Below are 54,357 nucleotides of genomic sequence, written 5' to 3' on the forward strand. Positions count from 1 at the left end.
TTTTAAATGTTAAAAGTAATTTTACCAAATGCATTTTTTTGTAGCTTATGCATATTAAAAGTTACTTTTATTTTGATTTACCAAACATAGCTAATACAAATCTTGAAAAGTTAAAAGTTTTATCAAATCGAGCCGTAACTGACTCATCTAGACATCTATTGGACAAGACTTGGTTGTTATAGTTTGTTCATAGATTTTCTTTTTCCTGTGTTGTTTTTTCCCCTATATTTGAAGGCTTTTTAGTGTGGTTTATTATGATCTTTGCCTCATGCGGCGTTTAGTTATTTACTTTTTTATGCTTCAACTGCGTTTTGAATAAGTGGTCCCTGAGTAAAATCTTTTGGACAGCCTTGTACTCCCTACAAAGTTAAAATTTGGAGTCCACACTGCGGAACATTCCGTAACTTATACAGAGGTTTTGTGCAGGAAGAGGCGAAACACCAAGAACCAAAGGACAAGGTGGCAGCGATGGCGATGGTGAGGAGGCAAAGGATGTTGGAATGCGAAAAGGAAAACATGGAGAAGAAGCCCTTCATGGACATACAAACTGAGACCAAGAGATTCAGGCAAGATGTGTTCAAGAGAAGGCACAGAGCTAGAGCTGTTGAAAAACAAAGTTCTGCAGTTTAAAGCACTTGGCACTTTTTTCAAAAGAGTAAAAAAGAGACAAACAAAATCATAGTTTGCAGTAGCAGATTTATAGTTTAATACTGATCTGAAACCTATACTGTTTTCTGCTTCTTATGGCCAATTTGGCCCCTTTTTATTTTATTTTTACATATATATGAATTTTAATTTCAATATCTCCTGAAGGCAGTCTATAATATATCCCTGGAGCTCAATGTTCCTATCTTCTATATAATACAGTATGAGGCTTAAACTTCTCTCTCTCAGACTTTAATTTTGAAGATGTTTCTTATTTGTATTATTTCTGAATTTATTTTTTGATGTATTATTGGTGTATATTGTATAGTAATTTTATATGTATATCTAATTACATAATGTCACATCAAATATAATTATATTATCAGTATCAAAATTAAACTTACCTTTGGAGTAGAGTGATATATTAGAAGTTTCGTCATCACTGCTATATGTATGTAATAGCAAGCAAGATTCCTCGTTCATCTTAAATTTTAAGATGATACATATACATTGTCACACGTGCTATGCTACCTTTATTGCTTGTGCCTTTTTTCCTATAAAGTAGAAAAGAAAAAGGAAGCCATAAAAAATATACAAAAAATTTAGATGTTGAAAAAAATGTTCTTAAGAAAATTAAATCAACAAAAACACCCTTAAATGATTATAAAAAACAAAAATAATTAAATATTACATATATTTTGAAAAAAAATACAGATTGAATTTTATTTAAAAATGAGATTTTTTTTTTTTAAATTTAATGATCTTATGTTTTGAAAGTGTTTTAGAAATCAAATTTTATTCTATTTTTTATATATTTTTTAAATAGTTATACGAATAATTTTTACAGGAAATCATATCAAACTTTTTTTGGTATCACGATAATAACTATGAATAGTCATCTGGTAAAAGGTAGAAGAATGCGACCTATTATGGGACATATAATACATTACAGATATATGATTATTACGCTTCAATCGGGTCTCAATTGCGTAAAGCGCACTGTAACAACGAAACCGGAGAATATACAGAAAAGACGGTTCTATTTCTATTCTATTAGTATTAGTTTAGTATTAAATTAGTATTAATTAATGTAGTACACATGTCCAAGCTTATCAAAAACAAAAAAAAAATGTACTTTTTAATTATTTTTATCGCGTTTATAAATTTCTAAAGCGTTTTTATAGTTTTAATCTTTTAAAAATATTTCTAAATCTTTTAAGATCATTTTTAGTAGTTACTCAATAAAAATATATTTTGACTTTAATTCTTTCATATTCATTTATAAATTAAATATCGATGTGGGTGGACCAGTGTGTGAAAGAAATTGTTGTGTCTTTTTCAGCGAAGTGCTAAACAACTAAGTAAGTATTGTGTTAAGGTTTTAGTCAAGTCACGGCGATTATTTGCTTGGATTGAATTTGTTCTTCAAATATAGAAAATACAACAAAGAAATATATGAATAAACATGTTCCTTTCACGTGCTCATAATTAATATCGTTTCATTTGTGTACCTCATTTTCTCTCAAAATCACATACTTAATTGGTATCTTATTCTCTTAAGTATTTATTAGTTGGATAATTGATTCTTCCTTTAGATACGTATCCAAAATAATTTAATTTGTTGAAAAACAAAGCTTATCCATTTTGCATTTTTTTTAAAAGTTCAAATACTATTAGTCATTGCTATTTATTGTAGTCCCTCCCCTCCAAATAAAAAAATTAAAAAATTTTACTAATAACAATCTTATTATGTTTTTATGTATATTTTTATTTTTTAAGATATATATTAACTATTTTTTTCCAAATTTGTATTTGGCAAAATTAACTCACATGGGCTACTCTTAAAATTTTAATTATTGTATATGTACATTTAATATTTTTTATATTAACGTAATATTTCAAATACACTATCTTATTTTACATAATATACACTACAATAACTATTAAACTACACTTCTATATTAGCCCATGACAACAATAAAGAAGTCTTGTGGCCCACAAATTCAGCCCAACAGAATACACAAATTAAATTATAATTTAGTCTTTATTATCTTATCTTTATCTTATCTTTAATTGTTCTTATCTTATCTTTATTTGCTTTTATCTTTCATAGGACAATACTCTCTATATATTTAATTTTACTCTCATAGTTTACAATACACTTCAGTACAATTCAATCAATAAAATTTCTTCATCTTTTATTTTCTTATTCTTTCACAATTTTATCATGGTATCAGAGCCTTGGTATCCTCCTTAAAGAGGATACATAAGCTATCATCTTTCGGTGAGAAATCACCCTACATCTTTTTCAACCTCCTCTCACAATGAATAATCAATCTTCCAATTCAGTTCAAGATCCAACCAATCTTTGTTAAAGGCATCCAAGTGAAAATCCTACCCCAGTTTTGGTTACCCCGGTTCTTTATCAGCAATTCCGTCTGTGCCTCCTTTCTTCCAACAATTTCGTCTGCATTCTGTTTCAGCAGTCATATCTGCATTTGTTTCAGCAGTTTAATCTGCATATGTTTTAGCAGTTTCATCTGCACTCTTATTGCGCTCCACGCGCCCTCTTTTTTTTATCGCGCTCTATGCGCCATTTGAAGTTATTGCGTCATACGTACGCATTTTTTGAAGATTGCTGCTCAAGTACAGCATCTCCTTTTATATTTATGCCGCCGGCAGCTCAAGCTCCGCTGCGCGCATTTTTTGAAGATCGCTGCTCAAGTACAGCATCTCCTTTTATATTTTTGCCGCCGGCAGCTCAAGCTCCGCTGCGTGCATTTTTGAAGATTCGCTGCTCAAGTACAGCATCTCCTTTTATATTTTTGCCGTCGGCAGCTCAAGCTCCGCCGCACGCATCTTCCTCCGCGTCACTACGTCAGAGGCGTCTTCCTCAACAATTTCATTGGAACTTATCCAAGCTGTGGATTATTGACATCTTCCATCCACCAGCTTGCGGGGGCATATTAAACTACACTTCTATATTAGCCCATGACAACAATAAAGAAGTCTTGTGGCCCACAAATTCAGTAGGAGATGCCATGAATTGACTTAATTGTTGAGTAGCATACATGATGTCCGGTCGAGTAGTGGTGAGATAGATAAGACGGCCAACCAAACGACGATATACAAAAGGGTCGGATAGCAAGGGACTTTGGTCTTGATGTAGTCTTGTGGTACTATCCATTGGAACAGAGGCAGGTTTAGCACCTAATAAACCAGAATCCTCCAAAAGATCAAGACAATATTTTCTCTGAGATAAGCAAATTCCCTTCTCTGATTGAGCAACTTCAATACCCAAAAAATATTTTAATGGGCCCAAGTCTTTAATTCGGAAGTGTTGGTGTAAAATAGACTTGATGGCAGGAAGTTCAGAAATAGAATTACCAGTGAGAACAATGTCGTCAACATAGACTAAAAGGATAGAAATTTGATCACCAATGAATTTGACAAATAAACTATAATCAGAGCTCCTCTTGAGCTCTGCTGACATCCATGGATCAAGGAGAAAGGGCACACCAGCAACTTCATCCGGAGTCTCTTTTGGACCTTTCGTCAGCCCAACACTTTTCTTTCATGGCACTTCCTTTCAATGAAGAAGCTCGTCCTTCAAACCAACTTGAGCTTCTGCCAAGTCCAACTACTCATTATCTTTGTTCACACTTCTATATTAGCCCATGACAACAATAAAGAAGTCTTGTGGCCCACAAATTCAGCCCAACAGAATACACAAATTAAATTATAATTTAGTCTTTATTATCTTATCTTTATCTTATCTTTAATTGTTCTTATCTTATCTTTATTTGCTTTTATCTTTCATAGGACAATACTCTATATATATTTAATTTTACTCTCATAGTTTACAATACACTTCAGTACAATTCAATCAATAAAATTTCTTCATCTTTTATTTTCTTATTCTTTCAATAACCTCCCCTAAAATAATAAATTTAGGATATAAAAAGGAGTTACAAATAAAATTATTAATAGCACAGTAAATAAATAATCACAAATATCCAATTCAATTTTGGAATTTCTTGGATGTGTTTTTTCTTGGTCACCATATATATGATGTTACTTTCATGGTTCACTATTATAGTAGTATTAGGAAGGAAGCATTCTGGAAATTAGAACGAAGGGTATAATAATAATAATAATAATAAAAATTGGACCAAACCCTAAAACGCGGTGCTGACTATAATTATATATTGTAGTATGAATGCTGAAACTTCGTCGCTATTGTCATAAATAAATAATAATAATAGAGCCCTAATTAGGATAAATAAAGTATTTTTTGTACTATATGAGCATATGCTTGTCAAAGCTACACTATTTAATTATTTATATTTGTCTCTTTTAAACATAAAATAGACTTTGAATATTTTTGTGTGGTCCTGTCTCCTTTTGCATAAACTTTTATGCAATAGAACATCAATAATTCTGTAGAGTGTGAAGGGACACGTGTATATTTTTTAGAGAGTTGATAATTGAAATAGTCTTTAAAATTTTTTTTATATACAAATTCTTCAATTATGTGCCAATCTATGTAACAAATATAAATGTGACCTATATATAAAAAGGCATTCTAAAAATAATATTAGTGCCTATAAAAAGTTAAATTGTCTACAATTCCAGAGTAGAATATGGCATGGCGGAAAAATTAATAAAATGTTATCATGTATATAAAATCTTGAGTCAACAAATACTTGAACCCAATACCGAATATTTGCAGCGTATTCATAAATATGATCACCTGCTGATGCTAAACTATAATTTCAAGTCCAATTAAATGAATTATATTATTACTAATATTTTGGTATCATTGAAAATTATAGAGTATATATTAAAATAAGTTTCTAAAAAATATCATGTCAAATATTTTATTTTTAAAATTTTTTATATTAAAATTCTTAAATTTTATAAAAATAAGTCTATATTTTATATATTTTATTTTTATAAAATTCAGATAACAATTAGAAAAATCTTTTATCTACAAGATTTTTTTTTTGCATTGAATTTCATCAAATCCTAACAAGTTGGAGTAGGTACCAATTAAGGTATGAGATTTATGTTATTTCATTTGTTATACGAAAGAGTAGGTCAAAAAACTATATAATATATAATATAAATATATATTAATATATAAATATAACTAAATATAAGTCTAACTATAATAGTTATATTAATCAGATATCAAAATGAAATAGATAGAATGAATAAAAGAATATTTTTAAAATAATCTCAATGTAATAATTTTTTTTTTAAATGAAAACATCCACTGTAAACTCTCTTAGGATCGGTATATACTCAAAATTATATGATGTCATGCATGATTGCATATTTGCATGTAAGACATTATGCAAAAGGAAAACAATGTCCCATATAGTAGGAATCAAAACAATACAAAAAAGGGCTAGGCAATAGCCAATAGTAGGCATAGAATAATGGTAAATGTCAAGTTAAATTAGGAAGTTAATTTTTTTTAAATTATAATACCAGTTATTTTTTTAAGTTTTTTTTTTTAATTTTAAATGTTAAACTCTCAATTTTAAATTTATATCCTAATTCTAAACTTGAAGCTCTTCAAAAAATAAAAATTTAAAAATAATTCTTTGGCAATAAAATCGATTAATTAATATTAATCAATTAAAAATTAATTCTATATACATTTGTAAGAATAATGGTAATTAATTTACTGAGTTTATTACTGTGTTATTATGGCTTGGAAAGTGTTATATATATGATTGTTGTTTTGGTCTCTAGACTACTTCCATTGCTCCACATGCTTTTTCCGTCAGTACCATGTTGTTTTTAGAATTAAAATATTATATTATATTTGTATTTTTTAATCTCATCAACCACTTTTAAGAATATTTAGAGATTCGTCATCATCTTAATAATAACATAATTTTTTTTAGGGATAAGTATGATTTTGGTCCCAACGTAGGGCTTGAAAATTTTTTTCGTCCCTCACCTTTTTTTCGCTCCAAAATGGTCTCCAATGTTTAAGTTTGTTTTAAAATGGTCGTTCGGACAAAAATACCCCTCCCTCCCCTCTTCTTCCTCAACCAGTTCCTCAACCAGAAGCAGAAGCGCAAACCTCCCTCCCCTCTTCTTCCTCAACCAGAAACAGAAGCAAAAGCGCAAACACAAGCAAAAGCAAAAACAGGCAGAAGCAGAAATAACCAAAGCATCAACAACAACAATGAAATAAAAGGAATAAACAGAAACCAGAAGCATCATCAACAACAACAACAATGGAATTCTTTGAATCTGAAAAATTAAAGAAAAATGAATAAAAAATTAAAACAGAGGGAAATGATTGCGGTGGTGGTGGAGAGGAGGGGCTGCGGTGGTGAACGGCGACTGCGGCGGTGTGGAGCTGCTGCGGCGGTGACCTTCCCCCTTTTTCCTTCCCCCTCTTCCCGAAACAACACCCCCTCCCGCTTCTCTTTCTCCCGCCTCCCCCCGTCTCGGCGGCGCTGTGTTTTTGTTGAGGAAGAAAGGAGCGGCGTGGAGGAGCAGTGACGTGGAGCGGCTGCGGCGGTATGGAGCTGCTACGGCGGCGACCTTCCCCCTTCCCCCTTCCCCCTCTTCCCGAAACAACACCTCCTCCCGCTTCTCTTTCTCCCCCCTCCCCGTCTCGGCGGCGCTGTGTATTTGCTGAGGAAGAAACGAGTGGCGTGGAGCGGCTACGGTGGTGTGGAAGAAGAAGAAGAAGAAGAAGAAGAAGCGGACAGTGGCGGGATCGGCGGTGCGGCAGGACGGCGGTGCGGCGGCGGTGCGGTGGTGCGGCAGGACGGCGGTGCAGCGGCGGTGCGGTGGTGCTCTCTTCCTTCCCCCTTCTTCCCTTCCCCTCCCCCCCTTTCTTTCCTACCCTAATTCTGTCTCTCCCTTTCTTTCCTTTTTTTTTATTTATTTTATATTTATTTTATTTTATTATTTTTTTAATAAAAGGTAATTTAGTAATAAAAAAATAAAATTGGTAAAAAGGACAATTTTAAAACAAACTGAAATCTTGGGGACCATTTCAGAACGAAAAAAAAGTGAGGAATGAAAAAAATTTTCAGCTCCTACATTAGGAACCAAAATCATACTTATCCTTTTTTTAAGTAAACAATGAGATCCAAAATGTTAATAATAAGATGAGCTAACCTCCACTATTAGCTGTAAAAACAATAGTTTAACATGCATACAATTCATGATCTTAACTTTATCTTGGGAACTCAAATAAAATAATTAAGAGGTAAAAAATAAAAATAGACCTCCAATTAATTAATAAGTCCATGTGTAACAATAACAGTAGTTTATACATGACAGTACTATATATTATATAATGCTTTAGTTAACTCCAGCTGCTAATCCTTTTGTATTATAAATTATTATCCAAAAAGCAAATATCATATATATATATAAAAAAAAAACAACATAACTACTTATATATAGTATAACAACCTCTAATAGATAAAATAAAGGACAAAGGTAGTGATCTAGGTATATGATTGGTGGCCCAGAATAATTGTTATTATTTGGCGGGCGCCTAACACGAATTAATTAACTGTAATCAGTAAAATTGATCACTTTTTTAGATGATCCGCGTAGTGAACACGGCAATGGGCAAACACATAGTAAAATTGGAAGCATAGTATATATAACTCATAAACATAGAAATACTAGTCAATAACCATAACCACATCGAAAACGACACTTAGTTTCTTCTTCTTCTTCTTCTTTCTCTAACTTCATTCTTTGTTGGTTGAGTTGCGACCAAACACGCAATGGGTAATTGTTTTGGTTCACCACCTACGAATGAATCACACTCTACCATCAATAAACCTCGTCATTATTCAGGCAAGTTTAATTTGTTTCTTTTTTTAGATTAATTCAATTCTCTCTTTATAATCGTCTTAATTAGATGTTATTTGGATTCAAGTATCGAATGAGAGCAGACGGTTACAAGAGAGTGATTTATAGAGATTTACAACTCTAACCTCCTAACAAACTTAACAGATTAGAGAAAACTCTAACTGCCTAACTAACTGCTGACTCAGCGTCTTCTAGAACCTTCTCAGCTGCTTCACGTGATTCGTTCACATATCTCCTTATAATCCTTTTCATATAATGGACGCCACTCTACTAGGCTCAAATCCGAAACCATTAACTCTTGTTGAAGAGAAAGAGTATTAGATTTTAATTTGTTTTTACAGGTTCGTGGAGTGGTGGTGATGAGAGCAAGAAGGTGGCATCATCAACAATTGATGATGGAGGAACAAGCAGTCAAGGAATTAGTAGTCATCAGTTTTCGGCATCGGCATCGGAGATTTCGAGTTTCGGTGGAAGCTTCGGTGGATCGATCATAACTCACAGTGGCCAGATTCTTGAGACTCCGAATCTGAAAGTGTTCAGTTTCATGGAATTGAGAGTGGCAACGAAGAACTTCAAGCCGGATACATTGCTGGGCGAAGGAGGATTCGGAAAGGTTTACAAAGGTTGGTTGGATCAGAGAACGCTTTCTCCGGCCAAAGCAGGTTCCGGCATGGTCGTCGCCGTCAAGAGACTCAACACCGAGAGCGTTCAGGGATTTCAAGAGTGGAAGGTCAGTTTTTTTCTTTAAACATTTTTTTTATTCATTTGTTCCAAGTTTTTAATATTGGATTGTTGGTAGTTATAACATTTGTGTGTGGCGTTTGGTGGTCATCATTGTTTATTAAAAAAGTATAAGATATCAAACATATTATTTGCCAACTTATTGTTAATGATAATGCAAAATTTAAGTTCAATTAATTTTATTTAAATTTAATAATTAAAAATTATTAAATAATAATTTAATTAAATCAGTCAAATTATTTAATTCTCAACTGTAGTGCACTAGTTTTCACCTTAATTGTTTATTGCATAAATAATGTAAGTGTTAGGCTGTTGTACACTATGGATTTGGATATACGGATCTTATAAAACATTTTATATGCTTATCTGAATTTAATTTTTATATAATCTTATTGTAAAAGAGTTTAATATAGGCTGTTAATCCTATCGTATTATATCAATAAAAATAATTAATTTTTAAATTTATTATTTAAAATTTTATTTAAATATATAAATCTAATTAAATAATTATATAAAATTTTTTATACTATAAATGTATTAAAATTAAATTTATTATTATATAATTTTATATGTTTGCTTGATATAATAATATATAACTAGACATACATGTAAAATATATTTACAAATATGATGTATGAAATCGAATTTTATATAAACACATGTAAGAGATATATATACTCTCAGATTAATGTCGTTTTCATGCAAGAGAAATATAAAATGTTATTTTTTAATATTCAATAATTAAATTTTTCGAGATATGGCCATATGTATCATGGATGTACCATTCAAATTATTTTAACTTTTTAGATGAACTACAAAGATTTCCTTTAAATTTGCATTAATATAATCTTTCCTATTATTATACATATCTCCTTTGGTCCTATATTATTAGATTTTTGTTTTAAATTACTAAATTATCCCTTTCTCTCCATTATCATACATACCCTACCACCCAGTGCTATAGTGTTTTAGCCACCATTCTTGTCTAATTAATCACGTTTTTCTTGTCCAAGTAGAATAAGAGGTATGTTGCATATTTTGTAGTCGAAGCAAATTGGATATGACCCAAAAACAAACAAACAAACAAACGAGAGTAAACCCTTTTCTTAATGGGGCTTCCTTAGCTATATATGTTTGTGGTAGGTTATAATTGGAATCTTTGAAAATCTAGTGCCATTGTGCTAATCTATATTGGGTGGTTATATATAGTAGCCACTTACCATATACGATGAATAGTATGTATGAGAGGAATATGTGTTGGGACTTGTGAAACTATATATAGAAAGTGGAAAGGGAAAGATAGAGAAAGAGAAAGATGAACAAGGTTATAGAAGTCGTTTCAATGTTATATAAGAAAGGTAAATATAATATAATATATAATAAACACTTAACGGAGGCTTGTATAATTAATTAATTATTAAAACTAGAATGGGATATTAAGTGTTATGTTTATAAAAGTTTTATACAAGTGGAATTTCCTAAAAAAAAACATTTGCTTTTACATATTAGTTCAATTTTGTGAACTATTTATTTACTTTCATTTTTTATATTATAATAACTGCGGTATTTCACTTGGAATTAATCGAATACGTAATTAACACAACCAATTTGAGTGATATCGGTTTTGTTTATTTTCTAATAGTTTTAAGCTTGAATCTTAAAATGAAGGGAAAAAAAACACTATTTTTATAATTAAATTGGCCGAATTAATGGAAATCCTAATAATAATATAATTTAAATGGAGAGAAAGATGCATTTATATTTGAAATTAAAATATGGATTATCATTTATTTAAGATCTAGATAGCTGTGGCAATTTGGAGCCACAGATAGCTTGGAACTTGGAAGTCTTATCCATGAGTTTTTCATTTCCTCATTATTACACGAAATAATGGAATATAAATCTATGGAAGAAAGATCAAAGGAGGTTTATGCATTCGGGTCCTACTTAAAAAGGACCTGTCTTTTTCTTTACAAAAACTATGTATTTTTTCACATGCATTGAATCTAAAGATGGTCTGTTAAAATACGCTGCTTTAATTTCAACACTGCTTAATCTATTGACTATTTGATTCGACATAAATTTTCAACATTTAGAAGTTGAAAATGAGTTCTTTCACTCCTCATTCCAAACTTTTATTTTTTCTATAGAGTAATAAAAAAATAAGTAGGTTTTTAATTAAAATTTTTTGAAAGGACTTAAAACTTTTTAAGAAAAAGAAATATTAAGCAAGTCTTGAAAAAAATTGTTATAAATTTATAGGCCCATGAAAAAAAAATCAAATTAATTTTTATAAAATAAAAAAAAAATACTCAAAGTTCATTAAAATTTATTATTTTTTGTCATTATTTTTAGTTATCAACTCAATTCTTTTAATTTAATAATTCAATAACATATTTTTAACCCACACTTTAATATTGATAACTAACTAATAACCAAAAACAATAAATTCTAATAGTTATCTAACCTTTCTCAAATTAAAATATAGGTCATTCAAAAATCATAATATTGGTCCTGATGTTTCATCTTTTTGTTAAAGAGGTGGAAATTCAGCGTTGTAGTTTTTCAATGACATATTTGATAGTTTTTTTCTGACTTATAAATCTATTATAATTTATCTCAAAATTTGTAAGTACCTATTTGTCTTATTACTAAAATATATATGGTATATATCCAAAATGAGCCTTTTTAATCTAAAAGTTCTCAATGTTTTCATATTATTTTAACACATAATTTTTGAAAAAAGAATTAGTTGGCTTTCTTTAACAAAGTCAAATCATTTCTAAAGGTAAGCACAGAATTAAAACCATATTGAATAAGTATGCATGAATCAACAACTTTTTTGTGCCTCTAAATTCCAACCCTTTGACTTCGTAACTAATAAATTTTGTAATAATGCAGTCAGAAGTCAGCTTCTTAGGAAGGATTTCTCACCCAAATCTTGTTAAGCTTTTGGGTTATTGTAGAGAAGCTGATGAACTTCTCCTTGTTTACGAGTTCATGCCTAAGGGAAGCTTGGAGAGCCATCTCTTCAGAAGTATGATAATCAATCTATCAATAATTAATTAATAATTACAAATTTAATTGATTGGAATGCAGGATTTGAGTTTAACTCCATTATTCTTTTTCTTTATCTCTTGCCCAGGAAACTCTAATACAACAGAACCAATTTCTTGGAACACTCGTCTCAAAATAGCCATTGATGCTGCTAGAGGCTTGGCCTTCTTGCACACTTCAGAAAAGCAAGTTATATATAGAGATTTTAAGGCCTCCAATATATTATTAGATGGGGTAAATTTGATATATTCTAGTTTTCTTTTATTTTATTTAATTTCTGCCTTACATGCCACGCTTATTCTCTTTGACAAACTTTCTCATATATGGATGGATATTCAATTTCAGTATGGTGCAAATGTTTATTTTATGATGCATACAGGATTACAATGCAAAGATTTCGGATTTTGGATTAGCTAAATTGGGGCCTGCTGGAGGAGAATCACATGTGAGTACCAGAATCATGGGCACCTATGGTTATGCTGCTCCAGAATACATAGCAACTGGTAATTATCTATTTCACCCCCATTAAGTTCATACTAAATGCATAATATAATAAGGGCAATTTACTTATATAAAATAAATGCTGGAAACTTTTATCTGATTACAACAATTGAAAACTTGTTTTGTGAATGTTTTGTTTCATTTTTTATATAATTTGTGGGAGCCAACTACGGTTTCAGATTACACATAAACCGTGGCTGCAAAGGATTATATATACTAATCTGAAAACTGTGGTTGGCTCCTACGGATTATATATAAAGTGAAACAAGACATTCACGAAGCAAGTTTCTAATTGTTATAATCAAGTAAATGTTTCTAACATTTATTTTATATAGGTAAATTGCTCAAATAATAAAGTAGGCAGAGTAATGTAATCATTGCATTTGAACATGTGATCTTAAAGTTGTATAGAGACAACTTAATTGTATTGTTTGTTTTTTTTTTTTTATTTGAATTTTTTAAATTTTGTTTCTCACTTAAAAAGATAAAATATGATCTCTCATAATTTATTTTATAAATAAAACAAAAAAATATGAAAAAAATTTCAAAAATAAAAGACCACATTAAAAAATAAAATTTAAAAGATCCAAATATTGATTAAAAATATACCGCTGGACTAAATGTGTTGGATTGCTTACCAATATAAATTAAAATGGACGGCCTTACGTTTTTTATTAATTAATATAACATTTTAAATGTCCTCCTAGTTATATTAGTATATATATTCTTAATTAATTTAATTAATTGTCATTTTACATTTTTTATTAATACATATTGATTTTTCAATATAACAAAAATCATGAGGGAGTAAACAAAGCAAAATGTGGATACATATTGTCTTCAAATATTAAAAAGAAATTAATTTAGTAGTTAGCAAAATAATGTTTAACAAATCGTATTAATAAGATTTGATATTTTAATTTTTTTTATAATCTTCCAAAAAAGTGGTTAATATAATTAGTTGATATTCTTTTTAAATTAAAATTATCAAATTAATAAAAAAATATTTTTTTTTATTTAATAAGAAACGTTTAAGAATTAAACTAATTAAGTGAACAATGCAAACAGAATTATCCAATACAATAATACTATATTATTATTATTATTATTATTATTATTATTATTATTATTATTATTATTATTATTATTATTATTATTATTATTATTATATGATGAATAATTAACTATTATCATATGTTAAACTAAACAGGTCATTTGTATGTGAAAAGTGATGTGTATGGATTTGGTGTAGTGCTGCTTGAAATGCTGACAGGGCTGAGAGCACTTGACACAAAGAGACCAACAAATCAGCAGAACCTTGTTGAATGGAAGAGGCATTCACTCTCTGATAAGAAGAACATTAATAAGAACATCATGGATCCAAGAATTGAGGATCAATACTCACTCAAAGCTGCAACACAGGCAGCTCAACTTACCCTTAAATGCCTTGAACCTGTCCCCAAGAACCGCCCTTCTATGAATGAAGTCTTGAAGTCTTTGGAATCCATTGCTGCTATCAAACATAGAACCTCCAAGAAGCCTTCCAAGAAATTAAACACCATGCATAGTGCTAATTAATAAGTAACATCATTCTCATTCAGTAAATATATTCTTAATCAATCATCATCATTTTTCAAGATATATACTTGTCTGTTGTCTCTATTTTTTTTCTTTCCCCTTAGGATTAGAGACATTAGCATTGATGTATAATGATAGCCTCCATTTTTGTTGTGATTTCTGTTTTTATAATGTAGAAATAAAATTCTTAGGAAAAAGGTATGTTAGGCAATCCAAACATCACTTACAAATTTATTGAAATTTCATAATACAAGCAGCAGCTTTAAAATAAGGACTTTCTTACTGAAATGCGCATGAAAAATTCTTTAATTCCCAATATACGCACGGTTTGATCTTCCTCCTCAAATACGCATGGCCATTTTGCTTGGATCAGCCACGAAATGGGCAAGTCAAGAATGGTGAGCACGAAATGATGTATTGGATCTGACACGGGCCACATCTTCTGCAGCAGGCACGAAATGAGAGGCTTCGCCTATGACACACACGAAGTGGTAGAATTCGTGTATGAAGCACACGAAATGGACCAACTCAATGCAGGCACACACGAAATGGACAAAGTAATGGAATACTTTGTTGTAATCATGTTTTTAATTTGAGCAATGCTAGGGAACCAAAAGGGTATTAGCCAAAAACCAGCCAAATATTTTTGGGTGAATTCAAAATCTCTACGAGTTAATATACATGGATGTTTCTTCTGCTAAGTATCAGAATGTTTCTTTTTCATACTAAATGAATGTTCTTTTATATATTTTTCGAATTTTTTTTGTATTACAAATATGAATGTCTCTATTTCTTTAAGAATTTTATAATTTTTTTTTATTTTATAGATATTTAATTATTTTTGCTAAGATATAACTGGATATTTCTTTTATTAAGTATTAGGATATTTTTTTCATATTAAATGAATGTTTTTTTATAATAAAATCTAATAACTATACTTTTGAAACAAAATTTGGGATGAAATCAGGATTTAATAATAAGGTAAAATTAAATTGAAAAGTAGTAACTCTAGGAATTCTTATGTGGCTTGATTTTTGGATTAATGTTTCTTTTTGTAATTGATTTTGATTCACATCTGATAGGAACATATAGGCTTAACAACCTGAGCAGTTTTTCATATGTATGAAACCTATGACAAATGTGCAGGTCAAGTAAAGAGCTGAAATCACAAGACATAGAGGAATCATCCTCAGGACATTCCAAATGCATTTTGCAGTCGGTTAAGGCTTCATTGACCAAGCAGCCACGAAGCGAATCCATGAGATACACAGTTTCTGATGGACCAAGAAAATCCATGGATAAAGTTGATGGCTCAGGCGTATCCCCAGTACCATCCTATGGTAGCAGCAAAAGAATCACCGAACCTTCATCAGCAAAAAAGCAATCAAAGATGATAGAGTCTTTTGAGGAGAAGGTGATCAAAATTGAAGAAAGTTAACTGTTGACATTATCTTCGTTACTAATGATTCACACTATGTGCTTATAGTCTTCAATCATATTATATGATTCCGGCGACTCGCTGATAGAAGAGGAGTGGGTCGCGGTGGGGAGGCGGAGACGGTGAGAGAGAGGTCTGTGTGTGATTATTAGAGGTGGGTAGGTTAATGTGAGAGAGAAGATGAACGTTTTTATAGGTTTTAATTAGGTTTACTTAATCTTTTAAATTTTTTAAATTTTGAATTTAAAAAATTTAAAATTAATTAATTATTAATATAAATTAATGTGATTTTGTTTAGTTTTTGGCTAGTAATCTTTTGGTTCTATATACTTTTTCTTTTAATTTTTATGTATTATTCAAGGGCTTTTTTACCATACAAATTGTAATCATGTTTTACATTGCCAATAGTTTAACATAGATTCCATTTTCCCTCAAAATTTAAAAGTATCATTCTTTTGATTTTGATCAACATTTATTTTTTTATTAGCTTACATGTTTTTCTTCTCATAATGCACTAGTTGATATTCTACTCTAAAACATGTTTAACTGGCTGCAGTAACAACTTTATGAAAAAGAACGTACAATTCATGAATTAAAAAGGAAAATGGAAGAAAAGAAAAGAGAACTGCACATCGTTAAATTAGATAATGAAACGGTTTGTTGTGATTCTTCTTTCCTCACTTTTTTATATTTTACTTTTTCCGGTTTATAAATTATAATATTGATACTTATTTTTCACATATGTTGCTTGATTGTATTTTTATTTTAGGCATGGGCAAAGCAAGACCTTCTTTCTGAGCAAAACAAAGAGCTAGCAACTTTCAGGTTTTCTTTGCCTTCTCTATATATACTTTGCTGTCATGAAAAGAGATACATACCTGTACTCTTCCATGTGTATAGGAGCTCTTGTGTTTTTAGTTGGAAAAATGATACATTGGTTATTATCCAATCATGTTATTCTCAATTTTCAATATGCTTCAATGGATAAAATCTTTGCAGAAGAGCGCGTGATCATTCAGAAGCTGAAAGAGCTCAGCATATGAAACAAATACATGATCTTCAAGAACATATTAAAGAAAAAGACAGGCAGCTTATTGAGTTGTAGAAACAGGTAGGCTGCTTACATTGTGTGTTTTGTTGTGTATTTTTATTTATTCAGATTGACATTGATGAGATGCATCACCACTGGCGTGCCTCCAATTCGTGTCTGTTGTCCCTGATTTGGTCTGTCCATTTCGCTTCTGCCACCCTTAAAATGGGAAATGGGGAACCCATTTCGTGCCTGCATTAAGTGAAATGGTCCTCCTATTTCGTGGTCGTGAAAACCCATTTCGTGCCCGCCATCGTAGAAATGGGCCTGCGCATTTTGAGAAACATTTTCACATATGCGCATTCTGGGAATTAAAGAAATTTTCATGCGCATTTCAGTAAAAAAGCCTAAAATAAGTTTAACTTATTAAAATTATATAATTTTGATAATATCAAACGTTAAAAGATTAAACTTGTCTAAAAGATAAGAGAAGAGAAGAAAAAACTCAATTAATCTGAATTTATCTATACCATTTATTTCTATTACATATAATAGAAATATAAAAAAATTTAGACAATTTTTTTCTAAAATAGTATAAAGTATTTATAATTTGATTAATCTTATATTTATATTACACATATTTACGTACTTATTAATACATTAGTACAATATAATGTTCATTGAATTTTCGATGATTTATCAGATATAACATACCAAAAACCTTAGAGGAACAACTTAGCTGATAAATATGATATATGTACAAGTAGTGCACTTTTAACTAAAAGTAGTACACTTTTATTAGACTTCATGATTATCTAATCCAAGAGTTCAACGGTCCTCATCGTAGTTTTCTTCCATTCCATCATTTAAAAATTATAATGTACAACCAGATTCACGCAAAAATACAATATGATAGGAAATATACAGATATACAAGTTTTTAAATTTTATAACATACGATACGTAAATTTATATATATATATATATATATATATATTTTAAGATTCTGTCTCTTGATATTTGAATTTAAAATCCTTTAATTTTATCGAAAATAATTTTTTACTTTTTTTAAATTAAATGCTATTTTTTTTTTACTTTCAGTCATTTTATTTTTAAAGTTATTTTTTTCTTTTAAATTTTTCTTTGTTATTTTAATCAATTAGAAGAATTTTTTATGCACTTTTAAAAATTGATACTCGCACAAAGAGTAAATTTTTAGATCATTAGATATCAAACCACCCAAATTTACTAAATATCTATATAACAAATATATATAATATAAAGTATTGTTTGAATAAATTTTAATAATATTTTAATATTTTATTGATAGTAAAATATAAATTAATTTTTAAATATTTTTTAATTATATAAAGTATTTAAAATATTTTTGTTTTAATAAATAATAATATATATTATTTTTAAACTCATTTCAAGAATATACATTAATAATAAGGTTAAACATGCTGACACGTGATGATATTTAGGTGTGTTCAAGCGTGTCTAAAAAAATATTTTTTTATTAAAACATGATTAGATGCATTAGATACCATCAATGAGTGTTTGTGTTCCAAAATATATTCGACATATGGACACAGGAAAGTATCCGTATTTCATAGATTAAAGATAATGACTCTTGTAATCAACGGGCAAAATATATTTTATATATTTGGACAGGACACAAAATAGAAATTTATTTATTTTTTGCCCAGAAAAGAAGAAGAAGATATTCAGACCTGTTCTGTTTTTTTGTTTTTTTTGGCAAGAAGATATTATCATTTTTGGATAGAACCAATGAACTTTTACAAAGGAAAGAAAAGAAAAGGACGAAGCCGAAGATAAAAAAGGGAAATAAAATTCTGCTGGTTGCTTCTGGACTCAGACTGACCCCCTCATTAGTCCTGAATGGTAAGGCCCGCTTCATTTAAATGGGCCCATACATTCAAGCCCATATTGAACTGAGCCCATTACTCTCGATCCATTCAAGCCTGCTGGTTGCCTGGAAGCCATGAGATTGTGTATCATTGAATTGAATATTACATTGGATGCAAATGGTGTTTAATACTGTTTATTATATCTGCCATGGAAGTGTCCGAGTATGGTAAGGTACGATTTTATACTTATTTATTTATTTTGGAAAATATTGATTTTTGGCATAGATATGAACTTCTAACAAAATGTTACTCAAAGTGGTAAGGGGATTGATTATTTCATATGCTCTTGTTTCTGTGTAGAAGAATCAGTATATGAGTTCATCATAAGGTTTTATATTAGCCCTCTAATTGCTTTTAGAAATCTATTAGATTGTACATGATCCAAGTCATAAAGTGAACAACTCATCATAAAAATAATTTCTACTCATAAGGCTGGATTTTCAGTTCTATGTCATTCCTTAGGTACTATATTATTATGACTTATGAATTAGGAGTGCAGTATGTAATTGTATATGCATTCAGATTGATAACTTCAAGATTATAGCATTATCAACGAATATTATGCCCCCACAACACACACTATGATTCGGAAAAAAGAAATAAACAAGCACATGGGACTATCCGCTCTTAAAATAGAGAGAAATAATGTTTATATTATTTTTTTTATATATTTTTATTGTATATTTTTGTGGTATAAAAATTAAAAAGTAAAAATATTTTGTCTTCTCGCACTTTTTGTTAATCGTTTTAAGGGATGAATCTATATAATGAATTATGAAGATAAGTACTTCCACTAAAATCTAAATTTTTTTAATAATACATAATAATGATATTTATTTATTTTCATTATATTATTAAATTTGTTCTCATTATATTAAATTATTTTATTGTCATGATATATGTACGAGATAATGTACGAGATGTCTCTGGTACGGTTTGAAGGGTGGATCAGGAACCCGCGGACAGAGCTGGAGCCGGGTCGCTTGACTGGAGCAATGGGGGTGGTACCTGCAAAGACACTCCGACGCTCAAGTCAGAATGGATCTAAGAGGTAGAGAGTGTGAGGAATGAATGGATACCTGGGGGGACCTGGGTCCTCTTATTTATAGGTGAATATCTTATCTTATCTTATTTGGTTAAGATAAGAGAGAGATATTTGGGTTAGAGGTTTTGAAGGGCCGGTGTTTGGGCCTTTGTGTGGAAGCGGGTTATCCCCGGGTAACCGGGTATGCGGGATCCGTGGGTCGGATCCGTAACAGTTGCCCCCGCAGCGGGAGAGCGAGCGAGGTCGGTCTGCCGCTGAGACGTTTGTCATGGGCTCGATTTTCTCGGGTGCCCGTCTGGTTTCTTGGAGATGAGGTCGGTGCCTCGGTCTCCGTGTTTGTGGAGGATTCGTCTGACCGTTTAGGTCTGACGTGACTCTTCCGTATCGGTCGCGTCTGTTGCGTTCTTCGAGGCGTTACCTTTTTTCGAGGGGTATTTATTGCAGGTTGTGCTTTTTCTTTTTTGCCCTTGCTTTGTTTTGTTTTCCTAAGGGTATTTTCGTTTTTGTACTTCTTTCAAAAACCGTTTTGGTTTTCTTCCTTTAGTTCCCTCGTTTCGCTTTTACTTCTCTATTGCTTCTCTTTCTGGTTACAGCATTTCCCTTTCTCCATTTTGCTTTCTGTGGTTTCGGTTGGATTTCTTTTGCGGCGTCTTTCCTAGGGGTTGTCTTCCTTCGATTTATCAGGTTAGCATCTTTTTTGTTGCTTTTTGCTTTCTTCTGCTTTATTTTCTGCAGTATTTTGTTTTTGTTTTTGCTAAGTGTAGGCTGTTTTAGAGTAGTTTTGTGGTGTTTGTATGGTGGTTTAGATAGTTCTGTTGGTTTTCTAGGAAAGGGTTAGGGCGAGTGCCACCGTATAATTGGTGGTGTGCGGTGGCGGTATTTTTTGGTTTTTTACCCGCCGTCGTTTTCTGCCGTGAGGTTTGGCTGACGGTGGTGCTCGTCGATATTTTAGGTATGGCTCGCCGACGGATGGAGGGTGTGAGGGCTCCGGTGGCCCCGGCGGGGGGTGTCCCTGACCTTTTTTCTTGGGTCACCAGTGATGTTTGGGGGACACCGTCACGGATGACGGAGGCGGACCTCCAACGGCTCCGTGATGAAGGGGCTGTTTGTGGGGGTGGCGATGCCGAACGCCACTACGAGCTTGCCCTCTCTGGGGTTGACGAGAGGGTTTGCTATACTAATCTCGACTCCCCGACCGTGCCGGATTGGATGTGGGTGTATGAGGCGATGTTCACCCGACTTGGTGTTCGGCTTCCCTTTTCTCCTTTTGTTCAGCAGTTGTTGAATCGGTGCTCCGTGGCGCCGTCCCAGCTACATCCGAACAGCTGGGCGGCAATACGGTCTTTTGAGCTCGTTTGTGATTATTTAGAGTTACCTGCCTCAGTAAACGTTTTTCTTTTCCTTTTCTTGTGCACTCTTCCGACTAAGGAGGGGAAGCATAAAAAGGGGTATGTGTCTTTCCGAGCTCAGCCCCATCGTCGGATTTTCGGTTTGTATGAAGACTCCTTCCACGGTTTTAAGAGTGGTTATTTTAAGGTTCGTCCCTCGGAGGGACGTCATCCCTTTTGGTTGATGTTGGAGGGTGATCGTCGGTTCCCCACTTACTGGAATTTTAAGGCGGGACCGTCGGTTTTTACTCGGGTTTCGAAAGAGTTCCTGTCCTCGGAGGAGCGGGATATTGCTCTCGTTCTGTGGCAGTTGTTTGGAGAGCGTCCTCTTAATCCCCGGGATGTAATGGGTGATCTGATTGCTTGTCGGTCATATGTTGGTGTGTGTCTGTTTTTTCTTTGGTTTTTTATGTTTTGTTTTCCCGTTTTTGTAACTTGGGAATTTTTGGTATTGTTTGCAGTTGAGATGGCTGGTGGCTTGACATCCTTGGCGCGTCTGAAGGCGGCGATGGCCCAGGAGGAGGGGTCGTCGTCCCCGGCTACTCCCGTTTCTAATCCTGCCGTGGAGTCGCAGCCAGTTTCTCAGGAGGTGATTTCCTCGGGTGCGCGGGCCGATACTCAGGTTTCCCCTGGCCCTGCGAACTCTCCTGAAGTCGTCGTGGTGACGGCTGCTGAGGCTTCTCGGAAGAGAAAGAGGCCTGAGGACCCGAGCAGTGAGACTTTTGAGGATGAAGGTCTTGTGCCCAGCGTGATGGACCGACGCTTCGATGCTCCGGGGTTTATTGACCAGCACTTGATGCCTGGAACGGAGCCGTTTTTTGACGGCTGCGATGTTTCGTTCCAGGCCAAGTCGGTGTATCGTGCCCTCCTCCGGTCTGCCGTTGTTGTTCGGAAGGCTGAGCCTGTGATGGCTCAGGTCGGTTTGCTGGACAAGAAGCTTCGTCACTCTCATGCTGAGGTAGCCAAGTTGAAGGGGGAACTTGAGGCTGCCGAAGCTGCGAGGGAGAAGGCTGTGAAGTCTTCTGAGGAGGCCAGGTCAGAGATTCTTCGACTTGCCGAGGTTGAAATTTCGCTTCTTTCTCAGCTGGCAGAGGAACGGCAGCGGGCTTCTGATGTAGGGTCTCAGGCTGCCATGCTTCTCGCCGAATCGGAGGCTCTAAAGGCCGAGGTTGCTGCCTTGAGAAGGGAGAAGACGGAGTTACTAGCTGATGTGAAGGACGCAATTGCGGCTACCGAGGAAACGATGAGGGCTCAGGCTTCAGTGCTGGCTCCTGGTGTGGATATGTCCGTGATGGGGGCCTTCAAGACTGTTCGTGATGGCCAAATCGTTGACCTCTAGTAGTTTTTACTTTTATCTCTTTGGATTTTTGAACTGTGCTTTGGATATTTTCGGATGGCCGGGGGCCGTGTATTTTGATTTTGGAACACTTTTTGTTTTAATGGTACTTTATCGGCCGTTCGGGCCTTTTGTATGTTCCGTAGTTATATTGTTTTTGGGCCGTCCGGGCCTTCTTTATATTCCGTTTTAGGCTATTTTGTTCCCTCGGACCGTCGTTTGGTCGGGTTTTTTCATGGATATCCGCGTTTTTTGGGCCTGGGGTGATCAGTCTCCCAATTGTGGCCGCGTTTTCGTTCCGTTTTTGGGACATTTAGGAAAATATAAATAGCTGTTTTAATGGAATTTTTATTGATGGTTGGGCCTCGTTAAAACCCTCCGTTGGTGGGGGGAAAGAGTACCCGAGTTAAAAACTTAGATGAAATAAAACTTAGAATTTGTGAACTGGTAGGAGGAGTACAAAAACAGAAATGAGGGCGAGGGTGCGACCTTGTGGGTTGGTTTAGGCGTAGTATCGTCGCAAGTTGGCGGCGTTCCATGTTCTCGGGACTTCGTCGCCGCTGAGCCGTTCGAGTTTGTACGCTCCTTTTCCGATTACGGCCTTGATTCTGTATGGTCCTTCCCAGTTGGGGGTGAGCTTCCCTTCTCCTGGGGTCGGGGGACCGATGTCGTTTCGTCGTAAAACGAGGTCGTTGGCCGCGAATTCTCGCCGGATGACTCCGTGATTGTATCTCAGGCTGATTCTTTGCTTTAGAGCTAGCTCTCTGAGATGGGTTATACTTCTTGTTTCGTCAATGAGGTCTCGTTCTGCTTCCTCGTCGTTACCTCCTACCGTTTCCTGGGGCTTGGGTCTCCGATCTCTACCGGGATGACCGCCTCGACACCGTATGTTAGTCGGAAAGGTGTTTCTCCTGTTGTCGTTTGGGGTGTGGTTCGGTATGACCATAGGACCGACCCGAGTTCGTCGGCCCATAGCCCTTTGGCTTCGTCGAGCCGCTTTTTAAGTCCTTTGACGATTATTTTGTTTGTGGATTCCACCTGTCCGTTTGTCTGGGGGTGTTCTACCGAGCTGAAACGGTGGGATACACGCAGCCCCTCTAAAAATTCTCTGAATTTTTTGTCAGTGAATTGGGTTCCGTTGTCCGAGATGACGATCTCGGGGATCCCGAATCGGGTGATGATCTGTCGCCAGAGGAATTTTCGGCATTGGGTTGCCGTTATGGTGGACAGGGGTTCGGCTTCGATCCATTTAGTATAGTAGTCTATGGCGACGATGAGGTATCTGAGTTGGCCAGGTGCCGTAGGGAAAGGTCCGACGAGGTCGATGCCCCAAGTGCCAAATGGCCGCTCTGCCGATATGGTGCTGAGCTGGTGCGGTGCGGCTTGGTGGATATTGGCGTGTCTTTGGCATTTGTCGCAGTTTTTGACTATTTGCATGGAATCTCGGATGACCGTGGGCCAGAAGTAGCCTGCTCTGATGATTTTTTGGGCTAAAGTCTTGCCTCCGACGTGGTGACCGCAGCAACCTTCGTGGATTTCACGGAGTATGTACTCCGTGTTCTCGGGTTCGATGCATTTGAGTAGTGGTTGCGAGAATCCGCGTTTGTATAGCTGTCCTGCGACAATGGTATAGTTGGCGGCTTCCCTCTTTATTCGCTTTTCTTCCTTGGGATCTGGTGGTAGTGTTCCATCGAGGAGGTATTGCAGGATCGGGTAGGTCCAAGATTCCTGGTTCGAGATTGTCAGGTGAGCATTGTTTGTTGTTGTCACGGAAGGTGTCTTAACGACTTCCTGGATTAACGATTTGTTACCGTGTCCGGGTTTGGTATTGGCCAGCTTGGAGAGTAGATCTGCTCTGGCATTTCGTTCTCTAGGGACGTGCCGTATGGTGACGTGTTCGAACCCTTCTCTTAGTTCGTTTACCTTGGCGAGGTATTGTTGGAGTAGGGGGTCTCGTGTCTGGTAGTCTCCGTTAATTTGGGAACTGACTACTTGTGAATCGGTATTCACTTCTAGGACCTTTGCTCCGACTTCCTGGGCTAATCAAAGTCCTGCCAAGAGGGCCTCGTATTCTGCTTGGTTGTTTGATACCGGGAATTCGTATCGTACCGATTGTTCGATCGTGATTCCATTTTGATTTTCGAGTATGACTCCGGCGCCTCCGTAGGTGGAGTTTGATGAGCCGTCGACATGTAGTTTCCATGAATCGGGGGTGAGCTTTCCCGGGGTCATCTCGGCGATGAAGTCGGCCATAGCTTGTGCTTTGATTGCATTCCGGGGTTCGAATTTGATCTGGAATTGAGATAGTTCGATGGACCACGCTAGCATTCTTCCGGCTAGGTCGGGTTTCTGCAACACCTGTTTGACCGCTTGGTCGGTTCGAACCGTTACGAGGTGAGCTTGGAAGTATTGTCGTAGGCGTCGGGAGGCTGTAAGGAGTGTGAAAGCTAGCTTTTCTAAGCGTGAGTAGCGGGCTTCCGCGTCCTGTAGGACTTTGCTTATGAAGTATATGGGTTTTTGTTCCTTTTTCTCGTTTTCACGGACGAGTGCTGCTGCGAGTGCCTCTTCCGTTATGGAGAGGTATAAGTAAAGTGTTTCCCCCGTCTGGGGTTTGGCGAGGATTGGTGGTTCCGCTAGGACCTTCTTGAAGTGTTGGAATGCTTCTTCACATTCTGTCTCCCACTTGAAGGGGGCTTCTTTTTTCATTAGTTTGAAGAAGGGGGTCGCTTTTTGGGCTGAAGCCCCGAGAAAGCGTGACAACGCCGTTAGTCGGCCGGTAAGCCTTTGGATGTCTTTGAGGTTTTTGGGGCTCGTCATCTCGAGGATGGCGCGACATTTTTCTGGGTTTGCTTCAACTCCGCGTTGCGTAATCATGAAGCCGAGGAACTTCCCTGCCTCCATTCCGAAGGCACATTTTGCCGGGTTGAGTCGCATTTGGTGTTTTCGTAGGGTGTTCATTATGACTTTGAGGTCGCCGGTTAGTTGTTCGCCGGATTCGGTCTTGGCGAGCATGTCGTCTATGTAAACTTCTAATTTGTTACCGGATAAGTCTCGGAATATCTTGTTAACCAGTCTTTGGTAGGTTGCTCCAGCGTTTTTTAGGCCGAAGGGTATTACTGTGTAGCAGTACGTCCCGTCTGGGGTGACGAACGCTGTTTTCTCTTCGTCTGGTCGGTGCATCGGAATCTGGTTGTATCCGGAGTATGCGTCCATGAAGCTGAGGTATCGGTGACCGGATGCGGCGTCTACCAATCCGTCGATGTTTGGTAGGGGGAAGGCGTCTTTCGGGCAAGCTTTGTTGAGGTCCGTGTAGTCGACGCACATTCGCCACTTCCCATTAGATTTTTTCACCAGTACGACGTTGGCTAGCCAAGTCGTGTAGGGGAGTTCTCGGATAAAGTTGGCCTCGAGTAGGGCTTTAACTTGTTTTTTGACCTCGGTGGCTCGGTCCGGTGACATTTTTCTTCTCCTTTGTGCTATTGGTTTAGCTTTGGGATCCACGGCTAGACGGTGAGACATTAGGTCGGGGCTAATTCCCGGCATGTCGGCCGGTGTGAATGCAAACAGGTCCCTATTTTGTTTCAGGAGTTGAGAGAGCTCCTCTTTGAGGTCGTATGGGAGGTTCCTGTTAATGAAGGTGTACTCATCCTTGGTTGGCCCTATTTGTAATTTTTCCATATCCCCTTCTGGTTCCGGCCTGGGTTGGCCGTCTTGTCGGGCATCCAGATCGGCTAGGAATACACCGGCCGCATCTCGTGATTTCTTCCTTAGGGCTAGGCTGGTGTTGTCGCATTCGGCTACGACTTCTCGGTCTCCGTGGATGGTGCCGACGGAGCCGTCGTCGGTTCTGAATTTCATAAGGAGGTATTTGGTAAAGATAACTGCGGAGAAGTCGTTGATTGTTTTCCTTCCGAGAATCACGTTATAGGCTGTGGAGTCTTTTAGGACTACGAATTCAGATAGAATTGTCTTCTTTTGGCTGCTCGTTCCTATGGTGATGGGAAGTGTGATTGAGCCGTCTGGTTTGAGGAAGTTGTCTCCGAGTCCCGTGACGCCGTGGCGGTGTGTTTGGAGGTTGTCGTTGCGGAGTCCGAGTTTATCGAAGGCTCCCCGAAAAAGGATGTTTGAGTCTGCCCCGGTGTCTACCAGTATTCTTCGTACGAGTCCTGTTCCGATTCTAGCTGAGATGACGAAAGGGGCGTCCTCGGCTGAGGTGCCGTGTTGGCAGTCCTCTGGTAAGAACGTTATCGTATTGTCGGCCGCGGAGATTGGGACTTGGTTCCTTACCGCCATTATCTTGAGGTCTTTCTTCATTGTTAGTTTTGACTTGCTTGATACGTCTTTGCCTGTGATGACGTTTACTATGATGGTTGGATCTTCCTCTGGGTTTTCCCTCGGGGGTTGCTTTTGGGTTCTCGGGTTACGTCCTTCCCTCTCCGACGATCTGTCTCTCTCCGCGCGTCTCGATTCTCTGATGATTTTGGCGAATTCTGGGAGTTTGCCGTCTCGTATGGCTTGTTCAATGGCGTCTTTAAGGTCGAAACAATCTTGTGTTCTGTGACCGTAACCTCGGTGGTATTCGCAGTAAAGGGTCTTGTTGCCTCCTGTCCTTTCTTTGAGTTGCCGTGCTTTCGGAATGATGCCTCGATCTGCTATTTGGTGGTATACTTCGGTAATTGGTGCTGTCAGGGGCGTGTAGTTTGAGAATTTGCCTATTCTCGGTGGTCGGCTGGTCGGCCTGGGGTGGTCCCGTTGATTCTCTTTGAGTGTTGGATTTTGGTGAGAAGCCGAGTTGCCGCGCTGGGCGTTGCCGTGCTGCCGTTTGTTGGCGGCAACGACCTGGCTGACTTCTTCGTCGTTGATGTAATCTTTGGCGACGTTCTGGATCTCATGCATGGTCCATACCGGTCTGGTGGTGAGGTGTTTGCGAAAATCTTCGTTCATTAGCCCATTGGTCAGGCAAAGGCTTGCGACGGAATCCGTGAGTCCGTCGACCGTTAGGCATTCGTCGTTGAAGCGGTCGAGGTATTTTCTTGTGGATTCTTCTTGTTTTTGCGTGATGGGGTGTTTGGCTTTGGTGATCCTAGTAGTGAACTGGGCCATGAACTTTCGTGTAATATCGTGGAAGCTGGCTATGGATCCGTTCGGGAGGGCGTTGAACCATTTGATCGCTGGCCCGGCGAGGGTTACTGGGAAGGCTCTGCATCGGACCGCGTCGGCCGCTCCTTCTAGGTTCATTCTGGCCTCGAAAGCCGTTAGGTGTTCTTGGGGATCCTTAGTTCCATCGTATTTCATATCGGTAGGTTTGTCGAAGTCTTTGGGGAGTTTTGCCCTCAAGATTCTTTCTGTGAAGGGTGTAGCTCCCATTATTATATGGTCGTTTCTCGTGCGTTTGGTGTTTCGGTCCCTCCGATCTTCGTCTGAGTAGTGTTGATAACTCAGATCTTGAGAAGCGCTGCGGTTATGTTTCTTGTTGTATCGCCGTTCTGGCGATTTCTCGTGTCTGTGATCGCGTGTTGAGCTGCGACCGTCTCTTCTGTCGTGTCGTCGGGTTGGCGACCTTCCGCGGCGAGATCTTGATCTGGAGGTTGCATGGCTTCCGTGCTCGTTGTTGTGTTTTCCTTTATCGGTTATCTTGCCTTCGAGTTCTTGGACTCGGAGGCAGAGATCCTGGATGATCTGCGCTGCTTTGTCGCTGGCTTTTTCAGGATGTCGTCGGTCCGTGATGTCGTGATCGTTTGCGTTTTGAATAGTGCTTGCTATTCTCGCTTGGTTCGTTACTTCACGGTGCTCGGGGGTTGGGTTAATTGGTTGAGAGTCATCTTGGCTTGAGGGGGTTTCCTCCAGGACGTCCCCCATTGGGTCCAGCTGGCGCAGGTTTCCCACAGACGGCGCCAATGTACGAGATAATGTACGAGATGTCTTTGGTACGGTTTGAAGGGTGGATCGGGAACCCGCGGACAGAGCTGGAGCCGGGTCGCTTGACTGGAGCAATGGGGGTGGTACCTGCAAAGACACTCCGACGCTCAAGTCAGAATGGATCTAAGAGGTAGAGAGTGTGAGGAATGAATGGATACCTGGGGGGACCTGGGTCCTCTTATTTATAGGTGAATATCTTATCTTATCTTATTTGGTTAAGATAAGAGAGAGATATTTGGGTTAGAGGTTTTGAAGGGCCGGTGTTTGGGCCTTTGTGTGGAAGCGGGTTATCCCCGGATAACCGGGTATGCGGGATCCGTGGGTCGGATCCGTAACAATATATATATTTTATTTTTACTATCAAAACATGCCCCCACACACGCCCCCACACACATATCATTCTTTTAAAATAGAAAAAAAAAAGGTGAATATCTATAAAGTATCAAAAATAGTCTGACACTCAAATCAATATATATTCAAAGAGTTATGCTATGTATACACCGAAATCAACTACCAAAGTCAGCCATCAGTATAAAATATATATGTGGAAATATAAATATACATTGAAAATAAATTAAACTACACATGTATTTATATATAAATATATTAGTGGCTGATTTTAGTGACTAATTTTAGTGTACAAATAATATTTTTCATATTGAAATAGCATTAAAAATTTAAGAAAGTGATTTAATTCACTCAAATGTAGATTAATCAAATTTGTTCTACTAAAGCTAAGTCTCCATAAAAGAAAATTCACCCATTAAGATTAGTCAGTACTATTGTGTGAACAATTAATTTACTCCAAATTCCTTTTTTTCCCCAGAATGCTTATCTAAATTCAAAATTCAACATGTTTATACTGGCATTTTTTTATATCATTATTAATTATAGAAAAAGAATGAATAACACATGAAATCACTAGGGATTATCATGTGTATAAACTTATACCAATTTTACACGATTAGTCCAAATGTGAGCTAATGTTCACACTTGACAAATAAGAATCAATTCTTCACAAATAAGCCTCTCTTTTAATATGTATATGTGGAATTTCTTCTTATTCTGTTGATAATGAAATTTAAAGTATGCAATTGAACATAGTGGGTGAAGTTTGACTTTCAATTTGTGTTCTAATTCACCAATCACCACTTAAACCAATTTCATTTGTGGCCGCTCCTTTTTGAAAAACTCATGTCACCTGCGTTCACTTTGTAAAGCTTTTAATATGGACATGAAATCATATACTCTTAATTGCACGCAAACTAAGGTCTATACATACCATATTACATCAATTTTTCAATATACCAAATTGGCAAACATGAAATATATTTGAATGGAATAGATCAAACAATAATTTCATTATATAAATAAGAGAACATTTTTCTACATGAAAATGAAGGAAAGTAATTAAGACTCCTTCAAAGTATATAGCTTCTAAAGTCACAATTCAACTACAGAGGTCTTTGGTATTTCACACAAAATTCCACAGTCAAATCCTGAGAAATCTAAGTAAACAATGAAAAAAACATTAGACTGAACATTGAACAATAACATTAAAAAATTATTAAGACTCTTACTTGGAGTCATTTTCATTGACCCAGCTGCCATCCACCCATGAAATCTCAACCACCTGTTCATATTTATGAGACTTAAACCAACCCAATTCATGCATATAATGAGAGAGATATATACATATAAATCAACCCTTTCTTGTGATGAATCAAACTCAAAACAAACCTAAAAAAAATATGGCTTTTTCTTTTCATCATAATTATGCTCTTGCAATTATTATTCTTATTTTGGCTATGATCCAATTTGAGTTCACCAATGGTTCTCACCACCACCATCATCATCACCATAAACATCTCAAGTCCCTTCACTTCTCTTTGTACCAACATGAAACCATAAACAAAACAGGTTACATCATAGTAAATGGTGTCCAAGGTGGTGCTAGTGTTACTCAAACCACAACACCTTTTGGTACCCTTTTTGTGTTCCATGACCCTTTGACTCTCACTGCAAACAGAACCTCCAAAGTTGTTGGAACTTCTGAAGGGACTTCAATCACTTCAAGCTTTGATGGGTTGCAAAGCATTTCCATTGCAAAGATAACTCTGAATCTTAAGAATCATAAAGGGTCTATTTCTATTCTTGGTGATGTGAACAACATCAAGCCTTCGGATCTTCCTGTAGTTGGAGGCACCCAAGATTTTATGTTTGTGAATGGTTATGTTACTTCTTCTCCGGTTGATTTGAAGGGTCTCACCGTTGTTTATAAGGTTGAGTTTCATTTGTATTGGCCTCCATATGCAACTACTCAAGCATCTTAATTAAGATTGTTTATGTTTTTGATTTGTTGTATCATATTGTTACTTTTGTTGGATTTCTTGCTAGGTCAATAACTTTATATCCTAAGGGGACAATGTAACTATGTTTTTTTTAGTATGTTAATTTCAACTTAAGAACATTTTTAATGAGGTGTGGTTACAAAGAGTTTGGATATGTATGATATATTTGATGATAAAGTCTATTTGATCATCAATTTAGTGTTAACAAATAACTAAATAGAAACATAAACTAATTTTAAGAAAAGGCTAACATGTTCTTTGCTTCATTTGTGGCAAAAATATTAAAACAACCTAAGACTTGTCTTCAAGATTGCTGAACAAATTTAAAAATTGAAGTGCCTAAATTCTAAAACTTGGTGTTTTGATCAGAGCTTAAATACCAAAACTATTAATCCTAAACAAGTATTTTTAGATGGGACTGAATTAGCTTTTCTATTTTTTTCCTTATCAAGTGCATGTTAAAAAATAACTCCTTAAATAAATTTGAATTGTTTGAGAGCTCATTCGTCCTTTTAAATAAGTGTTAAAAGTTTGAATTCTACTATATATATATATATATATATATATATATATATATATATATATAACAATTAGCTAATAATAAACCTTTAAATAAAACTCAAATTTGTGACAGATTAATTTTTTAGTATGCGAGTTGGTAGACACTGCCAAAATATTTTTTTAAGTAGAGAGATCCATCCTATAATTGGACTGAAAAATGATATTTTGACTGAGCCCATTGGATAAATATTCCCACAAATTGGGCTTGGCGATCTTTATTCAGAGATTATTTTTGCTGTGAATTTATTTTTTCCATAAAATAGTACCAAATATTCTCAACAACAGCACCCATTTGGCATTTGCATATGTTTTACAAGCCTAGTCACCAAAAAGCATATCTTTTACGAGCCTTGTTTGTTGGTTGAATACTATTTTGATAAAGAAAGCTGCAATTTGAACATTTAAGAATCAACAAAGGCACCATCTCTCTGAACTCTGAACCATTTCTACGTTGGGAATTGGGTTTCAAACAAGGTCAAACAAACAAAACAATTAAACAAATCTTAGTCAATGGGGTTCTTTCTTACTATGTGGAGAATACGTTGATGCCTTTACATTTTTAACTCTCTCTCTCTCTCTCTCTCTCACACACACACACACACTCTCTTGCTCACATGCCTCCAATGGAATCAAATCAAAGTGACTTATGATTAAGAGAGTGAATCTTAAAGGAAACATCAAAGAAATAACCCTCAATATCAATAGAAAGAGAAATGTCAATTACCAAGGTGAAGAAAGGAAGAACCTAGTTTTTTAGTTTTAGAATTTTCATGGCAATGGCCCCACACAACTCAACAAAAGAGATAAGAAGCTTGTATCAGAAGCGGCATAAAGAGAACCCTCACCGCGTCAACAGCTACATCTCTTGCCTAAAAACGTGGCAACTAGCAACTAATAAAAATATATTCATACTTAATTGCTATAATATTATTATTAATAGTAGTTAGTACCAACTTAAATAAAACTTTAATTTATATGCTTTGTTCATATATATACATATTCTTATGTTAGCTAAGATAATTAATGAGTTACCTTTTATATTTACTATTTGGATAGCTGTTTCAAAAAATTGAGTGAAATTGACCATTTTAGCCAAATAGTTTTTTTTGTTATTGATTTTGGGAGATTGTCATGCATGTGTGTATTTCATGGTAATAAACAATTTTCATCAATAGTTAATTAGCTATAAATCAAGAATGGACAGTTATGTTAGATTTGTAGCTATACAAGTTTCAAGCTAGTTGCAATTAGGAATGGTATCTCCTTCATAAAAAAATGATAGACCTATTGGGAAGGAAGTCTCAACTACCACAAAAGAAGAAGAAACTCAAAGAAGAAGAAGAACATGGCCAACACCTTCAAGGAAATAACAACAGCAGCAAAGTCATCTTTCTATTTCTTGATTTTTAGCTTCCAATATATTCTCTCTTCTCAAGTCTCATCTTCAAATAAACATTCACTCACAAATCTCAATAATGGAAACTCCAAATAGGTGTAAATTTACAGTGATCTTCTCCATCATTATCTCCCTCACACTTGCCATAGTTTCATGCTTATTATGTATAGCCTCTGAGATTAAGAGGAACAAGGTAGTGTACTTAAAAGAGTTATTAGTTATTCTTATTGGGGAATTTTGATCTTTTAAGAAATGGGTTATGATGATGCATTTGTTTTGTCCTATTTTACAGAAGGAGGATCTTAGATTCAATGGTAAACAATGTTACTTACCATCAAGCCAAGCATTTGGATTGGGGATTGCAGCTTTGGTTTGTTTACTTTTGGCTCAGATCATTGGCAACTGTGTATTGTTCAAGAATTATTGTTCAGGAGGGAAAAGAAACTCACATTATAAGATACCACTCATTGCAATGCTTCTGCTTTTGATCTCTTGGTAGGTACCAATCTTTTTTGCAAATTTGTTAGTAGTTGTGACTTACTTCACATTAACACAAGTACATAACCAGATAAAGGAACAAACCAGATTTTGCTGAACTTTTATTAAATGCTCATAATTTACAATGTTAGAAATGACATATGGTTGCTCTAGAAGGAAGTTTCACTCTTGGAATCTAGTTCTATGAAATGGACACACCACCATCCGATCTAGTTGTCAAATCAAATTTTCTTTCTTTGTGAATTGTGATTTGGATCGGTTTTGACAATGAATACGGTGTACCATGTGTCTTGCCCTTTATTGGCCACATGTTGACAATAGTTGAATCATATAATTTTCTTCCGGAGGGAAAGCACATGAAAACCCCAGAAACATTTTTCATATAAGCAAATAATTGAGATTAGATTAGCCTTCTAAATACAATACATGACCAATCTTAGACTCAAAATTTGAATGATGTGATGGTTGGCAGGCTTAGCTTTGGGATTGCAATGATCTTATTGATAACTGCCACAAGCATGAGTAAGAGGCAGCCTTATAGGATAGGTTGGTTGAATGGTGAATGCTACCTAGTCAAAAGGGGTGTTTATGCTGGCTCAACCATATTGATCCTAGTAACCGTAGGTTCGGTAATTGGTTCGGTTTTGTTAACAATAAAGGCCAATCAAACAGAACAAGATCGCAAAATACATGCACAAACAGGGTGAGGAAGAATTGATCATCCAATTATTATACTTAGAAAGATGCCTTACAAGTTGCTGAGGTAAAAATCCAAGTTCACATTCCAAAGACATGCTTCCAAAGGAATACTAATATTATAATAATAGTTGTTATTCATTAAAAAGGGTTGCCACATCCAATTAAGATGAGTTAACATGCTTGTACAATGTCCTAAGGAATAACTTTATTTTTCTTCTTACTACACTAAAGAGAAACTTAATATGTACACATTCTCTTTGAGGTGGCCATTGCCTCGTGTAGGAACCCATTTAGGATACCATCTGCATAGATAGATAATTGGTTTGTATATCTTTTGTATTTATATTCACCTGCTTAGTTGCATTCATTATTGTTTTGTTTAATATAATTGTACTTTACAAATAACCAGAGATGAAAGGATGATATTTATTATCACAAAAAGGAATTGATTCCCGTAACCAGTCAGATGCCTAGTCCCTCCAAAGATGCATAAAGTGCTGCAGCTAAATTTAAGTATAAAAATACGCATACAAACACACATGGTATAATAATAGTAACTGAGTATTGTCATATGAATTGCAAGTACAAATATGCACAAGCCGAGTTCAATATTTTGTAAATGATTAAATTAAATGAATGTGACCAGTGCAATAAACTATTATCATCATTATTCGATATTTGAAAAAGTGATTAAATATAAGTTCATAATGAGATGAAGCTCAAATAAAAACACTTTAACGAAGTCTTTTTAAAAGAAATTATCCAAAGGCATTCTAATTCTTGCCGGAAATAGTGATAGTAAGTACACAGCTAATACTATCCTTATAAATATTAAAAATAGAAATAACAACTAGTGACTATTATATGTATCTCGATTTGCATGAAGCATACAATATATGATCAAATTTGATGAGTTCCAAGAACCTCAACAATCTTCCATCTCAAACATGGCACAAATAGAGCCAAATATACAAGGTGGGGAGGATCTGCAATTCAGCATAAACATTGACAAAACAACCACCCCAACCCCTCCAATGGGACGTGGACAGGATCACAGGACCATGATATAAATAAATTTCTGGAAGCTATAATGAGGAATACAGAATTAGTAAGAAAGAATAAATAATAGCAAGCAGGGAACCTTGATTTAAGGATCGAATCTGTTAAAGTGATCTGGAAGTGTAACTAAGGCTATGCCAATGAGTCCTGTGTTGCAGAAGCTGCACACTGCACATAAATGAATGTAATTGCTCAACGTGATCCGCATAAATATTTTTAACTCCTGGGCTTGTGTAGGCGAGGCCTGTTGCAGAAAACACGACCATTTGCCCTCACAAATGCTGCTATCCCGATGCTAATGCCAGCCCACATTAGTGATAAGAAGAAGTGACGATAATCATATCGACCTGTTTGAAAACAGATAAAAGATCATCACTTAAAAGCTATAGATTTCACACCATGTGGCATGTGTAACACTGCCACGCTCTTGTAGATAATGGCCTAAACCTGAGCTAGCAAGTCTAAGTATGTATCCAGTTAACTAGGACTATAGGCAACTTCCTCAGATGCATCAAACATTGTAATAGCCTAATACTATTTTAAGAAATTCTCATAAATTTTGAAGTCAATTTTTGCTTTCAATATCCATAAACCTTGGGCAAGCCATTTTTTTGCAGCAGAGGATTACCATACAAGACACGCAACCACTTTAAGTTACTTTTGAAGCTCGCTGATCTTGGTGATATACCATAACTAAATTGAGACATAATCAACCTAGAGAATTTAATTAGTCTAAAGGCTACTTCCCTTCTCGCGTAAGAACAATTAAACTGAACATACAAAAGTTGACTCACCTTGATTCAATGACATGGTTGCAAAAAAGAATCCAGTTAAAACCAGACCCAAAGCTAGAGGAAGTGACTGCAAAGTTTAATGTAACTCAAATCAATATTAGTTTGAATTAAATGTATATAATATTCTTAAAGCATTTCAGCAGCTATATTGATCAACTACAGCATACTAGCTAAATGTGGAGTGCAAGACAATCTTATTTAATCTTCAACAAAGAGGCAGTGCTTAATGCACAGTCTGAGAACCTAATCATTAAAACAATTTCCTTGACTGAATGATAAGGTTACTCATTTTAATAGCAAAGGCAATTTTTCAACCAAATAAAAGTTGAATCATTTTTCGCTGTCGTATTATGGGCTTGTGGCCCATTACAATCTCTCACTTTTCTGTTGGGTTCAAACCCACATTTTATAAACCATATAAAGTATCTCTTGCAAAACAAAGAAACAAAAAACAAATAAATAAATTATTTTTTGTGTCCTAATGAGATAGATGTCAATTAACAATCAGAATAAATTTAACCTTTTCAAACCAAAATAGTTGTTCAAATTTAACCACGAAAACACTTCCATCTAAACTTTACTCACAGCTATAGATTCAAGGCCTTGTTTCTTGGAAGAGGGAGTTGCATCTCTACTGACAGAAACTATATAATGTCCTTGCAGGAGATCAATTGCGTCCTTCACATAATTAAGAAAATCATAAACAGTATAAAACCAACAAATAAAAAGCTAAAAATGTTCAAATCAACAGCTTAAGATATATTAAGACACAGAAAACTTAAGAAAATTATTTACTAAACTACTCATGATCTGTTCAGCTGGGGTAACTGATAAGTGACATTGAATATAATTTCTTCAGAATATGTACACAGGAAGACATGTACAGAAAAAGCCAGTATCTAATGCATAATAAATACTGCAAGAAGCAGCATACATTCAATAAAACTGTATTAGGTTGGAGAAGGGAAAAACAAAATACATAGAAGACTAGGCCAAGTCAATAACAAGTAAAGACCATAGTTTTGAAAACCAGACCAATCTTGGTTATAACAGCCAAGTAAACACCAAACAAATGCTACAGCAAAGCTAGAGTATATAATGAGAGGATCACAAACCTGCCTAGTTCCATCACTAAAATTATTCAAATAATAGCGTTGAAGAGCATTCCAGCCATCTTTTAGTATCCCTTGAAATGTTCGATGTCCAAATCTGAATCCCATCACAAAATTAAAAAGTGATAGTGCAAAGGTTATATATAATTCATAACCAGCATCTTTGAAACTTTAGAGATGTTGAATCTTATCATAAAATCCCGCCACCTTAAAGTATAAAACAATGGCATACTTGCATTATATACTTTCATGTTATTGACAAGCTTTGCCATTACACAATATATGATGTTTAACTTGCTCTGAGAATTCAATGCTGATTGCAATTACAACTTAGAAACATTTTGTGCATGCATAGTTTACTGATCTTATTCATATCTGAGGAACAATGAAAGCTTTTGACTTTTCAGAAATTCATGGGAAAAAGTACCTTACAAAGTCTCCTTTCAGAGCAGGAGTTCCTGTGTACTGTGTACTTATATCATCTCCATGATTTGCCCACACTGATCCAAGAGAAACCATTAGAGATAGGAACTAAATCCTTTGGAGCAACTATTGATCCTATACACACATACACACACATTTTAAAGCACATAATTTGGAATCAAGAACCACTTACAGATCTTAAATTTTTCATCCAGATTTTTATGTGAACTAATGGTTTCTTCGGCACCAAAGACACCAAGCCTTCTAAGCTGGTATTCCAACATTTTTCGGCCTATCATGCTCTGCATAAATTTTTTAACATAGTTAAGCAGAAAAATGATGCCACATAGAGGGGCGCACACATAGCTAATGTACAAACAATTATGGGGATCAAAGTCACAGTTTTATATACTTGTACATACACATACATATACATGTGTACAATAAGGAGCTCTTTTCTTCTTCCCCATGCAATAAATCCAGAATAGATAATAACAGAAGGATGACATGTTCTTATAGACAGGGAAAGAAATATTTTCTCCTCATCAGGTAATGCACAAAACATTTTACATAATAGAAGTAACCAACCTGAGTTACATTTGTACGGTCCAGACAGTCAATACAATTGGTCCTAACAATCCCACGTTGTTCCTTCATTTTCTCTCCCTTTTCATTCAGTAGAAGATATCTACAGTTCCAAAACAGAATTGAAACACACAAAAGATTATTTAAAATGCTTCAATTAGATATGAGTACAGCATCATATTATATTATAAAACAAAATAATATGGTTAAGACCCTTTTCCAGGAAAAATAGCTGAAAACTATGCTAGAAATTAGTAGCTCATAGGTAGTTTCCTGCATGGATGAAACCAAGCAGTAGAAGTGTGAATTCAAATATTAACTAAATTTTGAACGGATTGCATTTAGTAGCTTAACTACTTAATGCAATAAATACATACCCATTTGTGTCAATAAAATCCGAAATTTGATCATAAAGGATTGAGAGACGCTCAAAATGAATGTGCCCACATACTTGATGAAAATCAAAGTGCACATATCTACAAAAAGAAAATAAAAAGGTATGCATAGATATCAAATAAAAAGAAATCAAATGCATGTATGTACATCAACTTAAAGGTTAATCGAAAGAGACTTCTACCTTACATCATCACTAGCCACTTGCTGCACTGTACTGCCAAATTTTTCACACAGCCGACCTTCTCCACCATGCTGATAAGATACAAAACAGAAAGAAAGGAAATCAAACAGAAGCTCACTCATGCGTAACATTTACATGCACATCATTTTATCATAGGTCCACCTATATAGTACGTATTCTCTCTAATAGTTGTTTACGAAACTACTATGTGAATATATTAAAAAATTGTCAAGTATAAGTATCAACCATCAGATAAGACCTGTCAGTTCAATAATCAGTGACAGAATATTCACCTTATTAACAAGATCAACAGCCAGCACTGCCCCATATTTCTTTCTTAAATCTAAGAAATGTCTTTCCAGAACTCGAGGCTGCATCACAAGCAATGAAAATAGCAGTGAAATACATAGAACATTAGGTGTTAGCCAAAGAAATACAACAATCAACAACCACTTACAGCTTCGTCATGTTTCATTAACTCAAACTTTGGTTTATAAGTTAGGTCAACAATTTGCTCCCACAGCAATGGAATTGAACCACGAACCTGCAGAAGCTCAACCGAGGTAGCTAATAAGATATATAACAAGAAACATGTTTAACTGAGAAAATCTTGGGAGCACAAAGACTGTTCACAATCATCCACAAAAGTAAAAGCAAGAATCATAGTCAATTTTGTCACACAGACGTGCTTTTTTATCATATATGGACATGAACCACCCATTTTCACTATAACCTAAGAGAGTTGGAATAATTACCACAAATTTGTATTTTAAAATATGATTATGTGGATCCTACTAGAAGCAAATCTCATCAGAGGATTCTTAGAATTAAAGGTTACGGTGTAATTTGGATTCCTACCCATCTTAAAGCTACATTGCATGTGGTGATACATAGGTCTAGCAGTGTATTGTAATGTCTTCCATTTTGGTAATTTTCCAAACTTAAACACTATACATTGAGTCAAAGTGAATAAGGAATAGTAGAGCAAAGAAGTGGAGACTGGAGATAGGAAAGAAAAAGATAGATGGAATGCCTTAATTGGATGCCAGTATTGATGTCTATTTATATAAGATAATAAATATAATTGTTACAAAATAATATGAAAACCAATTCAAAAAGATCATGTAGGATTTATTTTGATTCGATGATACAATTAGGATATTATAAGATATTTCCACGGTTTCTAATAAAATGTAAGAAATTAAAATAATATAGGATGATACACATTACGGATATAGAGAGAGCACAAAGCCAAAGCATTGACTCCCCTTAGAGAAATTCAAGAGACAGAAAAGCAGAGTCACAACCAAAATTGGCTTGTGTCATTATTTGAAGAAAACTGCTCCAACTATGACTGGCAATGAAAAAAGAGGTTTGTTTTTCTGTGACACTGATTTTACCTTGCCATCATCATTGCACTTCCCTTTTATGGGATACTTGTTGATTGTAAGGTAAAAACAGTGGACATGTTCTACATTCCAGTTTTTACTAGTTAATTACAATTTTTTACTTGCCAAACCAATTACTACTCAGCATACGTATTTTACTCCCCATTTTAAATAGTCTTTCCAATCTTGTTTCTTCTAATTACACTCACTATAGTATGATCACCAAGCAAAGCCTAAAGATATTATTATACAATTGAAAGGGAATAAGTGCATGATTAACAATTTTTCTAGTAGTTTTTTTTTTCCAGAAGGACAAGAAGCTGGCTTCTCTAAGGTTCGGCACCACTAATTTTAAAGGACCACAAGTTGTACATAATGATTCAGACAGGCAACGTATAATTTCTGAACTATCTTTGATGTAAAAAAGTTAAATTTTCATTGTCAACTCATTAAGGAACTATTTTAATTAACTATCCGATGTTTATTAATTAAGCTTCCGTTTACTAGCTGAAAACCCTAAACCACAAATACTAATGTTCAACATTGTGAAAACAACAACTATCCCCAGCAATAAGACCACTACTAATTGTTAGAACTATCCCATCTCACCGGGCAAGCACACCATAGAAAAGTTTCATGATCATAGAAAGATATACCTGAACAAATGATGCAGTATACCCATTGAGCTGCATAATTTGCTCTGTTTCCACAAAATTCGCGGCATAGCCATCAGCATCAGCTCCTCTTCTCCATAATCGAGTTCCTTTCAGAAAAGGAAATTGCACGTGGAACATTAGCAAATCAACCAATAAAAGATGATGGATTATGCCTTCTTCAAGCAGCCAGAAATGACAACCATATTTTCTCATAAAAACTACTCAAATTGTAGACTTTTAAGTCTCACATAAAATCAATGTGCTGGGATTAAAACGAACGGAATTAATTGCACATGATGTAACCCAAGTTATGTCACAATAAATGCTGCTTACACCATACATATTTATAGATACTGCAGCCAGTTAGACCTAGAATGAATCCTTTTTGTTTCTCCTACTCAATAATTGCATTTAATATTTATCAACTCTATACTGCTCCTAACAGTTCGAGACTGGGTTAAATTTTGTAATACCTCAAGTTAATATACTTCTTATAGTAGGGCATTTTTCCACCACATCTATCTCTGGTCGCACAAGCATTTTTCATTACCATGGATATTGTCTTCATACTCAAGTACCCTAGCCTAAACCATTAGTAATTTCATCAATTATTTTTCTTCTTATAATGCCAAGTATTAAATATTCAGTACAACTTCAATCATCAGCATATCCTAAATCCTAATACATAAAGCAGTTAAAAAATTCTAGCAATCTTCCATCATTGCTTTCGTTATCACCACCTAATTAACCACTCCATTAATTTGATATCCTAATAGAGACTGATTCATTAAGCAAGAAAGATCACATCTACTTGCTATATTTATGATACACATGCACAGTCAAGTTGGAAATGAATAGAACTATTTTTGGCGGATTTGGATAAAAGAAACTATATTCTTAAGCCTCAAAATACCATTTCTTCTTGTGCATCTCCTAGCAATTAAAGTGACATCAATAGTCTCTTTCCCAATGGCTGCTTGAAAGTAATGAAAACCTAATTACTTATTAAGGTCAACCCTGAAAGATGGTTGAGTGAAATACAAACAGTTGAAATAGTTAAATGAACAAACAAAATATTGTTGTCAAAACAATGAAAGATGGTTGAGTGACATACAAACAGTTGAAATAGTTAAATGAACAAACAAAAATATATTTTTGTTAGATAACAATAACAACAAACAAAATAATGATACAACATGGGGGCAATCAAATAAGGATACTGCCTTGGACTACTGGGAGTAAGTATGGGTCTAACTGCAAGAACAGGACCATACACTTATTAGTTAGTAATATAACAATAATAAGTACAGAATAAACATGGAAAAAATTGAACGGAAAAAATTTCCACAGATCCACCTTATTATCAATGAGCACTTCCAACATATAATTGTTCCAAAGAAAACGAGGTTCTGCCTGCAGTCAAGAATTTGGTAACATAAGCATTTTAGCAGGATAAAATAAAAAGACAGCAGAAAGAGTCACTTTAAGCAGGAAATCTTTGCCTAGACATAGAAAATCACTCAGTGCTCCTAATTAGCAGAGTAGTTGGCCAGAATGAAATAAATTACCTGTCTCCAAAGAGGAAGCAATTTAGACTCATCACCTAGGGCATTTAAACGCTGTGCACTGCAGAACATTGATATGATATCAGTAAATGCAATTTCATATTTAATTTTGACACTCAATAGAAGTTAAAAAACAGGTTATTTCAATTGATCACTTTAAGTTTTCTAAAATATGTGACTCAGAATATTAATATAACAAATAAGAATTTCACATATGACATCAAAATGTGTCAGTCTTCAAGTACTTTTGTAACCTAACTTGCCAGTGGCTCTTTACTAGAAAAGGGCGTGTATCTTTTACTTATCCTAGAGCTCAGCTAGCAGATGTTGCTTGCTTATGTAGTCAAGCACCTATTCTAAAATCCTAGTTGTAAAACTAGACAGACTTGCATGCTGAAACTAATTTGGCAGAAGCAAGTCAAGCAACTCCTCTTAATTATTACATTTGTTTTGCACTTTCTTTTCATTTCCAGTTAGAAAATGCACTCAATTTTCTAACTTACAAGTAATCAGTCACCTTTTGTCACTAAAACATCTCTTTGTTTGAAATTTGAAAAATGTCAAGTGTCAATTCTGATGCAAGTCTAACATAAATGAGACACTAAAAGTAGCATATACAAAATTAAATTGGCAAAATAGAATAGAGAGGGAAAATGCATTTTCTCTATAGGTTTACAGGATGCATGGATGAAGCAAGTAATCAACAGAGAATGCTACTTCCTTCTTTGTGGATATTAATACAAGTACTTGTCTCAAGTTTTAGAATGAATACAACCAATATCATATTTCTGTAACAAATTTGTACACAGGGCTGATGAATATTTAAGTAATTCACCTCAGAGTTAAGTTAGTTTCGTATGAGAAGAACAGACCATGGGTTCTCTCAGCAACATTTAGCAGCCCTAGAAATTCCATTTCTGTCTTCTGTTGTCAAATAAGGTATAAAAATTATGAGTTGCAAATTGGTTGGACATAGAACTAAATAAGAAACAAGTGGAGTTGTAGCAAGCAAACCTGTTCAGCAGGGGCACTTTTAAGAGAATGATCACAGGGAAAAAACTTCAAGGAAGATATTTTAAAAATTGGATGCCCCAAGTAAGATCCAACACATTCTCGATCAGTTATAACCAGCAAATATGATCCTAAAGGCCCAGTAAAATTTAGCAACATCAAAATGATTAGTCAATATATTGAAGTCTACAGTCAAAAAGCAATGCATTGAGTCCTGAAGAAAAAATTCGAAATGCAAACTACAGCTAGAAAATCAACATGCTATGATCAAAATCACAATTACACAGACAAAACAGGAATTTATCCAGGGAAAAAAAGAAAGAAAGAGAAACAGACTCTGAAAAACAGGGACGGGTGGAGTAGGCACCTATTGGCTACTGCATAAGGTGTAAAGATATAAGCAATATTGGTATTTATTTCCTTCTCTCTAATCTTATAACTTAACATTATAGCGCGATCGTATCAAACAAAGATAAATCCTACAATAAATCAACATGCTCAACAAATAAAAACTCAAAGCACAACCAAAAAGAGAGGCATAGTATAATCACTCATCACTTATGGCATCTACAATATCAATCAGAAAATAAAGGATAAGTGCCTCCTAGGATTGCTTACCAGCCAGAAGCCTCAACATGCCAACCACACCGAAGATGGTATAAATCTTAGGAACTTGACGGGAGTTACCTTGTGGAACTTCATCTGTCATAGCATGATAATAAAGCAGGAAAATTACATTAAAAAGAAAAAGGATCAATCATAGATAAGTCACATAGTAAGAATAAATAAATAAAAGAACAATTATATATTGTAGAAGAAAGGAAGCAACAAACCGATTAGCTTCATGGAACCATCGACTTTACTAATGGCCAAAGAAGAACCAGAAGAACCATCCGTTGGTTCAATCACGTACTGATCCGGAAAGTCCCAAAGCCGCATCCGCGTGTAAAGCTTCTGCACCGAATCCGCCTTCTCCATCATCGTTGAAGTTCTTCAACTCACTGACGAAAACAAAACACAGATCCGTAATTGAAGTAAGCTTACTGAGATTCGAATTTGAGCTTGATCCAATCAAAATCGAATTAACACTATTTTTTTCCCGCTAAAACAGTGAAACTAAGTTGGATTGTGTTATTTTCTCGCACTTTCTCGGCGGAGAAAATGAAGAAGGAAGCAAGAGAGAGAAACTATTTACCTGGCTCGCAAGATCGGAGAATGAAAGATCCAAATTCGAATTCGAATTCGATGTGGCTTATGGAGTCTTAGCGTGAGTGTGTAAGACTGTAACTAACGAAGGGAAATGATGCTGCATTGCTTCTCCATTATGCCACTTTCATTTTATTTTATTTTTTAATTATATTGTTACATTTTTTGAAGATAAGGGCGTGTTTGGATACTTTCCTGTCCTAGGCCCAGACTTCGAGTTAGATTCGTTCGTTGTCCAAATGCGGTGCTAAGGAGAAAGGTTGGGCCGATTCCGTTATGACAGTGCCACGTGGAGGTTTACTATAGGTCCATGAGACCGTGAGATACTACTGTGGCGTAACAGTAACGTAGTTAACGCACTTTTGAGATCGTTCATCGTTGTCACCGTTAGATTGGAATACTTATAATGGATAATCCAAAAAAAAAAAAAATCTAGTATTTTTTTTCTTTGAGAAATTTAATTTGTGGGTGCTCTTAAAAATTTATATGCATTATGCTTATAATTTTTTCTGAAAACAATGTTATTGCTCCGTTAATTTTACTTAGGTGCACTCTAAAATTATTATATTCTATAGTAATTAACTATAGTAGCTACACTAGTCCATCCGGTGTCAGCAGAAACATGTGTTGAGAGTTTGAAATTAATAATTTATATTTGATTATTTTAACTCAAGTGTGTCAATTGGTTAAAAAAATATTATTAATTAATTAATCGTAACCACGGTAAACAGGTAAAGTATAATTGTGGCATGCTTTTAAGGTTCCATATAGTAATTACTATTAATTAAGGTTTCCTCACACCACAATGATATTCCACGCCCCTAATCATATATATCAATTCCAAAACATGACAAGGGGGAGCTTTAATAGCGAATAAATTTACGGCACCCGGTGTAAGTTCATTTGGATGATAATTATATATGTACCGAAAATATGCAGGAAATAATAAATTAAAAACCACTCAAATCAATTTAAAATTATCTTATTTTATAAATAAATATATAATATTAAATTAAATAAAATAACTTTGAATTATTTTTTATTTTTGATAATAATAAAAATATTTTAAAATACTACAACAATGTCTAATGTTGAAATAAAGATTTTTTCTATCTATCTATCTATTAATATATTAATATATAATAAGTGAATAGTGCATGACTAGGTAATTGACAAGTGCCATGCGTTGATATGCGTCTTTAAATTGGAAATGACATATCACACAATAGCAACCGTTACCATTATTTGTATCAAGAAGGGGTTAAATAGTTAATTACACAGGCAAAATTTCTAGCTTTCACATCAGGCTATATATATAAGCTACATTGTCAATGTTCAATTAGAAACTCCCACTCATTTAGAGAATTTCCAAACTTTCTTCACACATCTTCACTCCATCACTGTCCTGAAAAAACATGGAAGAAAAATATGATTTAATATCGGAAGTAAATTCCAATAGGATTTCGTGGAGTTTTAAAGTATATATTGTTAGGATATGGGAGGAGCCTAGCAAATACAACAAACAAGAAACTTGGTCTATTGAAATGGTTTTGCAAGACAATAAGGTAAATGCCATTTATGGAATTCTATATCAGTTAGTTGGTTTTTTTTTAGATCAGTTTATGTTAAAATGATTCTGACACCATTTTTGTACAAACAGGGAGATAGGATTTACTCTACTGTGCCAAGAGCTTTGGTTCAGAAGTGGACTCCGATTCTGCACGAGTTTCAAATGTATACAATGACAAATTTCATAGTAGTTGACAACAAGACAGAGGCAAAAAATGGTGTCAGTAGGTATGTGTTAACATTCTCGCACAGAACCAAAGTTACTCATGTGGAGGTCCCTACATTCCCTTTACAAGCGTTTCGCTTTCGTTCATTTGTTGATCTCCAAAATGCTGCCATGCTTGGAGATGCTGATATGTTTGGTGAGTTTCATTAAATATATTGCAATGCATATAATATTTACACGTGAATGCATATATTAACTTTCCCATCTATTTTGCCACACGGAGATATTATTGGCAAGGTAGTGGGAAAGGAAGAACCAAGAGATCTAGTAACTAGCAAGGGGAGGGAGACCAAGCGATTGGTGGTTATTCTCCAAGATTTAGAGTAAGTATGCTTAAACAATCAAGATTGATATTTCTTAACTATTAAAATTAGAGGAATGCTAGGGACCAGCAACTTTTGTGATTTGTAGCCATCAAATAGTCATCAATGATATTTTTAACGGTGTGAGATTGGTGTGAGATTTCATCCAATGGCTCACTTTTCTTTGCTGGTTACATGCTGGCCAAAATTTAACAAAGTTGCTGGCCCCTAGACTTTTCCATTGAAACTAATGCTACTGTTTTTAAAATGGCAGCAACAACCGGATGAGCTGCACTTTGTTTGGTGACCTGGTGGACCAAATCGTACCTCACCTACAGGAAGAGAGGGTAGAACAACTCATCGTGGTTCTGCAGTACTTTAAGGGATCCAGGTGGAATGGAAAAACATCTGTTCAAAGCAATTTTGCAATATCCAAGGTCCACATCAACCCGGATCTAGAAGAAGTCAATTTTTTCAAGACCAGGTTAACATTATATATATCATATATTCTATTGCCTATGCCTTTTCAAGCAGTGTTTAATTCAATGGTAAAATAAAATTTTCCTTATCGTAAACTGTAGAGTTGTTAGTGCTGGCCCATCAAGCGCATCCAAAATAAGCCATGTATCATCTCCTAGGGCTTGGTCTGCAGCAGACGAGCTTAAGAATGGTTGTGTCGTTGTCAAAACAATAGAAGAAGCTCTTAATGTTGCTCAGGTCATGTGTCAAAAAACATGTTAAAATAAATATATACACGCAAAGAATATATTCATAAAAGAAATGTGTTGAATGCGTTTCAGGAAGGTCCGATATGGATCGCTGGCACCATTGTATCCATTAATGCTGGAAAGGCAGGTTGGTTTTATAAGGCATGTCGAAGGTGCCTAAAGAAGGTTGAAACCCCTGTTGGTACTAGATATGAATGTGCAAAGTGCGGCCACACACATGGAGTAGCTGCACTTAGGTTGACTTTTGTGAACATTCCTTTTATGATTATAGTTGTGTTTACTTTGTTTTAATAAGTATGATATGCTATGAGTTATATCAACTATCTGTGTTGCATATGAACTTTTAGGTACAAGGTTGAAGTTATGGCTCATGATGGGACAGGTAGCATTTGTTTGCTACTGTGGGACAGGGAGACCACGCAGTTGTGCGGAAAGCCAGCTGAGTCAATCTTTAATGAGGTAATTGCAATTTTAAACCATAAATTGCTTCCATTTCACGTATATCTATTTGGTTTAATCATGTATATAATAAGTGGTTCCAAACATTCACACTAATATACTATTAATGCAGATTGCTCCAGACGATGAGTATCCACATACGCTGGACAACATGATGGACAAAAAGGTGCTGTTTAAGCTTAATGTTAAGGCTGCAAATGTCAAGCAGTACAATCCAGTCTACACTGTGATGAAGGTGTGTGATGATGAGGATACCATATCGAAGAACCTCCCAATGACTTTAGTCGACAATAATACTCATGCAGTTAATGTACGTAAACACCAGACCCTATAAGTATTATGTTGGATGGATACTAAACCAAATGTTCTTCTTATTTCAAATCTAATTTTGCTTAGGGTATTCATGTTCTTAGGAGGCTGGGAACAATAATTCGTTCGATATATCAGGCATTGTTGTTAATCTTACGATTGACATTGATACTCACTCTACTATGGTTAGTGAAACTTTAGTGGATTCTAATGATGTAAAACTGCAATGCATTTAGCAAAGGAGAACACCTTATCAGATTTTACTAACGATCTACTTTCTTTTACTAAGGATTTTACTGAGGAATGTGTTAGTAGCATCAAGTTCAAAACTCCAGCTAAAAGAGTTGCCAGTGGTGTAAAGGTTGCAACTATCAATCTCAACCAGGATGAGGAGGAAGTTCAGCACTCCACCAATAGATTTACTCGCAAGCTTTCTAAGAAGATGAAATCCCAACGGTCAGATATTGATAGTTAAATCTTGAATCTAAATATTGGTGCATTTCACTATCAGCGATTGTTATATTTTAAGTTGCAAGTTGCAATAGTTTATATTTAATGCAAGTATGGATATTTCTATATGAAATGTAATCTTAGACCTATTGATATCAGAAATGAAATTCAAGTCTTATATAGATATGTATATATGTGTGTGTTTTCAAATGCTGTTTCAACATCCATTGAAGTTTAATGTTGCTTTGAAGCATGTTCTCATATTTGGTCACGCTTCTTCAAGGCTCATTATCAAATCTATTTTTGACTAACATGAAATTGGGAGTCATCGTCATGTGAATAAAATCAAACAGCATAGTAAAAAGGGAACAAGCCTAGCATATCAAACTTAGAGCCCCTGCCCAGTAGGACTGGCAATGGGTAGGGTAGGGTAGGGTAGGCTCCATCCTATCCGTAAATTAAAAATTTTATTAAAACTCTACTCTACCCTATTCGCGGGTTAAGAATTTCTCAACCCTAACTTTACCTGCATCCTAAAATTCTAAATCCTACCCTACCCTACTATACCCACAGAAATATCAATTTTTTTCAAAGTAAATATAAAATTCAATCATTTTGAATTTTATATATATTAATAATATAAAAAATAAAAAATTAATGCTTTAAATTACTAAATTAACTAACTAGTTTAGTGGTTGTTCACTTATTGTAAGTCATTACATAAGGGAGATTGTGGGTTTAATTCTCAGTTCATTCATTACATACCTAATTTTTTATAAAAAAAAATGTGTTATATATGAGATGCGGGTAGGATTGTCTACCCTACCCTACCCTACCCGCAGCAGGTCGGATTATCTACTCTACTCGAACGAGTTGGACCGAGTTGAGTACCCGCGGATAGGATATGAATTGCCAGCCCTACTGTCCAGCCAAATTGCTCGAAAAAACGGGCAAAACAACAAAGAGATTAGAAAATCCATTTTTAATTGCTGAGTTTGTATTTGAATTTCATCATCCATTGAAGTCCACTTTTGCTTCAACATGAATAGCTATATTTATTTTAGCACAGGAGGACAATCTAGGATATAGATTAAATTTATGTAATAAGGCTAATATGAAGGCATCATACCTTGAACTTTTAAGTTTAAAAGGTAAACGAAAGTTAATTTGTATTCTCAGGCAAAACAATTCATAGCATTTTGGTGATCTCCAATGTATGCATAAACCTTTATCCATATGGTAATATTCACATGTATATGCACAGCCTGCATTAGAATAAATATAACTAAAGAAAAAAAAATCAAAATGTCAGGTCTCAGTGGTCAATTATAGTTGCCCCCATGACAGGAGAAAAAGTATTTTATTACTATAAAACATAATCCATTTTAACCTATTTGACAAATATATCTATTCAATAAAACTCAACAAGCTAAATCAATAAAATGTTATTCAAAATTTATATATTGTTGATTTTATTTTTTTAGAAATATAGGACAACTTATTGTCAATTCCTCTAAGCACTTACATTTTAAGAAAAAGAACTTTTAAAGTGAGAAAATAAGACCTTAATGATTATTGAATTGACAATTTCCACAACATGCGAATTTTCTTTGCTAATTTAAATTATAATAAAATAGTATTTTTCCATTTTAAAAAAGTATTCACTTTAAAAGAATATATAATATTTCTTTCTATATATGCTCTAAACAATCATTTAAAAAAAATACAAATCCAATTTAAGTTTTATTATTGACATTCTGATTACACTTATATCTATAAAATGTAACTCAATATTATTACATGTCAAAGATTGAATTATAAAAAAATAACAGATAAAATTAAAATAACCAAATTACCTTTTTGTTATCGAACACTAGAAATAAATATCTTAATTGTAAGATTTATAAAAAGTAACCAAATATTTACGTCTATACAATAATTGTTGGAAATTGAGATCTATGAATGATCTATATATCAACTAATTCATAAAATAATTTAGTTTTAAAATAATTCAAATAAAATATTTGAGTTTAATTCAATCAAGCATGATGGCGGTCAAAGTGAATTTAGCTAGATGGGGAACAAATACATTCACAAAAATCAATTTCAAATAAAGCTAATTATTTTCTACAATCAAGCATGATTAAGAGTCCACAATTGGCTTGGCCAACGCGAATCCAATTAAATTTTCATAGGTTTTAGTGTAAAATTTACATTTTTAAATTTTATTATGAGTTTGTGTATTTTTATGCAATTTCAGGTATCTTCTGGCTGAAACTGAGGAGTTGGAGCAAAAGTCTGATTCAGAGGCAGAAAAAACACTGCAGATGTTGTCCGGATCTGACCTCCTTACACTCAAAAGAGTTTTTCTGGAGCTACAGACATCCAAATGGAGAGTTCTCAACGGTTATGGAAAGCTAACATCCAAAACTTTCCATAAATATATAATAGTTCATATTTTGCTTCAGAATTGAAGGCCCAAAATTAGCGTTCAACGCCAACCTCCTGCCCTACTTTGGCGTCCAACGCCCACAAGGGGGTAGCCAGCGTCCAAACGCCCAAGGAGGACCCCCCAAACAGGCGTTCAACGCCCAAGGAGTCTCCTAGCTCGTGGATCTCATCAAAACTTAGCCCAAACACTCACCAAGTGGGGCTCCGGAAGTGGATTTTAGCACTAAAAGACTGTTTTACCTTTTTTATGTAATCCTTAGTTATTAGTTTAGTATTTAAAGTAGAAGATCAATCTTTGTTAAAGAGCTTCCATAATTTTATGCCATATTTTTGAATTCATCATTGTATTTCTCTATCAGTATGAGTCACTAAACCTCCTAGGTTGAGGCTAGGAGCTCTACTGAATTTTATGGATTGATAAAAGTACTACTGTTCTATTTTCAATTTGTGTTTGATCCTATATTCTAAGATGTATCTTCGTTATTCATCCTAAGACCGCGTGCCTGACAACCACCCGTGTTCTTCTTGGGTTCGTGTGACTACGTAACTGGAAAGCATTAAACCACTAGCTTGATTATACATCCCTTAGACGGCTAATCCACAATTTTGTTGGGGACTTCTCGAGACACCAGTTCAGCCGAGGTACGGGGAGATTAGAGTCTGTGGTAAAGGCTAGAACCAAAGGCGTGGCATTCTCTGATCCGGAAGATTCGACCTTGTCTATGGCGTTTTGAGTAGGATCATCAAGGGGGAATGAGCTGCAGGAGCTTCACCCTCAATCAGACTGGATCCACACTAATCCTGGGGTTCAGCACGGGAGGAAGATTAGCAACCGTGACTGTACGGTGTTTCTCATACAACCTGTCATAGAAGAAATCATTCACAGTTGAAGTAGACAGTAAGACCAAATTGATCCAGAGGACAAAGTATCTCCGAGGCATTAACCATCTTCTTATCATTGCAAACATATCAACCTAGTAAAGTTCGATTTATTTTCCTTTATGCGCTTTAAACAAACAAACAACTCTTCTATCCGTCTGACTAAGATCTACAAGATAACTATAGCTTGCTTCAAACCACAATCCTCGTGGGATCGACCCTAACTCGCTCAGGTATTACTTGGACGACCCAGTGCACTTGCTGGTTCAGTTGTACGAAGTGTGGGAATTCGTGCACCAGCTATCAGTTAGGCGAACATTCCCGCATTAGCAATCTCAGGCTATCCGTTAGGCGGGCACTTTCGCATTAGCAGTTTGGCACACAGGCCCATTCAACATACAATTTGCTATCAGTTAGGCAGACATTCCCGTATTAGCAATCTTAAGCTATCAGTCAGGCGGGCACTTCCGCATTAGCACTTTGGCACAAGACCTATTTAACATACACTTTTCAAGTATCTATCTTATTCATTCTTTCTCATTCTTTTCCTCTTAAATATCTATTTCCTTCATTAGTTCTCATTTCCTTTCTTTTTATTATGCCTCCACATCACCAATTACATACCCACACCTCCGCATCACCTACATTATTAAAGGTACCTCCGCATCACCGCTTAATTACACAAACCTCCGCATCACCAAATAATTAATTACACCTCTACATCACCTTATTTATTATTCACTTATCATTGCCTCAAGTTTTTAGACAGCCAAACTTCTTTATTGTTTAATAAAAATTCCTTTCCTTAATAAACCGAACTCAAATTATTACTTAAAACAAACTCCCTTCTCAAAAGATAGAATTTAAAACATTATACTTTTCTTAATAAATCGAATTCAAAATAGAATAGATCATTTTCCAACTAAATAAATCTCAAATAATTTAACTTTCCAAAACGAAATCTTTTAAAATAGCATTTCAAATAAAGTCCTAAATTTTATAAAAATTTCAGCAGCACTTCGCCTAAAACTCGAGCTTAGCCACCCTTACGGGCTCCCTCTTTCTCAACATCTCATCTCATCAAACTTTTTTCAACCGTTATCAAACAAAAGATTCTCAATCAATTAGACATTCACAATTCATAATAATTAACAAATCAATCATACTCCACAATTCCCACGTAATCCATCAATCCAACTCCAACCTCATCAATTCGTAATTACTTTCCACATATCATATAATTCTTTTTAAAATTAAACTCAATCAACTAGTAACTCCGAAAATCATCCTTCCACTATTTTAGTTATTTTAAAGTCATTTACTCTTTAGCAAAGTTACTATTTTGTTTTAAAAGTTAGATTTCAAGAAAACAATTCAATAATTCAACTTCAATCTTTTAACAGTTCTCAGACTTAATTCTAATTATTCATGAGTTAACATTAACAACCATTAAAATCAAATCCAACCAGTCGCAAATCAGTTCCACGACCACTCCGATACATCAAATAACTAAAATTAACAGCAAATATTTATTCTCAACAATCAGAATACAGCCACAACCAACCAATTCAGCATAATTACATAAATCAAAATTTTAAACAATTTTATCAAAATCAGAAAACTAACGTTAGTTAAAAGATAGATTTAAAATGAAACAAAAAAAATATTGTGCACACAGTAAGACTCATTAGTGACTGATGAGGTAGGTAACCAATTTTATGTATATATAAAAAAAGGGGCTATTATACATAAGACCATTTTTATTAAAAAATATTTCTAATGAATGCTATTAAAAAAAATTTAACTATATTATTTTTGACCAATATGAGAGCATTCTTTTATAAATTGTGCACCATATTAAATTAATAATAATTAGTGTATTTTTTTAAATCTTTTAAGTGACCGACAATGAGTCCTTTTACGTAATGGTCTATTAATATATTAACAAAAATTATTTCTATAGTTTTTTTTAAATATATATAATACTAATTTTACATAGAAATTTTTAAACATATATTAATTTTTTAAGTCAAGCTCTACATTAATATTACTAATTAGGTTATCTACATACTAAGTAAATTAAATTTACTAATTAATATGAACTACTCAACTTAAAAACAATTTATATACGAATACAATAAATAGATTACGTATACAATCCGCGCATCGCGCGGATTTTACACTAGTTAAAAGAATATGTTAATATCAATGTTGTTAAACTCGCGAGTCTAGGTAAACTCGTGGAGTTGACCTAGACTCGATTGATAGACTCGACTCGTAGACTCGTACGAGTTTACTTTTTATAAATTTTTTGTAAAAAATATATATATCGTGTATAATATATATATTTACTCAAATATAGACATCAAACTTAACAATTTCAACTTCAAAATACATAATAAATTAACATAATACTATAATTATAACAAGTACTCTAGAACACACATTCAAATCCTTCACAAGTATGCATCTAGTTCAACATAAAACACACAATCACACAATTAAAGCTTTATAAAACACAACCGGAAAAAAAAAAAAAAAAAAACAACAATTAAATATTCTAATAAACTAAAAGTCTAAAATTAAAATCCTCCGATATCTTCATCTTCCATTCATGGCATCAACATCA

The 54,357-nt window shown here is 34.8% G+C and overlaps 7 protein-coding genes across 7 annotated transcripts in view; 5 read left to right on the forward strand and 2 right to left on the reverse strand.

Annotated features, from left to right (window-relative positions):
* The window catches only part of LOC107642508 (protein RKD5), a 4,171-nt gene extending 3,309 nt beyond the window's left edge, over window positions 1-862 (forward strand). Inside the window, exon 5 of the mRNA XM_021122843.2 lies at window positions 427-862. Coding sequence (XP_020978502.1) covers window positions 427-630 — 204 coding nt within the window. The 3' untranslated portion in view covers window positions 631-862. The remainder of the gene's footprint in view (window positions 1-426) is intronic.
* A 7,430-nt stretch (window positions 863-8,292) lies between these two features.
* On the forward strand, window positions 8,293-14,659 carry LOC107642509 (putative serine/threonine-protein kinase CST). The gene is made up of 6 exons (XM_016345897.3): window positions 8,293-8,496; window positions 8,853-9,241; window positions 12,154-12,289; window positions 12,398-12,543; window positions 12,689-12,812; window positions 14,021-14,659. The coding sequence occupies exons 1-6, from the start codon at window positions 8,424-8,426 to the stop codon at window positions 14,386-14,388; spliced, it is 1,236 nt and encodes a 411-aa protein (XP_016201383.1). The 5' UTR covers window positions 8,293-8,423; the 3' UTR covers window positions 14,389-14,659.
* Window positions 14,660-24,598: 9,939 nt separating this feature from the next.
* LOC148563233 (uncharacterized) lies at window positions 24,599-28,414 on the reverse strand. The gene is made up of 4 exons (XM_088486676.1): window positions 28,116-28,414; window positions 25,907-26,402; window positions 25,196-25,741; window positions 24,599-25,039 (listed from the first exon to the last, which is right to left on the reverse strand). Exons 1-4 carry the CDS (start codon window positions 28,412-28,414, stop codon window positions 24,599-24,601), a joined length of 1,782 nt encoding a protein of 593 aa, XP_088342802.1.
* Window positions 28,415-30,155: 1,741 nt separating this feature from the next.
* Window positions 30,156-31,019, forward strand: LOC107642510 (dirigent protein 5-like). Its single transcript, XM_016345899.3, has one exon. It carries the CDS (start codon window positions 30,193-30,195, stop codon window positions 30,805-30,807), a length of 615 nt encoding a protein of 204 aa, XP_016201385.1. The 5' UTR covers window positions 30,156-30,192; the 3' UTR covers window positions 30,808-31,019.
* Window positions 31,020-32,578: 1,559 nt separating this feature from the next.
* On the forward strand, window positions 32,579-34,344 carry LOC107642511 (protein MODIFYING WALL LIGNIN-2-like). The gene is made up of 3 exons (XM_016345900.3): window positions 32,579-32,975; window positions 33,075-33,277; window positions 33,753-34,344. Exons 1-3 carry the CDS (start codon window positions 32,862-32,864, stop codon window positions 33,985-33,987), a joined length of 552 nt encoding a protein of 183 aa, XP_016201386.1. The 5' UTR covers window positions 32,579-32,861; the 3' UTR covers window positions 33,988-34,344.
* A 380-nt stretch (window positions 34,345-34,724) lies between these two features.
* LOC107642512 (phosphoinositide phosphatase SAC7) lies at window positions 34,725-44,507 on the reverse strand. The gene is made up of 21 exons (XM_088486512.1): window positions 44,345-44,507; window positions 43,983-44,150; window positions 43,768-43,851; window positions 43,153-43,280; window positions 42,974-43,062; window positions 42,142-42,199; window positions 41,930-41,986; window positions 41,794-41,827; window positions 41,487-41,567; window positions 40,574-40,680; window positions 38,987-39,073; window positions 38,823-38,900; window positions 38,530-38,600; window positions 38,330-38,428; window positions 37,956-38,055; window positions 37,561-37,669; window positions 37,372-37,444; window positions 36,948-37,041; window positions 36,418-36,510; window positions 35,833-35,899; window positions 34,725-35,385 (listed from the first exon to the last, which is right to left on the reverse strand). Exons 2-21 carry the CDS (start codon window positions 44,128-44,130, stop codon window positions 35,255-35,257), a joined length of 1,788 nt encoding a protein of 595 aa, XP_088342638.1. The 5' UTR covers window positions 44,131-44,150; window positions 44,345-44,507; the 3' UTR covers window positions 34,725-35,254.
* A 1,580-nt stretch (window positions 44,508-46,087) lies between these two features.
* Window positions 46,088-48,423, forward strand: LOC107639973 (replication protein A 70 kDa DNA-binding subunit A-like). The gene is made up of 9 exons (XM_016343527.2): window positions 46,088-46,286; window positions 46,374-46,473; window positions 46,727-46,936; window positions 47,034-47,169; window positions 47,253-47,416; window positions 47,528-47,639; window positions 47,752-47,949; window positions 48,053-48,133; window positions 48,238-48,423. Exons 1-9 carry the CDS (start codon window positions 46,088-46,090, stop codon window positions 48,421-48,423), a joined length of 1,386 nt encoding a protein of 461 aa, XP_016199013.2.
* The last annotated feature ends 5,934 nt before the right edge of the window (window positions 48,424-54,357 follow it).

The sequence above is a fragment of the Arachis ipaensis genome, chromosome B5 (genome assembly GCF_059453495.1).
Source record: "Arachis ipaensis isolate K30076 ecotype BB chromosome B5, ASM5945349v1, whole genome shotgun sequence".
Lineage (NCBI taxonomy): Eukaryota > Viridiplantae > Streptophyta > Magnoliopsida > Fabales > Fabaceae > Arachis > Arachis ipaensis.

Excerpts from the sequence above, each read along its gene's own strand:
- LOC107642509 (XM_016345897.3), top strand. The coding sequence starts at position 8,424 with ATGGGTAATTGTTTTGGTTCACCACCTACGAATGAATCACACTCTACC. Across the intron at positions 8,497-8,852 it reads TAAACCTCGTCATTATTCAG|GTTCGTGGAGTGGTGGTGAT; the intron begins GCAAGTTTAATT and ends TTGTTTTTACAG. Across the intron at positions 9,242-12,153 it reads AGGGATTTCAAGAGTGGAAG|TCAGAAGTCAGCTTCTTAGG; the intron begins GTCAGTTTTTTT and ends GTAATAATGCAG.
- LOC148563233 (XM_088486676.1), bottom strand. The coding sequence starts at position 28,414 with ATGGGGGACGTCCTGGAGGAAACCCCCTCAAGCCAAGATGACTCTCAA. Across the intron at positions 26,403-28,115 it reads TCAAGATCTCGCCGCGGAAG|AACCGACGACGGCTCCGTCG; the intron begins GTCGCCAACCCG and ends TATGAAATTCAG. Across the intron at positions 25,742-25,906 it reads GGCTAGCCAACGTCGTACTG|ATTCCGATGCACCGACCAGA; the intron begins GTGAAAAAATCT and ends GGATACAACCAG.
- LOC107642510 (XM_016345899.3), top strand. The coding sequence starts at position 30,193 with ATGAATCAAACTCAAAACAAACCTAAAAAAAATATGGCTTTTTCTTTT.
- LOC107642511 (XM_016345900.3), top strand. The coding sequence starts at position 32,862 with ATGGAAACTCCAAATAGGTGTAAATTTACAGTGATCTTCTCCATCATT. Across the intron at positions 32,976-33,074 it reads CTGAGATTAAGAGGAACAAG|AAGGAGGATCTTAGATTCAA; the intron begins GTAGTGTACTTA and ends CCTATTTTACAG. Across the intron at positions 33,278-33,752 it reads CTTCTGCTTTTGATCTCTTG|GCTTAGCTTTGGGATTGCAA; the intron begins GTAGGTACCAAT and ends GATGGTTGGCAG.
- LOC107642512 (XM_088486512.1), bottom strand. The coding sequence starts at position 44,130 with ATGATGGAGAAGGCGGATTCGGTGCAGAAGCTTTACACGCGGATGCGG. Across the intron at positions 42,200-42,973 it reads GAAACTAACTTAACTCTGAG|TGCACAGCGTTTAAATGCCC; the intron begins GTGAATTACTTA and ends AATGTTCTGCAG. Across the intron at positions 37,670-37,955 it reads ACCGTACAAATGTAACTCAG|AGCATGATAGGCCGAAAAAT; the intron begins GTTGGTTACTTC and ends AAATTTATGCAG.
- LOC107639973 (XM_016343527.2), top strand. The coding sequence starts at position 46,088 with ATGTATACAATGACAAATTTCATAGTAGTTGACAACAAGACAGAGGCA. Across the intron at positions 47,170-47,252 it reads AAGCTCTTAATGTTGCTCAG|GAAGGTCCGATATGGATCGC; the intron begins GTCATGTGTCAA and ends AATGCGTTTCAG. Across the intron at positions 48,134-48,237 it reads TTGATACTCACTCTACTATG|GATTTTACTGAGGAATGTGT; the intron begins GTTAGTGAAACT and ends TCTTTTACTAAG.